The following is a 72,089-nucleotide window of genomic DNA, read 5'->3' as shown; positions in this document are numbered from 1 at the left end:
CAATAATGAAGTCTTTCCTTTTGGGGTTTTTGAATGAGTATGGGTAGTTTCAATGGTGATAGTGGAAGATGATGTTGTGTGAGATGATGGATATGATGAGGAAGATGATGAGGTTGGTGGAGATGGAGGTGGCTTTCCACCATTCCCTTTGGAATCCTTCTTCTCATTTTTTTTCCTCCGAGCTTCCTTCTCCATGTGGAGGTTAGAACTCTCTCCAACCATCCTAGTGTTCCTCTCTTCATAGAGGACTTTAACCATCTCAGTTAAAGTGAAGAAAGCTTTCTTGAATTCTTCCTCTTCTGAAGAGGGACCTTCAGGCTCTCTTTCTCCAGACATAATGGTTGTGGATTCAGGCTCAAAAATTAGTATTGCTTGTACCTCTTCAATCTCAGTTGAAGGCAAAACTTGAAGAGTTTCAAGTGCAGCTGGAATTGGAACTTTGGGTGGTGGAGATTGTGGCCTTGTGGCCCTCCGTCTTCTAGGCATTACCTCAGGAGTCGCAACCAATAAATTCCCTTCTCCTTTATGCAACTTTAACCTTGTAATAATCACAACTTTGCAACCATTAAAACCCCAATTGCACAAACTCAAGCAATCAAACAATTCAACCTTTGCTCTGATACCAACCTGATATGTTTTTGTATGATTAGTTTTGTTGTGCTAATAACAATTACAGATTTATAAACATGTGCTTGCTTATTGCTTCTTTTACTGGGGTTTCCTGATCCAGATTTAAACAGGTATGCAAAAAATTATAGAGATAACCATAAACACAAAGATGCAGCGGAAATAATACTTCATTTCATTAATGTAAAATACTGAAATATGCTTACAAACAACAATGGAAATAAACCAGCTAGGGCGATGGTAGCTTATCTCTGAGAAGAGATGTGGTGGCTACATGCCTCTGAACTGTGTTACAATGAGGATTGAAGGCCTATTTATTGTTGAGAAACAATGGGAAACCCTAAACATCCAAAAACCTAACCCTAGAAGATGAAATGCCAAATTGTGGGCCCTGTTTGGGTAAATTGGTACATCAACTTCCTGGGGTCGTAACTTTGGCATACGATCTCTGTTTGACGCGCACAGTATCTCGTTAGAAAGATCTATCCGAGAACTACAACTTTGGCTCCCAGTTTTCCCAAAAAACGTCGTTTAGGGCCTCAAAACAGCTCTGAAAGTTTAGGACCCAAAAAAACTACTAAAAATAGTAAACTGTGCTACAATTAAGGAAACTGAAAAGCTAAAAGAAACAATGGTGGGGGTCCAAGTGGACTTGGTGGGTGGCCACCAATATCCACTTGGATCATTCCTCCCCCCTTAGGAATCAATGGTCCCCATTGCATTGAGTTCCTCCATGAGATGAGGAAACTTCTGCTGAACTTGGTCCCTGGTGAGCCACTTGCCCTAGTGTAGGAGTTGGCCTGCTTTGACAACTCGATACAATTGGATATTTTGCTAACAAGTGTGCTTGATCTGTGTGTCCATAATCCGATTAGTTGCAGCTTCTTCCATGTAATTTGGATTTAACTCTATGGGTGTGAACTGTTTTGCAATGTCGGATGTGTCTAGTAATGGTGGAAAGTATGGCCGAAGGCGGTCCACATTGAACATTGGGTGCAGGCCAAGGAATGGGGGAATGTTGAGCTCAAATGAATTGTCTCCCATAGCCTTGGTAATGGTGTAAGGACCATATCGGAGTGGTCTGAGTTTCTGATAGGCTTCGGTAAGGCGTTCCTTTTGCAAATGCAACCAGACTTTGTCGCCCACTTGAACTTGTGTGGCACCCGATGTTGATCATGTCGCTGCTTGTACTTGGAATTTGATTTATCCAGAATGGCATGGACCTGTTGGCAAATATGTTGGATGTGCTCAATGAAGTTGTTTGCCTTATCTGTTTCGAACTAGACATGAGCCATATTTGCGTGAGTAGCTGCAAATGACATGGCCACATCAATGGGACATAGTGGCTGGAATCCCAAGCCCACCTAAAAAGGGCTGTATCCAGTCGAACTGTGGAGAGCCCTGTTGTAGCTGTGCTGAACATAGGGGAGGCTCTCGTCCCATGTGCGTGGATGCTTTGAGTTGTACATGCGTAGAATGTGTACAATCATCATGTTGACAACCTCTGTCTGGCCATCAGTTTGAGGATGGCAGGTTGTGGACTTAGTGAGTTTGGTGTCAAGCATCAACCAGAGACTAGACCAAAATGTACTAAGGAACCTGCTGTCCCGATCTGAGATGATAGACTTTGGGATCCCAAAGTGTACCCACACTCGTTCAACGAAGAGTTTAGCAGTGGCTTCTGCTGTGATATTCTTCTTGCAGACAGCCATAATGGCCATCTTCGAGAACCTGTCGACAACCACAAAAACATAGTCATTTCCATGCTTAGTGGAAGGAAGGCCTGACATGTAATCCATGGAGATGGATTCCCAAGGTCGACTAGGGGTACACAACGGGGTATAGAGGCCTTGCTTCTTGATGGTCGGTTTGGCAATGGCGCAGGCAGTGCATGATCTGATGTACTTCCTGACATCCTGTCAAAGATTTGACCAATAGAAATACTTCTGCAGTACTACCACCATTTTCTCGACCTCGAAATTTCCAGCAGCCTGACTGTAGTGTGCTTCCCAAACCATCTTGGCACACTCGCTTGAAGGAACACAAAGGTGACCCAGGTGGCATAACAGGGCATCCTGGAGGTGAAAATCTGGAACATGCTGACCCTCTAAGAGTGTTTGGTATGTGTGGCCGAATTCTAGGTTGCTTTTGTAGAGAAGTGGCCAATCAGAAGTCTCGTGCCCACAAGATTTGAGCACAATGGTTAACGCCATGATTGGTGGTCGACTGAGGCAATCTGCAACATTATTGGTGCTACCCTTCTTATACTTGATATTCAAATGGAACTGTTGCAGGTATGTGGACCACTTCTGATGGCGATCATTCTGTAATTTCCCTTGGGTTTGTATGAACTGCAGGGGTCAGTGGTCTGTGTGGATGACTGTTTCCTTCCCCAAAATGTAATGCTTCCATTGTCGGCAGGCCTGCACAATGGAATACATCTCTTTGTCATAAGTGGGATACTTCTGGAATGTGTCTGAAAGTGTCTCACTGTGATATGCCATTGGATGCCCGTGTTGAGTAAGGACTACCCCAATAGCATAGTTAGAGGCATCTGTCTCGACCTCAAATGGTTGTTGCAAGTCTGGTAATGCGAGCACTGGTGCCATGCATAGGCAATCTTTCAACTCTGTGAATGCCTTATGTTGAGATTCAGACCAAAAGAATTTTTCTTTCGCTCCTCCCTTGGTGACTTGACTCAAGGGCCAAGTGATATGAGAAAATCCCAACACGAACCTGTGGTAGAAGTTGGCAAGACCTAGAAAGCTGCAGAGCTCTGTCAGAGTGGTTGGAGATGGCCAATCTCGAATGACTTGGATCTTGGATGGATCCACATGCACCCCATGTTCATCAATAATATATCACAGATACTGAACCTGGGTCATGCCAAAAGTGCATTTCTCCAAATCGACACATAATTTGTGTTGCCGTAGTGTTTGGAGAACCTATCGGATGTGGTGGAGGTGCTCTTCCCAACTCTGGCTGAAGATCAGGATGTCATCCAAGTATACCACTAGAAATGAGTTGGTGAATGGCCGCAAGATGTCATCCATTAGCCTCATGAAGGTTGTAGGAGCATTCGTCAATCCGAAAGGCATAACCAACCATTCAAAAAGGCCCTCCTTGGCTTTGAAGGCAGTCTTCCACACATCGGAGTGTTCGATTGGTACCTGGTGATATCCTGACTTCAAATCGATCTTGCTGAAATATTTTGCCCCCTTTAGTTGGTCCAAGAGGTCATCAATCCATGGGATTGGATGCCTATTACGGACAGTGATCTTGTTCAGTGCCCGATAGTCAATACAGAGTCTCCAAGTCCCATCCTTCTTATGTACCAACACAATCGGGCTCCGACAGGGCAATGAACTTGGACGAATGTGACCTTTCTGCATCAGCTCCTGAATTTGCCTCTTGATTTCATCATTCTCCATAACAGAGCACCGATAGATTGGTCCATTGGGCAGTGGCGCACCTGGGGTCAGATCGATGGAGTGCTTGACCTGATAGTGCAGAGGAACCCCTACGAGGGAGGTGAAGATGTCCTCATACTCCTCCACAACCTTGTCCATCTGTAGTTGTCGTGCGAAGGGGCCCTGTCTAGCGGTCGTGGCCACTGTCTTCTTCTTTCCTTGAGAGTGTATCATCAGGAAAACAAATTTTCAGGTTTTGGAAACGAGCTTACTGCATTGTTTTGTAGTAATCAAAGAGATGGCGGTAGGCAGTGCTACCTACGGTATCCTGTACAACTTATTTCCCAAAGTAACAATAACAACATGGGGCCTTGATTCATACACATCATGTCTCTTCCACAAGTATGGTTGTCCTAATAATACATCACAAACTTCAAGGGGAGCAATGTCACGCAATACCTCATCTGTGAAGGGCTTGATGTTATATGGAAGGTGACACTGCTGGCTCATGCGAAGATCTCGTCCTTGGTGAAGCCACCTGATGGTGTACGGTTGTGGATGTGCTGTTGTCGGTAAGCCCAACCGCTTCACGACCTCTGTCAAAATGAGGTTCTTTTGGCTCCCGTTGTTGACAATGAACTGTAGCGGGGAGCCCTTTACCCACATCTAGGAGTGGAAGAGACGCTCATCCTCCTCTGGATCTTCAGGTTCCTCCTTCTGGATCTTCATGGTGGAAATGGTGGCGTTGGGCTCCACATCGATAATCTGCTTCCCTTTGTCATTCCCCTTGTTAGGTTCTGACTCAGAGTCAGAACATCTATCTGATTCTGAAACCTTTAGCTCGGCCACCATTGACTGCTTGGCTCGACACTCACTTGTGTTGTGAGTGGAGCTCTTATGGAACTCACACCACTTTCTTGTGTCCTTTTTCGGCTTCACGACGTTGTTCTTTGCTTGCATCTTTAGCAGGTTGTCTTGGGCCACACCGCCTTGGCTTTGTCCTTTGTTATGTGGTTTGGGGGTACCTTTCCCTTGCTTCGGATTCGTAGATCCAAAGTCTCACTTCTTCTGTTTAAACTTTTGCTCGACCTTGACAGCATATCGGTATGCCGTGCTGAGCGAGGGGATGTTCAGGAATTCTATTTCTTCCTGGATGTACTTGTGCATGCAGCTGCGGTATTTGAGTACCAAATGCTACTCCGAATCCTTGATACCCAACTTTATGTGAAGGGTATGAAAAATATTGGCAAACTTCGGCACATCTTGGTCCCTTCCCTGCCACAACGTGGTCCACTTTATGTATTGATCCTCATAGCTTCCGACAGGGTAGTACTGCTCCTTGATGGCATCTCAGAATGAATCCCAAGTGGGTGCAACTGAAAATAGTGAGCCTGTACTTTCATCCTTCTGTTCACAGTACTCCTTGATGTGGGGGGCTGCTTTGAGAAGAGCGAAAATAATCTTTTCCCGACTGGAAAAATCATGAACAGAAAAATAACCTTCTAGCAAATTTAACCATTTATCGACGACATCTGCGTCTATCTGACCCTCGAATATGGGGATTTCAAAATTAACTTGTACCTTAAATGGTGTGGCATTTCCAGAGTAGCTATTGGAAGCCGGTGCATCGCCCCTAGGTAGTCGCTGAAGGATTTGGGCAAAGTTGTCCATCATTGCGTTCCTTTGTGGCTTGAGGGCTTCTTCGAGCAAGATTTTGATAGGATCTCTTGCCCCATCGTCTTTCTTTTCATCCGCTATGGGAGGTCGTCGGGATTTGCAAGGCTGGTCTTGCAAAGGTTCAACCAATTCAAGCCCTAACTCCCTATATCCCGACCTCGTTGGGGACATGCAAAGAAAAACAGAGAAAAAACAGACCGCTCTGATACCACTGATCCAAATTTAAACAGGAATGCAACAAATTATAGAGTTAACCATAAACACAGAGATGCAACGGAAATAATACTTCATTTCATTAATGTAAAATACTGAAATATGCTTACAAATAACAATGGAAATAAACCAGCTAGGGCGATGGTAGCTTATCTCTGAGAAGAGATGTGGCGGCTACATGCCTTTGAACTGTGTTACAATGAGGCTCGAAGGCCTATTTATTATTGAGAAACAATGGAAAACCCTAAACATCCAAAAACCTAACCCTAGAAGATGAAACGCCAAACTGTGGGCCCCGTTTGGGTAAATTGGTACATCAACTTCCCGAGGTCGTAACTTTGGTATACAATCTCCGTTTGATGCGCACAATATCTCGTTAGAAAGATCTATCCGAGAACTACAACTTTGGGAAGAGAAACATCAATCCATGGACGCATGTTGCTCCTAGTTTTCCCAAAAAACGTCGTTTAAGGCCTCAAAACGGCTCTGGAAGTTCAGGACCCGAAAAACTGCTAAAAATAGTAAATTGTGCTACAATTAAGGAAACTAAAAAGCTGAAAGAAACAATGGTGGGGGTCCAAGTGGACTTGGCGGGTGGCCACCAATATCCACCTGGATCATTTCCTTAGTTGTTTGTGTATACAATCAGGTAAATTTCCTTAAGTTTTAACATGACATTCATGAGCAAAATAGCTTCAAAACAAATACTTAACAACAAACATTCACAATGTAGCAAACCATCAAAGACACACATTAACACAGTTTTTTGATGAAGGAGTTCACCCCTCCTGGGTTACATCTCCTTGGTCCAGCTTCCATGGCTTAGACCTATGTATTATCTCAATCCTGATACCTGCACCAATGTGTTTAGAATGTCCAAATTAGCTAAGAACACCTATTTCTGAGCTCAATTTGGACGAAAATTAACTTCTCTAGGGCTCTGTCAGCCTTTTCCTAGAAAAACTCTACTAAATCTGGAATATCTCCAGTTAGTGCCGCTAAATTTAGTGGCAAGACCGAATTTGGGGGCACTGCCAAATTCGCTGCCAGGTTAAACTGAGGTTTAACTGCACTTAATTAATTATTAATCCTGGTTTAGCGCTAACATAATCCGTGATTATCATGAAAATCGCTGAGTTAAATAACCACAACTGTCAGAGTTTTGAATGCAGTCACATGTTGTGGATACCGCGCGTTTCTGGAGGATACCATTAGCTTGACCATCGAGGTTATGGTATCGTTCACATGCGATAACTGTCGCATTAACCGTTGGTCGGAACCATCAGAGCATTGACTGTTAGGCGTTATGGTGATAGCGTTCACATGGGAACCACCAAAGCTTTGATTTGTATAATCGTCATGTTAACATAAAGTGTTGCGGTTTGTTTATATGGTGTTCACATGGGGGGAGGGCTGGCCCTCCCCTAACCGCCAACTCATAAACCTTTACACTTCAAATATACACCGCGAACTTAATGGGTAAGAAACATGGTGTAGAGTAGACAGTTAAGGCATAGAGTTTGTGTGTGGGAGGTCGTGGGTTCGACCTTGACTTTCGCCATATATTTTGATCCACTATAAATATCGCCAATCCGACCTTTGGGAGGTGCCACATGGTGGCCTTTAGGCTTGCCATGTGGCATTCTTCCATTGGTTCATAAATCCACCAATAAGAACGCGCCAACAAATCACCTATACAACTCAATCAGATAATGCCACTTGTCCATACTTGATTTGGTGCTGACCAATGTTGACCATGCCTAGTCACCCGCCACATCAGCAGTACGAACTACTGACTGTAGTGATTGGGCATTTTTTTTTGCAAATTTCACCTGTTTAGCAAAGTGATCAGAACACAATAACTTTCTCATACGAACTCAGTTTTCGACGAAACAAGTTGCGTTAGGATCGTTTTTCTGAGATGGACGTGGTCGTTTAGGTTTCGAGCCATTCCGAGAACTTTGATTTTTGAGCTAAATACTGAGTACCTGATCACTCTATAAAGGGATGAAGATGATAGACTGAATGATCCCCATTTATCTGCTCCCGAACCTGCCATGAACCCCAAGCCTGCTGCGAGCCTTCCTTGGAAAGAGCACCAACAACAAAGTTTCACTCCCTGTAGATATGATGACAAAAAATAAAATCAAAGTTTTGCTTGATTAAAAGAACTTCATTCAAAATAGGTCTAAGAGTGTGCACATAACAAATTGATGCTTCATTGAATCAATTTATAACTACATAAGAGTCACCAAAAACTTGCAGCTGCCAGCACCCCTTTTTGAGAGCAAAGAGAAGAAGAAGTTTGAGACTAAAAAGCTTAGCAAAATTGTTTGAACCATGACCCAGACCGCTCTTAAGACTGAAATAGTGGGTTTCAAAAGGAAAGAGAATAGCTCCACCACCACACAACCCATCCCTATTAGAAGAACCATCGAAATACACCCAGGAAAAATACCTATCAATGACTTCTTCTCTAATAACACGAGGTCTTGATGATTCCTCCTCCTTAATCAATTCATATATAGTAATTACCTATCCCACAAGGCGATCCACATAGTACCATTTCTACCAAGCCAAATGCTCGAATTAATAAAAAAAGTAAATTTAGCATTTTTTAAATAATAAAAAATTATATTAAACTTAAACTTAATTTAATAATTTTTTTTGGTTGATAAGTGGGTGAATCCTGAAAATCACGCTTACCCTGTGGTTGAGAGGCCACGACTCAGGGGCATCTAAGTCGTCAAAGTCACCTGGGGATTGCACCCGGCCTGAGCCGCACTAGCGGAAACCATGCTGGATTTTTGGTATCGGTGAGACTAGAACCGGTGACCTTTGCTTATGGAGCGCCTTAACAACGCGCTCCTTCATCGACTGTTCTAAATCTTTTTGATAAACTTAATTTAATATTAATTACAAAATCAAATTAAATATTTAATATATTACAATATATTTTCATCTTAAAATTTATTACTATTATAATTAATAATTATTATTACATTTAGTTGATTTATAACGTTTATCCATAACTTAACATTAAGAATTCAATTTTTATTATTATTTAAATTTATTTATTTGTAAAGTGATTGGTTGAAGTCTTATTATGTTTTTTAGCAACTTCCATTTCTATTAGTTACAAATTTTTGTTTTTAGTTTTATTTCGGTTTTTATTTTTATATTTTTTTTATTTGTAAAGTGATTTTTGAAGTCTTATTGTGTTTTTTAATAGGTTCCACTTCTATTAGTTACTAATTTTTTGTTTTGTTTTGTTTTATTTTTTTCATAAATTATAAAATTTTCACAATATTTTCAATTTAAAGTGAATTATTATTATATTAAAAACATATTTTAATAAATTTAATTTTAAACAAAGATATTAAGTATAATATCGGAGTTAAACAAGGCTGCCCCCTCTCTCCTACCCTATTTGGCATTTACATCGACAAGCTAGAAGGTTGTTTAGAGGAAGTAGGATGTGCTTGCACGATCTTAGCTGGGATAGTCATCATCCTTCTTCTCTATGCTGCCGATATTGTTCTTCTCGCAAGGTGCCCATCTGATCTTGATAAGCAACTTATACTTCTTAAGGATTTCTGCTCTACCATGGGTATGATTGTTAACACTGACAAAACAAAAGTTATGATTATCAAATCCAAGAAGGACACTTATGCTAATTTATGTATAGTAACTTGGAGGAAGTGTCTTCCTACAAGTACCTAGGAATTGATATTCATCACAAGCTCAATTGGAACTATAGCATTGAGAAAATGATTAATGGGGGATGGAAAGCTTATTTTGGTCTTGAAAATAATTGTAAAACGACAAACCTCGTAATGTGGGATAGAAAGAAGTTCCTCTTTGAAACTTAAGTCACTCCGGTTATCTTATATGGATGTGAGGTTTGAGGTTGTAGCACCTCTAGAGAATCCTGGAGAAAGATTGAGCAAATCCAGAAGCGTTTTATAATGTATAATCTCAAAATTAAAAGCAACACACCCTATCCTATTCTCCTTATAGAAGTGGGTCTTTCCCCTATCGAGAGCCTAGCTATGACTAGGCTTCTGTTGTACAAGCACAAACTCAATAACATAGGAGACCATAGACTTCTTAAGCTAGCTTTAAATTCCGGCCAAAACCACCTAAGGCTCAAACGAGGTTGGTATAAAGACACCAGGGCCTGGTTAACCATTGGGAGATTGACGAGAATGTTGCATTGCAAAACATTAATAACATTAAAAATATTGTTACTTGTAAGTTCAAAGAAAAAATGTGGTGTGAGAAAGATTTAGCAGCTAAAAGAAAATTAAGATATTATAAGGAGGTCATCAACCCCACCCTAGAAGATCAAAAGTATCTCTCTGTTTTAAGTAGCTCAAAGAAGAAAATTAATATAGCCAAGAGTAGAACGAACTCTCATGAGCTCCATAGTGAAACGAGTCGTTGGGCAGTTCCTAAAACACCATGGATGGAAAGGTTCTGCCATCTCTGCGAGAATACGAACATCGAGGATGAAAATCACTTCCTCTTAGAGTGCCCCACGTACAACCATATTAGATCTCAGTTTCAAAATCTTTGTTGCAATATTGACCTTCCTGGCCTTTTATGTTGTCAAAATTACAATGAGCTCAGGAGGCTTCTCTCCAAGCTTTTTGAGCATAGGAATAAAATCTTAAATCAAACTAAATAATTCGTTTCTTTAGGTCCGATAGACCGAAGTTTGGTTTCAGTGGACGTTAACATCATCATCAATAAAAATAAAACAGACATATAAATTAAAAACATGTTTTAATAAATTTAATTTTAAACAATAATATATTAATAAAAATAAAACAGACATATAAATATATGCATGTTAATATAAACAATATTAATTCATATTTTATAATTTTAATAATATCATTATTAATATAATATTTTATTAATTGTTTTATTTTTTAATAATTTTTTTTCATTTTTTTTATTTCATTAAACTATTTTTAAACTAATCTCTACATCCCCGTATAACTCTGCTTCACTTAAACATTAATACTTTATAAGTATACTTTAGGTTATAAGTATACATCTTTATTAATAAATTTTTGAAATATTATTATGATAACACTATTATATTAATTCTTTCATAACTCTAATAATAATTTTATACCTTGTAATCAATCTAGGATAATCTGATAGATTAACCCTTAATTAAACTTACAAAAATAAAATAAAAAAATAAATAAATTTTCTAACCCCCATTAATTATCTATAATATCTATCAATTACTACTAATTTGAAAATGATTTTATTTTATAATTATTTTATTTTAATATATAAAATAAGTCCCATTATATATAACTAACTTTGTATATTTATTACTCTATTTAATAATTTTTTAACTAACTATTAATTTAATTTAATTTTATAATATTTTATTTATAAAATAAGTCCTTTTAACTTTAATATATATAACTATCTATGTATATCTCTCTAAAAAACTATCTATGTATATCTAATAACCAACTATTAATTTAAATTAATTTTTATTCATTACTCTAATTTTTTAACTAACTTTTAATTTAAATTAATTACGCCGTAAGGTGTTCCCTCTGAGACGAACTCCCCTCCATGCCACCGTGTCTCAACGTGGGCCGTTAAATGGATTGTTAGACGATTAAATCATCTCCAGCCATTAGATCATCCGTGGAGAACATTCTGATCAGTGAAGAGTCGCACGCCCTGAGGTCTGAAGCGACACGGGGAAATTTTATGGCCCTGAGGTCTGAAGCGACACGGGGAAATTTTATGGGTATATCGAAGTGGGTGGCGGTATTCAGACCATTTTTGGTTTGGATTCTCAGATTTTTGGAACCGAATCCCCAGTTCCCAGATTTTTTTATCTGCTTCCTGTTTTATGATTCTGGTTCTCACATTTTTGTATCTCTGTCTTCTCCTCTGATTTGGGTTAGCATGATTTGGGTCAGCAGCGGTTTTTGGTGTGGGAAGAAAACTTCTGAATCTCTGTCTTCTCGTCTGATTTGGGTCAGCATGATTTGGGTCAGCAGCGGTTTTTGGTGTGGGCAGAAAACTTCTGAAGATGAAGATCAAGGGTGGGTGCGGGGTTAACAGTTTTTTGAATTCATGGAAGATACTCTGATTCCTTGTAGCCTCCATTAATCCCGACATAGGTACAGTCGAAAATGGTATTGATTGTAGGAGCAGGGGTGCTGGGATTGACCTACACTTTCATGAAGACTGGATGGCCCTCAGGCCTTATTGTACTGGCACTGGTGGCATGCATTGCCTATTATGGCATGACGCTGTTGGTGTGGTCTAAGAGGGCCCTCAAAAGGCAAGGATTTCAGAAAATATAGCTTTGGAGATCTGGGCTTTGCTGTTTAGGGAAGTACAGGGAAATTTGCATTGCTAAAGTTCCATGTTTGATTCTAATTTAATCGCTCATTACGCTCCTAACTTCCTGTTCTGTGATCTGGACAGTTTGTACTACACTGTGGTTCAAGTGGGCACACCTAATGTAACTTTACTTGTAGCACTTGATATGGGCAGCGATTTGTTCTGGGTGCCTTGTGATTGCCAACAGTGTGCTCCTACTTCTGCACCTAGCTATGGACTTGTATGTATTGCATTTTCAGCTTCTCCCTGTTAAACCTACTGACCTATTACATTAATGTTGAATTTTATTCTTGTGATAAACAATTATGTGAGATTGCACTGGCTGTGAATTCCACTTAGACTATGGTTTCATTCTTCTTATCAGCAATGGGCTATTGTGCCCATCTGTTAGTTTTTTCCATGGGCATGGTGTTGATCAAATATTAAAGGTAGAAAACGGAACCCTTTTGAACATATTTTCGAGAGTAAAAAATTCGGGATGGTTGAAAATTATTTGTGAGTGGCCAGTGCTGATTTTCGAGCCACAGTAAGAACATGGGTGCATAATAAACATGGAGTCATGTTTGATCCCTAAGCTTTGCCATATCCAAGTAAAATTCAATGAGGTTGTTTGATTGTGTTTGGTTGATTTCCCGAGCCACAGAGAGAACATGGGTTCATAATAAGCATAGAGTCATGTTTGATTCATAAGCTTCACCGCTCAAAGTAAAATTCCATATAAGGGTGTCTTGATTGTGTTTTGATGATTTCCTGAGCCAAAGTGAGAACATGGGTGCATAATGGGGTCATGTTTGTTGCCTGAGCTTTGCCATTCCAAAGTAAAAATCTGTGAGGATGTTTACCTGTGTTTTGGTGCTTCACATTCCCAAAATTCCACAACTTTTCCTGTATTAATCAGTAATTTTCTTTAGCCTTCCAAAACCTGTATCTCTAGCTGAAGTGCAAGATACATCTGCAAAGACAAGCAAGAACCGTTGCTTTTGCAGAAGAACAGAGGTCAACAGGGTGCATACTATTGGCACTGCCTTTTAAACTTGATAGGGCAGTTTGGTTGGCTTGATGCTATTTTCTTCAATAGGCCACCAACCAGAGGTTTATGCTGTTTCCAAAGACAAATTGTCAAACCTTTAGCAACCAAGTTCAATTGAAAACATTTTATTGCATAAGAAACAGCTAGGGAAAAGACATATAAGAGCGACTATACATGTTGCTTGATTACAATAAAATTATTTGATTCATCTGATGCTTGAAACTAGATTTTGAAAATCAATTCAAGCTAAGAGATTTCTTTTAAACCATCTCTTCTCGTAGTTGATGACCTAGCTTTAAGGACTTGCAGGTCGTTCCAATAATTAAATCTACTGAAAAGAGATTAATATAATTTACTTGGAGATATAGGTTGATGTGAAGAACTCTAAATACTGTTAAAAATTTTTAGTCACATATTTCTAATACTGATTACAGCATGAATGCCAGATTTAACAAGGAACTAATCCCTAGAAATCCAACTGATAGTAGTCTTACCCAAAACGAATCACAGAGTTTTGTAGGTCAGAGTTTATGCTTTGCCAAATTTTGCCCATTTTTTGCATATTTTTTATCCTAGTTGGCTGACTTCCCAAGTTGCTGACCCTGGACCAATTTTTGCCGATGCTATTTCGCACAAAGTTACTTAAGGAACTGAATTACAGGTTGTCACTTCAAGTTGCACCATCCTTCTAACACCTTAGAATCACAGTTATTTGAAACACCTTATCTATAGTTGGGAAAGAGCATACTAATACCACTAACCTCATATATACTACGGTACTACCACCATTCTCATCAATGTACATTTTCTAAGGCTGAACATTGAAATTGGCAGGCATTAGCATCAGCTTGGCCTTTCAGAACCCTATTTATTATGGCATAGTGACAATGTTTCTTTCATATGCACAACATTCTCTCCACTTACTAAATGCATTTGCATTCTTCCTTGTCAGGCAAAATAACTCCTCTGCAGTGTGAATGAAGCATGTAAAAATGATTCCTAAGTACAAAATAACTTATTATCTTGTGAAGTAGGATAAATGTGCAACAACATGGCCCTCTTGCCGGTGCATTTCAGGCGCGGTTCCGACTCGAATCCAGTGGTCAATCCTGCTTCCACACTGGCAATGTTTCCTATTCACAGATTTTTAACTTCCCTGGGATTTTTAGAGGTCTCCAAATCAGCCTGTATGGTCAAACAATCTGGAAATGTGCTGGATTTATAGGAATCGCGGGGAATTCCCACAAGGGTTTCCCAAAAAGGCCATTTTGTTGCATGCTTAGTCTTCTTCATATCTTGTGCTTCTGTGTGTTTCCTTGATATGGAATTCTTCAGAAAAAGAATTAATCATTTCTATGCCTCAACTTGGAGTGGGATTTAGTTTGTGATTTAATTCTGATTTCAACAGGACATCGATTTGCAGACTTACAGTCCATCAGCCTCTAAGACAAGCAAGCAAGTTACTTGTAATAATACTCTGTGTGATTTACAAAATCAATGCTCCAAATCTAGTGATCAATGCCCATACAACGTTACATATCTCTCAGAAGATACATCCACTGCAGGAACTTTAGTGGAGGATGTTCTTTATCTGACTCCTGGAGATGGATCACAGAATGGAACGGTGGTGAAGGCGCCTATCACATTCGGGTATGATTTATTTTTTGCTGTTGTAAGTGATTTTTTTTTCTTTATTTTTTTAGAAATAAAGACTAAAATTTTTAGAAATGAGTTTTCTGCCTCTAGATAGCAGTCTGAGACCATACTGAATTTGACTATGACACGTGACCTGAATATTGCTGTGCAGTGTGCACTATCAAGTGCTTTTCCCTTTTTAAGTGCTACAAATGAATGAACACTAATCACTGCATCTTTGCTTGTGCATTTGATAGGTGTGGAAGGGTACAAACAGGCACATTTCTAGAAGCTGCAGCTCCAAATGGCCTACTTGGGCTTGGCATTGAACCTATATCTGTCCCTACCGTTTTACACAAATCAGGCCTTGTATCACAGCATTAAGAATGGATTTATGGTTTCTAATATGGATTGTAACTCTTTTTATTGGATATCATTTAGTGCTATCATTTTCTGATACTGATATTTTTGAGGTTGTAGGTAGAAGCACATAGTTTGTAGGCTAAGGCTTCAGTAAACAGGAAAAATAATTTTAATTAGGTTGTCAGACAGTGGTTATTACAGGGGATTTTCAATTCCCATAGTATTAGTCCTCACTGTTTTTTTTAATAAATAATCTTTTGTTGTAAAGCAGCTTCTGGAAATCTCTAAATATACATGTCTTCAAGTAGGCTTTAAGGCTTCGACTGCTTTGACATATCCTTGGATGGACTATTCAGCCCATCCATATACATGGAAACTACTTGCAGAGGAGAAATAATCTCTACAAGTGGGGTGCCTTGGCGGAACTCTTTCATGCAGCCTCTCTGATTCTTATTTTGAGGGTTAAGAAGCAATCATCTAGGGTGTAAGCATCAAAGTTGTGATAAAAAGCAGTCACAAATTCAGCCCTAGTAGTCACCCTTTCATTCCATTTGTGTTTCTTCAAATGCAGATCCTTCCAGGTGTGGGGTGGAAAACATATTTACAGTCGAAAATGGTATCGATTGTAGGAGCAGGAGTGCTGGGATTGACCTACACTTTCATGAAGACTGGATGGCTCTCAGGCCTTATTGTACTGGCACTGGTGGCATGCATTGCCTATTATGGCATGACGCTGTTGGTGTGGTCTAAGAGGGCCCTCAAAAGGCAAGGATTTCAGAAAATAGATAGCTTTGGAGATCTGGGCTTTGTTGTTTATGGAAGTACAGGGAAAGCCATGGTGGATTTTATGGTGGTCCTCTGCATGGCAGGAGTTTGTGTGGGTTATCTCATATTCATAGGGAATACTCTGTCTTACATGTTTACAGGATCCAAACCACAGCCCAATCCCAAATCCCAAGAATCCTCGTTGAATCCTCATGGAGTCTATTTGTCTACCTCGTTGGATGTTACCAGGAAGGTAGGCTTCATATGGGCCATTTTTCCACTGGAGCTCATCATGAGTGGGATTCGAACCCTTACCCATCTGGCCCCTTTTAGTGTTTTTGCATATATCATTTACATTTCTGCAATGCTAACTGTTGTGGTGCAAGATGTGTTGTCCATATTGAGTACTGTGGGTCCAGATGTTCATGCTTTCACAGGTTTCTCTGCTATTCCTTATGGAGTGGGTGTAGCAATCTATGCATTTGAAGGGGTAAGCATGATTTTGCCCCTGGAATTAGCTATGGAGAAAAAACATAGATTTGGTGGAGTTTTGGCCGTTGCATTTCTCTTCATTGCTCTCATTTATGGGGGTTTCGGAGCATTCGAGTATATTGTTTTGGAAGTGCAACCAGAGATATGGTGACTCTGAACTTGGGGAAAAGCTGGATCACAGATTTTGTTCAGATTGCCCTATGTCTGAACCTTTTCTTCACATTTCCACTGATGATGAATCATGTTTATGAAGTCCTAGAAGGGAGGTTTAGCAGAGGGGAGTTTTCCTTGATGATCAGATCTCTTGCGATTTTCTTGATAACAATAGTCTCAATTCTGGTCCCTTCATTTGCAGATCTTTTTATCTCTGATTGGGAGCAGTATTGGTTGTATTTTAGGGTTTCTATTTCCTGCTCTGTTTCATTTGCATGCTTGTTGGCATGAATTATCTCTGATATGGATCCTTGCTGATGCCTTGCTCATCGTATTCGGCATTGTCTTTGGCATTGGTGGGTCAGTTTCATCTATTACTCAAATCTGTAGCAAATAAACATTCTTGTAAGTGGCTAGGGCGGAGGTTCCAAGCCATGTCAAGAGCATGAAAACCCAATAAGCATGGAGTTATATTTGGGCCTTGAGCTTCACAGGTTCAAACCAAAATTGATGTAAAGATGTAATATTATTATCGACTGCCAAAATCAAAGTGCAGTGCTTGTATTTATCAAATTGCTTGTGTTGATATCAATGAAATCACAGCATTAAGCATGGATTTATGGTTTCTAATATGGATTGTAACTCTTTTTATTGGATATCATTCAGTGCTATCATTTCTGAACTGATATTTTTGAAGTTGCAGGTAGAAGCACATAGTTTGTAGGCTAAGGCTTCATTAAACAGGAAAAATAATTTTAATTAGGTTGTCGGACAGTGGTTACTACAGGAGATTTTCAATTCCCATAGTATTAGCCCTCGCTGTTTTTTTTTTAATAAATAATCTTTTGTTGTAAAGCAACTTCTGGCAATCTCTAAATATACATGTCTTCAAGTAGGCTTTAAGGCTTTGACTGCTTTGACATATCCTTGGATGGACTATTCAGCCCATCCATATACATGGAAACTACTTGCAGAGGAGAAATAATCTCTACAAGTGGGGTGCCTTGGCAGAACTCTTTCATGCGGCCTCTTTGATTCTTATTTTGAGGGTTAAGAAACAATCATCTAGGGTGTAAGCATCAGAGTTGTGATAAAAGGCAGTCACAAATTCAGCCCTAGTAGTCACCCTTTCATTTCATTTGTGTTTCTTCAAATGCAGATCCTTCCAGGTGTGGGGTGGAAAATTGGATTTCCTGATAATCCTTCGTATGATTAAATGAAAGAAACTTGACAATTTTACTATTGAAGCATCTTGATTTAGTCTCTCTTTTGACCCTATCAAACTTGGGATTGGGAACACTCTCAAGATGCCACTAATTGATACGGTTTCTTTCTTTCTTGACTTTATTGTCATGATTCCCGCGATTTACCATTCTCCCATTAATGTTCCCTGCAAAGGGGTTTCAATCATGATCATTTGTATTCACCCCCCCCTTTGGTAGTCTTGGGATTCAACCCCCCTTTTGTAGTCTTGGGGTCTTTGCTGACCTTCACCACTACTCTCGCCTGCCTGTATCCTTCTGTCAATTGCTATAATCATTATACACAGGGCTTGGTTCATTTGTTCCATGGTGTCCCTTGTCGTATTCAAGTGATTCCTTGATAGTGTAATTTATGTCCTCTAATTATCCTCCTATGAGTAACTTAGAATGAAGCCATAGTTGGTATTCATCCCTGTTATGAACCTAAATCGAGATATGTTTTTATTTCAAAAACCATAAGAGACTCACAGTATAAAACTATTACCTGGATACTATTATCTATAATCTGAAGCTAATAGGGTGCTAAAAATAGTAAACAACAGAAAAAACTTGAGAAATAAACTCAACACCAGCAACAACAATGCAGTAATAACAGTAGAAATTCCAGCGATATACAACAATACATTTGATAACTGATTCTAGAGGACTAATTGCAGAATCAAGTCTGCAGTAGTTACTGGCAACAGCAACTGGATACTCAAAATACACAGCACACAAAACTGAAAGCTTCATGAGAACATAGGATGCCAACTCAGGTCAACTCCAAGGGAAGTATGGTCGCTGCTTCAATTTTTTTTTCTTTGTTGACATGCTACCTGCAATAACATGGCTTTGAAAAGCCCTCTACACTAATGCCTAAGAACCCTTTTTATATCTGATTATCCCAAACATTAAGTACTAGTTGAAATATCAACTTTAAATTAATTAAATTGTAAAATGATGTAGAATGATGATTGAATAATGTTACAAATCTAAGTTACAACTCAAATTTCCAAGGCCAAAACCCTCCAGACGTGCCAAGCTGAGTTCATGACTGCACAGGATGAAAGACTCAGAATAACATTTGAAATTCTTAATAGTATGAAAATAATCAAACTACAAGCATGGAAGAAAAAATTAAAGAGCTAATAGAAAATCTCCGCGCCGTGGAGTTCAAATGGTTGTCTTCAGCACAGTTTAATAGAACATATGGTACCATACTCTACTGGATGTCACCGATCATTACTGCATAATTCAGCCCTAGTAGTCACCCTTTCATTCTATTTGTGTTTTGTCAAATGCAGATCCTTCCTGGTGTGGGGTGGAAAATTGGATTTCCTGATAATCCTTCGTATGATTAAATGAAAGAAACTTGACAATTTTCCTATTGAAGCCGCTTGATTTAGTCTCTCTTTTGACCCTATCAAACTTGGGATTGGGAACACTCTCAAGATGCCACTAATTGATACGGTTTCTTTCTTTTTTAACTTGATTGTCATGATTCCCATGATTTACCATTCTCCCATTAATGTTCCTTTCAAAGGGGTTTCAATCATGATCATTTCTATTCACCCCCCTTTTGTAGTCTTGGGGTCTTTGCTGACCTTCACCACTACTCTCGCCTACCTGTATCCTTCTGTCAATTGATATAATCATTATACACAAGGCTTGGTTCATTTGTTCCATGGTGTCCCTTGTTGTATTCAAGTGAGTCCTTGATAGTGTAATTTATGTCCTCCAATTATCCTCCCACAAGTAACTTAGAATGAAGCCATAGTTGGTATTCATCCCTGTTATGAACCTAAATCAAGATATGTTTTTATTTCAAAAACCATAAGAGACTCACAGTATAAAACTATTAACTGGATACTATTATCTATAATCTGAAGCTAATAGGGTGCTAACAATAGTAAAGAACAGCAAAAACATGAGGAATAAACTCAACACCAGCAACAACAATGCAGTAATAACAGTAGAAATTCCAGCAATGTTCAGCATTACATTTGATAACTGATTCTAGAGGACTAATTGCAGAATCAAGTCTGCAGTAGTTACTGGCAACAGCAACTGGTTACTCAAAATACACAACACACAAAACTGAAAGCTTCATGAGAACATAGGGATGCCAACTCAGGTCAACTCCAAGGGAAGTATGGTCGCTGCTTCATTTTTTTGTTTGTTTGTGACATGCTACCTGCAATAATATGGCTCTGAAAAACCCTCTACACTAATGCCTAAGAACCCTTTTTATAGCTGATTATCCCACTTTCGCATCAGTAATCTTCATGTCAGATAACTAGGCTTTATAGGAAGCTTCATTAACTAACAGAAAATTTGTAACCATGTAACCTAAAATTTATCTTAACATGAAGTCCCCATGTAACCTAAAATTTATCTTAACATGAAGTCCGTTAACTGACAGGAATTTATAAATGACTCCAAATTTTGAATGATCCACATAAATTTCTAGTGATTCTCATATAGCACCAATAACTATCATTAAAAGCAGATATCTTTAGACATCGTACCAACACTAATGTAAACATTAAGTACTAGTTGAAATATCAAATTAAAATGATGTAGAATGATGATTGAATAATGTTACAAATTTAAGTTACAACTCAAATTTCCAAGCCAAAACCCCCCAGAAGTGCCAAGCTGTGTTCATGACTGCACAGGATGAAAGACTCAGAATAACATCTGAAATTCTTAATAGTATGAAAATAATCAAATTACAAGCATGGGAAGAAAAATTTAAAGAGCTGATAGAAAATCTCCGAGCTGTGGAGTTCAAATGGTTGTCTTCAGCACAGTTTAATAGAACATATGGTACCATACTCCACTGGATGTCACCCATCATCAATGCATTTATAGTTTTTGCTGGGTTAGAAAACTAGCATGCCATGAATTGGGCAATGGAATGAAAACATACAGGACAATCTTCATCCCTCCTGATCCTATTGACATGCACTGGAACCCCCCCGTCTGCTGGCTACAATTCTTTAGGGCATTCAAACTTCTAGATACTTTGCAGAAAAACAATTCAATGCCTATAAAAAAAATTGCAGTGTAGCATGAAAATCAGATTATGCTTGTTTAAAATGACATAATATGCAACGTTCATCATAAAAATAAAAATGCTAGCACATACTACTTCACATAGCATTACCATTTAGAATAACCATAATTGTCCAAAAGACATAACTGGCACAAATGCCGCTTGAATGAAAATAACGCTGAAGCACAATTCCCATTCTAAAATCTAATTTCTGCATCCCTGTAATAAAAGTGGCATCATATAGAATGCTTCAAGATAGGTCTGCAATTAGCTAAGTAATTGGACTGTTGAGAGGCCATGATGGATGAAAGTTGTATATATTATTATTCTCCAAGGACCACGGAGCTAACTGAAATCCATTTTTATATGATTTGTGACACAGGCAGAGTTAGTCAATATTACCATACTCGCTAAAAATAGAGTTTCAGATAACAATGTGATATGGTTTAAGGTCTTCATATCACACCAGAGTTTGAATTGAACATTGAGGCTTATGATAAATACAACAAACTGTATCTTCACACATTGTTTGATTTCTCCACTGGATTTGGTTATGCAAGGATCATAAAAACAATGTATGAAACAACTAAATTCCCCCATTTCACAATTAGTATAACAACACATGCATGAACACCATAACCTTAGAAAAACTAGCACGCCAATACAAATCTCCTTCAATTGCATAATTTTATGATAAGTAATTGTGTCCTTACATTCGAGCTCCATATTTTCAACTACTAATATTGCTCTTCCACATGAGGTCCAAAGGAAATCTGTGTTCATTTGGTTCCAAAGTTGGAAGAACTTCAAAATCATTGTCTAAAAGCTATACCTTTTGTTTTAATCTTCTCCTTCTCCTTTGTTTTGTTGGGCAGTACCAATGGAGATATGAGCAAGAGATGTCTCTGTGTACGATGTTTCCATGGAATATAATAGGCATAGGAACAATGTGGGCTGGAGGACAATACAGAGCTCCTTCATGAGCCCAAGCATTTGTTTTCACCTCCTTATCAACCACCTGTAGCTTCTCTGCGTCATAAGGAATAGATCTTGGCAGGGATTCAGTTCATCACAATGTGACATGGTATAAGGTCTTCATGTTTTTAGGCAAATACATTAGAATGTTGTTTGAAAAGATTAACATATCTCTCCTTAAAATTTTGTATATCGATATGGATACCTAGTTGTTGTTCGCGTGAATTCATTTGTTTAACTTCACCTTCAACTAGGCAATATTTAAGGTATCTAAACAAGTTCAATGGATATGTATGACTACTTTTATTCAATTTCATAGCCACTTTAACCCTCGAATAGGGTTTTCGGCATGGTTTCCTCAATTCAAAATCATTATCATCGACCCTTGCTTTCAAAAAAGCTCATTCACATTTCAATATTCTTCCATGCACTATGCCTTACGGCGTTTCCTTTGCAACATTAGGTGCAAATGCTAGTTTATTAATTTTATGATATATTAATTTATAGTCCCTTTAAGCTCGATTTTAATAAGGTTATAACTAATTAACAAATTGATATTTATTTGAATTATTAACATATAGGTCATGCCTTTAATGCTGTCCAACTAACTTGTCTCACTGACCATCTCCTGGTCAAATTTAGCTATTATCGCTTGGAGCTGTTAAATATTCTGCTCTGACTATTTAATATGCAACGCTAGAGTGGTTGGTTCGAAAAGCGTCTGCTCTGACTATTTAATATTCAAAGCTAATGACCACACTGGTTGGCTCGAAAAGCACAAATAAAATGAAATTTCATGTGAGAAATAAATCACAGGGGCCTCAATTCAACAATGAAAACCATTACATAACATTGATATAAACCCTATTGCATTTGAAAGGAGACAACCAGCATTTCTTTGCCATTCAGATTGGCCAAATCCATTCTTCTCCAACCCTTCCCACCTCCTCCAATGCAGAGCCCTAATTAAAAATCTTGAAAACCCTGTTGTGCTTCTCTATTTGCCTTTTTCCACCTTCTGCACTGCAGAGCCCTAATTAAAAATCTTGAAAACCTTTGTTGTGCTTCCCCATGAGCCTTTTTCCACCTTCTGCACTAGTCTTCCCTCCCTATTAGGGAAATCTTGAATTTCATCAGGCATCCATTCATTTGATTCTGCTGTGCATATCATCAATATAATTTGAGACCTCGTTCCCGGGGTCTCGGCCTAATCCAGTCCAAAGCCTTTAATCCTCGATTATTCACGAGTTTTTTTGAGTTCAGCGGGCCAATGGAACAAAAGAAGAGCGCTTCATCGCAGTGGGGTGAACGAGTGAATGAATGGTTTAGTTCGGTTGATCGATGATATATATTCACAGGCGCCCCAAAAGAGGTAAACTCTCTCTTCCCTCCTCACACTCAAAACAATTCAAAACCTAAACCATCTCGTCCTGCTCTTCACAGTCGTATGCCCGTGCATGATCAGGATTCGACCCTGATATCTCCTGATGGCAAGATCAGAAGTGGGTTCATGGTCTTTGTTTCTCTTTCCCTCGATGCTTCTGCTTCTGTAGCGTTTGGGTGCGTGTTATCTTCCTTCTGCTTCATACCATTTTCTTCTTTTACCCTGGAAGTTCAAGGATTCATGGGAATTAGGTATTTCACAACTTTACTGAGTATGTTCTCTCTTCGTGTTCACTTGTAGTGTACACTATTAGTTTTCTCAAAGATTTGTGCTAGATACAGTTACTAGGCATTGCATTCCATGCCCCCGATTTGACTGGGAAAATTCCTTTTCTGTCTCCCGTTCTTATGCCTTTGTATTTGGCTTGGGTTCTGTCGACACAATATATATTCACACATTAACTCCACAATGTATCCAGTTCTAATGCCTTTATATTTGGCTTGGTTTTGTTGACACAACATATATTCACACATTTAAATGTAGTCAATTATTATAAATGGAACGGATTTGGTAGCTACCAATGCCTTTGTATTTTTTGTATTTGGCTTGGATTTTGTTGACACAACATATATTCACACATTTAAATGTAATCAATTATTAAAAATGGAACGGCTTTGGTAGTTACCAACGGTCTCAATCTCATCTTGTACTAAATAAGAACATGCCTCAAAATCAAACGGGGAGGTTGGGCTTATATTGGGCCAGCCACTCTCTGAATAATATTAGTACTAGTATATATTAACAGCAATATTTTTCACATTAGTGAAGTGTTTCCGCCTATTGCTGTTTCTTAATTGGGCTCTCTGATTGGTTAGAGTCCGATATTTAAATTTTAGATTAGCGGGAGAACTGGGTTTTTTGGGCAAATGTTGGTAAGCGTGGTCCTAGGTCACTTTGGCCCTAGGATGCAAATCTGACATGGATTCTGTAGTTTTTTAACGGTTTCAAATCATTATGTTTTCTCTGATTTGTATTGGGGCCTGTGTGTGATATTTTCTAGTCAAGTTTTCAGGGCTAGATATTTTTGCAAAGGGTAAACTGTCAGATGCATGCATTAGAGGGCTTTCGAGTTGCATACTGATCATAATTCTTGGGTTTCATCTGCAGCTGTAAACGTCTTCTTCTTTTGATGGGAGCTTCTGGCCATGATATGTGGGTCTTTTCAAGATTTTCTCCACATCTGTGCTTAAGAATGCAGTTCTTTACACTTTGGAAGGAGAGCAACGTTTGGGTACTACACATTGAGTAAATGTTTATTTTAAAACTTCAAGAACCACAAGGTAGTGCAGAGCGGTCACATATGATATTAGTAAAATCTCTTTATAGAATCTAAGATAACTTTGGTTCATACTGATGGCCACTCAACCTAATGGTTGAATCCTCCCGGAGCCATGAGAGACACGAGATAGCCTCATAGTGGTTTCCATATTACCTTAGAAAGGTGATTTCCCAGATGGCATCACAGTAGTTCCTACATTTCCTAAAGAAGGTGCTTTGCGAGATGGCCTCACAGTGGTTTCGACATTACCTCAGGAAGGTGATATCGCTCATTCTTCAACAGAGCTCAATGGTGAAAGTATGCAATTTTCACCCATCAAGACAAGTGTGTCAGATACAAAAGATGCGATGCAGATTTCACCCATCAAGGCAAGTGGGACAGTTAAATATGATGTTATGCAAATATCACCCCTCAAGACAGTTGTATTGGATAAAGAAGATGTTATGCAAATATCACCCATCAGGACAAGTGTGTCTGTTAAAGGTGATCTTATGCAAATTTCACCCCTTAAGCCAAGTGTGTCAGATAAAGATGTGATGGACATTTCACCCCTGAAGACAACTGTATCAGATATAAAAGATGTGAATTTGATTTGTTTGAAGCATCCTCACACGGCCATAAATAGCAACCCAGATGTTAGGTAACCTGAGAGTTTCTCTGAAATAGAGATTGATGTGCATTAAGATATTCTTAAAGGGGGGGATTATAAAGGGGTTAGTTCTTTATGCTCTGACGACAAGGACGAAGAAGAAGACCACATTGAACATGTTGCTAAGAAACTAAAAACTGGGAAGGATGCTAAAATTGAGAGAAGAAAACCACTTGATGCTGCAATCAAGCAGACATCAGAGATTGTGATTGTTTTAGCAGGGATGAGACGGATGAGGTCAGGTAGATCTCCGATAGACTTTGAAAGAGGACTTCTGACTGGGGCACGGAAACATCTTGGATACTTGGCTGCAAAGCTAGCTCCCAAGGATTTAGTTTCAAAGGATGCTGTTGGAAGTATGATAGAAGATCTTGGGCTAAACAGAGTGAAGAACCCTACAAAAACTGCAAGTCCAAAAAAATCAACAGCAGAAAGAGCACTGAAAACCATCAAGAAGGTATGCTTGTGTCTTTGATACCATCTCTGCATATTTTGTTATTGCATTTTAGAAATTCCTCATAACCGAGTCACTATAATAAGTCAAAAGCATGTGAGAAACCAATCAAATGGAATGATATTATATAAACCAATGTGGAAAAAGTTGAAGTCGGGATTAAATCGGCAAGGGTCCAGTTGAAAAACTTGTTAAAGTCGGGAGTTTTTTTTGACAAAGTCGGCAAAATTAAAAAACCACAAAAATATTCAATTTTTTTTTTTTTTTTAGCATCTAGAGTATCCACAACATCAAATAAATGCATTTCCACATAAACATGTAAAGAAAGCTAATATATAATATGTATATGAAGTCTAGTGCTACATCACATATCATTGTATCAAAATAGTGAATCAACCCCTGAATCTTGAGTCTTGTCTGAGTGTCAACTCTCAAGATGGCTGATTTTTTTGGTCGACTCCTGATAAAATTGGGATTAATTCGATTAAATCGCGATTTTTTCGGCAATGAAAAGTCTGCAAAAAATCGGCCAATTTAACCGTTTTGCTGAAAAAATCGGGTTTTTGGGATTTAATCCCGACTTTTTATAAACTAGAAATTCAAGATGAAGCCGGGCTGAATTCTCTAAGTCCCTTTAAAATGCTATTTGGATTCTTCTGAAATATGAGACTATAGTTTGTAACCTGGCTTTATCAAGGTCCTTTTGGATGGTTGTCTTATGAATGTTGTTTTCCTTGAACATTTGGCAAAAATCTGTAAAATAAGTATAAAATCAAATAGCCAACTTAAGCTGTTCACATGTAATATTGACTGCAATACAACAAAGTAAAGCTTAAGCCATGTCATCAATTTGGAAAACATCTCAATAAGTGCTAGCCTATTATGGATCACATCACACCGTATTTTCAGATCCTTTAACATAGATATCAATACTTTAAACTTGATTCTTGAGTTGATTTTTAGCAAAGAGGAAGGGGGACCATATTGCATGTTATATATTTTGTATTCTCCTTCCAATGTAAGTATACTTTTATTCCGTTTGATGAAATTTGACAGTAAAAAATCTCAAATGGTTTGCTGCTCAAGATGTTCTCTTAATCCATAGTTGCATCAATACCCTTTAATGGCTTTGTTTTAGTGCTTTACTGCCATTTTGTTCTTATTGAACAAGCAAGGCAATTGACATCAATCATAGCCATGTGATCCACTTCATTGGCTAAAGAAGAACATACATCTGTTAATTATACAAGCCATGGTACCTCATTGGTATTGAAAAATAATGGAGCCCAACCAGCTCCAGTGAAACTGTCAGCCTCAATTTCACAACCTCTTCCACCAGCACCGTTATTAATGCCAGCTATTTTAGTCACACCACAGATTCCACTTGCACAATCTGTTTCGATCAAGCCAAGGTCTCCAGTTGTAACAACAGCTTCAGTTGTACGACATCTCCCACGTGGGCCAACATCATTGGTTTCTCAACAGGCTCAAGGTTCACTGATGGCACCAGTTGCAGTATCTTCTCCTGTTGCACAAGCAACAGAGACAACGCCACCACTAGTTGCACTACCTGTGACAAGGGTGATGCAACCTGTTCCAGAGGCACAATCATTATTAATTTAAAAGCCTGGTGAGGTGGCGAAGCCATTGGCAGCTCCTGGTACAGGTAGTCTAGTCATTGAGTTTCAAGTTTCCAGATTTAATTGCATCTCTGCTAATACATGTCTAGGTAATATAGGGGTGCATGCTTTAAACTTTACTTACACATGATCTATTGTGCTTTAAAATTTACTTACCTTGTATGGGAATTAAGGGTGGTATTATTGCCACACTTTTTGGAGTCCCTAGATATGACACATTCAGGATTAGTGGGGTCATATAGAGACAGTGAATCACAGCTTTGGTCGATGGTAGAGCAACTCACAATTTCATTGGATGCAGCTTTGGTGGCAAAGATAGGTAATCCTATGGAATATTTTGAGGGCTTTAGCGTTGTGGTGGCTGATGGGTACAACATGACATGCACAGAAAGAATTCCACGCTTGAGTGTGACACTGGGCAATTACACATTCACCAATGAATTCTATGTAGTAGATCTTGCAGACACCAATGTTGTATTGGGGGTACAGTGGTTATACTCATTGTGAAAGTTTTGAATGAACTACCAAGTAATGGAGATGGAATTCAGAGCATCAAATAACAACAAGGTAGTTTTGAGAGGTATGTCTAATGGTGGTCCTTGAATTGTATTAGCTAAGAGAATGGAGGCTATATTCAAGCATGGAGATGTGGCTTGCGCAACAAAATGTTTGATTATGAGTGTAAGATAGTAGTCGATAATACCAGGTCAATATTCAGTTATCGATGAATAGGCATGGTCAGGTCTTTTGGAGAGATTCCCTAGGGAGACCTTTTAGTCATGCATGAATCACATCTTCAACAAATAATTGAGGAAGTTCTTATTGGTATTCTTTGATGACCTCCTCATATACAACAAAACGTGGGACGAGCACTTGGGACATTTAGATGAGTATTTTAGTATTACGAAGGAGTAGTCACTTTATGCCAAGGCATCGAAGTGTGAGTTCGAGATGATCGAGATCCTATATTTGGGCCACGTGATCAATGCACAAGCGGTGCAGGTACATCTGTTAAATTATGGTATGTTCTATGCTTAGAGCAGTTTACTTATTTTTCTTCTTATTAGTCATAGATTAGTAATCACATATACATTAAGTAAAGTGCAAATAGAACATTAAATGATCAACAGAAAACAAGCCAAGACAAGAGACACAAGATGTGGCGGCTAGCCAGGGACAAACCCCAATGCGGGGAAACCTTTTGATCAAATCTTCTTTTATCTTCAATAGTTCAACAGAGAGAAATAGTACAAAATCTGAATTCTGTAATTTTATATCAGCAACAACAAACCCTAGATCAGCAAAGTCAAACTAGTTGAAATTGACCTCTAATATGTTAGGTCAATTTCCAGTCAACTTGCCCTTGAACAGCCTGAAGAAACAACCCTTGAATAGCCCTAAAAGTACAGTCAATTTGCAAATTTCTGAAGTCAACTTGCAGCCCTAAACTAGGACAGCCAGCGCCGGTCAAACTAGAGGTCAGATCACCTATGTTTTCGTGCCAAAAATTGCAGCCTGCCTAGGGGAGGTAGTCACTCCCAATCTGCACCTCTGTTTGGTCAATGCTGGTCAAAGAGATGACCTGTTGCCCTAGCGTCCTTCTTTCTGTGTCTTCCTTGCCGTAGGACGTCTTCCTTTCAGTCGCACATGTGTGAGAGAGAGAGGCTCCTTTTATGCATAGGGGAGAGAGAGAGAAGATGAGTGAATGAAGTGTCCAAATGAGGAGGAGGCACCTTGTATTTATATGCAAACGTTGAGGATGAATAGACTTGATTGTTGGGCTTCTGAGCCTACATAAGTATATTGGCCGACCTTGACAATTTGTCCATAATCAAAATAAATTCATATCTCCATAAATACTTATCAGAATCGGATGATCTTTAGATCAATCCTACACCTCTCGACGAGATGAATCTAGGAAAAATATTAGTAGCCATAAATAAGGTGACCCACATGGATTTTGGCCCTAGTTGCCAATTTTAACACTCCCTCTCAACTAGGGAGAACTCTATCTGCAATCCGTTTGACCATTGCTGCTATCCATCCATCTAATGCTCCTGCACAATTTGACCCCACTCTGCTCTGCTCGAACTATGAAGAAGAAGAACTGATCGAGGATGTATCATACCATCCTCCACTGACCCGAAGTCATTCTCAGAGTGTGTACCACTGTCACTGATCCCAGATCAGTATCATTGATCCTAGATCAATGGAGGTCATCCTAGCATAGGGAATACGGTAGATACAACGATGTGTCCATCGATAGTACTACTATGGTCCCTATCCTCATTTCCCTGCTCATTGATCAGATGAGAGGTACTTCCCATGAGTCCTAGACTGCATGGGTAGGATGCCTTGACAGGAGAACTAATCATTCTGGCCATAGGAGAACGAATCATCCTGTCCAATGGATGCCACGGAGAACTAATCATCCTGGTCTACAAGAGAACTAATCATCCTATTCCACAATCACCACGGAGAATGAATCATCCTGGCCCACTAGAGAACTAATCATCCTGTTCCACAGTCGCCACGGAGAACGAATCATCCTGGCCCATAGGAGAACTAATCATCCTGTTCCATAATCGCCACGGGGTGTCACAGGGGAAGGTTGAACCTTTTACCCTGTACATAGTGTACCACCAGGGGATGGTGAGTCGCCTTGTGGTCATATGTCGCTCCAAGAAGTACCCTGCGCCCCCCCTGGAGCTCCCAGAGCTCAATACATCATACTCGACCCTCATAAGAGGGTCTCTGAATGACACCAAGTCGTTCTTGGAAAGTAAGGAATTTGATCTTTCCTAGGGGCTTTGTTAAAATGTCGGCGACCTGTTCATTTGTACCGATATGTTGGAGCCTTATTGCTCCTCGCTGCACCATATCTCGAATATAGTGGTACTTGATATCGATATGCTTGGAGCGATCATGAAATACGAGATTCTCTGATAAATGGATCCCGCTTTGGTTGTCACACAAGATCACGGTGGTATCCAATGTAAATCCAAACAGCTCACTGAAGAGCTTCTGCAACCAGACTGCCTCATAGGAGGCCATGCTAGCAGCAATGTACTCTTCCTCGACGGTGCTCAAAGCCACCAACTTCTGCTTCCTGCTCATCCAGAATATCGAGGCAGATCCCAAAGAGAAACAGCACCCGGAAGTGCTCTTTCGGTCCACCACACTGCCGGCCCAATCAACATCGGTATATCCAAGTAGTCTCACATCTCCGGCAGTGTATCTCAACCCATGAGTGACTGTGCCACGAAGATATCTCAACAAATTCTTGGCACCAATCCAATGTGAGTGGTGAGGCTCAACCATATGTTGATTCAATGTGTTGACTACAAAGCATATATCCAGACGGGAGTTCACCAAGAACATCAATGCTCCGATGAGTTGACGATACTCGGTATCATTTCGTAAAACAGGTCTGGCAGCACCACTTAACTTCTTGAAGTCAAGTTCCATCGGGGTAGTTACGGGCTTGTAGTCCACCATGCCGAATCTCTCCAATATCTTCACCACATATTTTCCTTGAGATAGGAAGATCTCCCCTGGTTTCTGCCAGACTTCCAGTCCTAGGAAGCAGTGCATAAGTCCTAGGTCTTTCATCTCGAACTCAGAAGCCAACTCCCTCTTACATTGTGAATGAGAGGGTCTGCACCTATTAGAAAGAGGTCGTCAACATATAGCACTTGTATGAGAGGCTTGTCATCTATAACCTTAAAGTAAAGGTTAGGGTTGGCTTCACTCCTAGTGAATCCCAACTTCATCAAGTAGCTATCGATCCTCTCATACCACGCTCGGGGTGCTTGCTTTAGCCCATAAAGGGCCTTCTTCAACCTGCACACATGAGATTCTTGATCATAAATCTCAAATCCTTTAGGTTGCTCCACATAGACCTCCTCCTTGATCGAACCATGTAAGAACGCAGTCTTGACATCCATCTGATGTAGGTTCCATCCTTGTGAAGCAACAAGGGTTATGATCAAGCGCATGGTGGTATATCGGACAACAGGTGCAAATATCTCGTCATAGTCTATACCTTCCTTCTGGGAGAAGCGACGAGCGACAAAACGAGCCTTATATTTTTCCGCACTTCCATCAACTTCATGCTTTATCTTGTAAAGCCATTTTGAAGTGACAACTGCTTTGTCTTGAGGTCTGGGGACCACATCCCAAACATCGTTTTTCATGGTGGACTCATATTCCTCGGTCATAACATCCTTCCATACTTGATGCTTGACAACATCTGTGAATGACGAAGGCTCATTTTGGATGATCGTGCTCATGATGGTAAGGTATCCCTGATACCTGTTCGACTTCTTACTTTCACGGAAGGTTCCTCTGGGTGCATTGTGTCCTTCAGCATCATCAAGTCTCTCCCTAAGCCATGAAGGCCTCTTCTTAGAAGAGGAAGGCTCTTGCGGAGGAGGATCAATAGGATCCATAGGTTCTTCCACATCGGGCATCGTCTCAACTTCCTTTTCCTTCGGTTCCTCGGTGTCAGCTTCTTTAGATCCCCTTAAAGTAGGAAGATTGTTTACTTTGCTAAGAGCCATATCTTCGTCAAAGGTGACATCATGACTAATCTAGACTTCCCTTTGACCAGTTACATAGATTTTATAGCCCTTAGTATTTTTGCTATAGCCCACGAAGATTCCTTTCTTTCCAGATGCACCCAATTTATTCCTTTTCTCCTTTGGCACATGAAAATATATAGGGCTTCCAAAAATTCTAAAATGAGATACATCAAGTTTCTTATTGGTGAACATTTCTTTGGGAGTCTTGGAACCCAATGCTTGATGAGGGCATCAGTTTTGTACATATACGATGGTGTTTGCAGCTTGGATCCATAGAAACTTCAGAAGTCTTTGATCATGGAGCATAGCACGGACAACTTCCACAATTGTACGATTCTTCCTTTCCGCCACACCATTCTGCTCAGGAGTATATGGTGTAGTAGTCTTCCTCTTAATGCCAGCCTCTTTGCAAAAGTCATGAAACTCATTGGATTCATATTTAGTCTCATTATCAGTCCTAAGGTCTTGATCTTCTTTTCGATTTGATTCTCGATCAAGGCTTTGAAGTGTCGAAACTAGGAGAACACTTCATCCTTCTTTTTCAAGAAGTATATCCAAGTCTTGCGAGAATAATCATCTGTAAAAGTGAGGTAATATAAATATCCTCCCAAGGAGTTCACAGGCATCATACCGGATATGTCTGAGTGAACCAACTACAATATATTGGAGGTCTTGCTTTGGCTTGAGGGGAATGGTCCCCTTTTGAGCTTTCCTTCGGCACATCTTGGACATACACCTTCTTGCTCTAATCTGAACTCGGGCATCCCGGTCACCATTTTTCTCACATCGGGTAGAGCTTTATAATGAAGGTGAGCAAACCTCTGATGCCATAATTCGGACTGAAGATATGTGTCACAAGACATGACACCCAACGGACTTCCTCCGATTTGATATAATGAATCAACTTGAAACCCAAGAGTAAAAGCATCTTTAAAATTCTTTTTCCATACACGTACCTTGCCATCACTGAAGGCCACCTTGTAGCCTTTGTCTTCCATTGCCGAAATGGACACCAGGTTCTTTTTGAGATCAGGTACATATAATACATCTTGTAAATGGATTGTATTTCCCTGATTCAATTAAAGAGTGACATTCCTACGCCTTTCACGAGATATTTTGAATTATCTCCAAGAACAATTTCCAGGTTGGTTTCCTTCTCTATCAGATTATAGAGAGCTTCTTTGTAACCAATGAAGTGCCTTGAGGCACCACTATCAATAAGCCAATTTCCCAGCGAGTCCGAGGGAGCAATAGTAGAGAGAGCTGCTGGTAGATAATATTCATCTTTGCCCTTCTTAATTTCCTTAAGCTTATTTCTAAGAAACAAGATTTGATTTGCATCATTAACTTTAAATAAACTCACCAGTGTATTGTAGATTTCCTTGGAGGTGGTGAGCTCGGAAACATAGGCCACCAAGCGCTTGTCGATAGAGTCCCAGATGATCTTCCTTGCTTTGACTTCTCCCTTGGTCCATTTGTTCCTAACAACAGCAGATGCATTTGATGGAGGCTCAACAATTCTGCCTCTCACATGGTCCAACACTTCCTGCTCTTCTAATGTTAGATCGAGAGACATCTTCCATTTGTGATAGTTAAACTTCTCACGGAGTTTGTCTTCAGTAGGGAAGTGTGTTGAGGACCCCATGATTTTAAGATTGCCTGCCAATCCTTCTCTTCGGTGATTGCTCTTGCTCTTGCTCTTGCTTGGGCTTTGTCTTCACCTCAGCTCAGATACCATGTTAAATTATGGTATGTTCTATGCTTAGAGCAGTTTACTTATTTTTCTTCTTATCATTCATAGATTAGCGATCACATATACATTAAGTAAAGTGCAGATAGAACATTAAATGATTAGCAGAAAACAAGTCAAGACAAGAGACACAAGATGTGGCGGCTAGCCAGGGACAAACCCCAATGCGGGGAAACCCTTTGATCAAATATTCTTTTATCTTCAATAGTTCATCAGAGAGAAATAATACAAAATCTGAATTCTGTAATTTTATATCAGCAACAACAAACCCTAGATCAACAAAGTCAAACTTGGTCAAACTAGTTGAAATTGACCTCTAATATGCTAGGTCAATTTCTAGTGAACTTGCTCTTGAATAGCCTGAAGAAACAACCCTTGAACAACTCCAAAAGTACAGTCAATTTGCAGATTTTTGAAGTCAATTTGCAACCCTAAACTATGACAGTCAACATCAGTGAAACCAAAGGTCAGATCACCTATGTTTTCGTGCCAAAAATTGCGGCCTGCCTAGGGGAGGTAGTCACTCCCAATCCGCACCTCTATTTGGTCAACGCTGGTCAAAGAGATGACTTGCTGCCCTAGCGTCCTTCTTTTTGCGTCTTCCTTGCCCTAGGACGTCTTCCTTTCAGCGACACGTGTGTGTGAGAGAGAGAAGATGAGTGAATGAAGTGTCCAAATGAGGAGGAGGCACCTTGTATTTATATGCAAACGTTGAGGATGAATAGACGTGACTGTTGGGCTTCTAAGCCTACATAAGTTTGTTGGCCGACCTTGACAATTTGTCCATAATCAAAATAAATTCATATCTCCATAAATACTTATCGGAATCAGATGATATTTAGATCAATCCTACACCTTTCGACGAGAGGAATCTAGGAAAAATATCAGTAGCCATAAATAAGGTGACCCACATGGAGTTTGGCCCTAGTTGCCAATTTTAACAACATCTCTGGCAAAGGAGGTAACATGGACTTTGTGAACCAATCTGCCAAGAGTTAGTCCAGGATATGGGCTTTTACCAACCTACATCGTCGTCTCCATTCATGGATATGATTAGAGATATGAGTAGCGGTGTTTTGGCATAAATACACAAATAAATCAGTCTTGGTCTCGTAACATATAGGCAATTGGAAGTGTGTAAAAAATTCCATAGCCAAAGCATCAAAACTATTCCAAGCGAATTGGGTACTAGACAATAAAGGAGCTAAGGAACTGATTGTAGTGGTATTAGATGACTCGAAAGAGGAAGGAACTCCTCCAAACTATGAGGTACTAGCCAATAGTACACCAAAGAGTGAACTCGTGAGCGAACGCTGTGAGCAAGTAACTGGCTATGTAATATTGGGCTGTTCAATCGATAGAATGGTTGACATGGAGGTGTGACTCTACATAGAAAATGTAGATGCTTGAGGCGTACTAAGGATTAGCACAATAATGCCACTCATGAACACAAAGGAAGGCTGACTCAAAGGCTTGTCAACATGGTCGACATAGGAGGTGTTAAAGTCCAGTGGATGATGATGTGTCCACGCTCGACATCATAAGGGAATGATTTTAAAGTGAAAATGACTCACCAAGTGTCTACTCGACTCGAATAAGAACTAGACCAAGCAGATCCATTAAAGGTGGATTGAGGGACGTAACCATTAGGTGGATTGTTAGAATTTACTCGAACCCAACACCCGATATTCGATTCCCAAAAATTGTTAAATGGAGAAATACACGATTAAGTTCTTAACCAAAATATTTAGCAGAAGCAAAATTATTCGATCGAAATCACATACACAAACACATTTCTACCCAATCAATAGTTCTTCATTAATAAATTAATCACATAACTTACTTGGGCTCCCATCTTGGGATAATGGTCCAACTGAGAAAATACAAAACTGATCACCAACCTCTTTGCACTCTCCCAGACCTAGCACATGTGTTCATTGAGACGCCTCTCTCAATCTTGTGCTGCTGTTGTGTCTTAGCCTCAACACTTAGACTCAATTTATAACTTCCCTAAGCTAAGATTGATGGCCCAAATTAACTTGTCAAATTAACTGAAGATAAGTAACTTTAGTTAACTATCCCATCTTTAGCTTTCTGTACTTCACCTCAAGTACAAGTCATAAATTTGGCTTGCTTTACGTGCACATCTCATGCATGTCACACGCAACACATCCGCATGCATGCAACTTACTTGCACACTCTACATGTCACATGGAAGCTCCCGAAGAGACAAATCAAGGTCCTTCTAGTCAAGACACAAGACTAGAAATACCTTCCGAGCTACAAAACTCAACACTCCCTCTTAGCGAGGGAGGTACTTCTAGAAGAACCTCCTCCACCTGGATCTATCTCCAACACCACCATATTATTCGTCGCTGTAGTTACTCCCTCTGAACTAGAAGACTTCCCTGCTACTTGTTTCAAAATCTGATTTGAAGACCTATTCCTTTCAACCATGCTCCTAAGATCTTGTTCTTGAGTGTTCAACAATGTCATATCATACTAGCTAAGGCTCTTGGTAGTACCTAAATAATCACTCTTCCTCACCACTTGCTCCCTCTCAACAACTGGCATTGACCTTGTATCCAAGATCCCCTCAAATATATGCACAAGTTGTCCCAACAACTAGTATGACTGCCCCTGTTTGATGCCAAGCATTACAGTTGCATTCAAGGTCGGTCCCTCTGAATATAGAAGCACCTGTGCATCTTGGAACAAAACTCTATATCCAACATCCTCCAAGGCTGATACTGAGAGTATGTGTACCATCAACCCTAGAACAAACAACATCCCTGTCACCTCTAGAAATCCTCCTGACTCTAGTTGGAATTTGACACATCCAACCCCCTTCATTGCATGCATGGTACTAATCCCACTAAACACACTGCAGTTTGAGCTTGTTTGTGGAACGTTGACTTCATTCCCGTCATGTGACTTGATGGTCTACTGTCCACTAGCCATAACCCACTGTCCTCATACACAACAATACTACTATCAGAAATACATGCAACTAGAGAAAATTCCTTCTCAAATTTCTTCATAAAGTCATCAATCTCAGTTGATGTTGATGCAACCACCTGATCCTCCTCCCTCTTCTTCTTCTTGTGACGAGGCTTATGACATGTAAAACACTTCAATTTTCTCAATTCCTTCACAGAAGCATATCCCCCACTTCGCTTTACTTTATTTTTGCCCTTTACAATAAGAGCAAAATTCTCCTTATCATCCTTACCATCATTTTGGTCTACAGTTTTGGAACGTCTCCTTGTCTCTTTGCATATGAAATCATCCCACAATATATCCCAATTGAACAAAGTTTCCCGTGCAACTATTCCATCAAAAAAGACATCCTATTTCTTAGAAAGCCACTTAAGATTGATCTGACCAACTCTTCACTATCAATATTTTCCCTACTGTTGCCAAGTCATCTCTTATCTAAGTGATTTTGGTTAGGTATGATGCAATTGTGTCAGTTTCAAACATCTTGGTGTTTCTCAGTTTCTCCTTCAACATGATCTTTCTGTTTTGGTTTGTACTATGGTATAACTTGATTAAGGATGCCCACATCGCAAAGGCATACTTCTTCTGGTCACATGAGGTATAATATGCTCTTTAAGGGAGTCCAAGATTATTCTCTTTATCTTCACGTTTTTCTTATTAAACTAAAACTACTAAGTAGGATTTGCAGTAATTGGAATAACCTTCTCCACGATGTCCCACAATTCCTGCTACTCAAATAATAGAACAATCCGCTCCTTCCATGGGCTAAAATTTTCTGCCTTGCCAACCTATACTTGTAACGTAACTCGATAGTCATCTCAAACCCCACTAACCAACAATAATTTTCACCCTTTTTTCCATGAATAAATCGACCCCTTCTTTTTTACGTTTTTTTGCTCGTAAAAGAGAATCCTTGGCATGAAAAAAATTCGTTGCGTTAATTTTTTGTTGTTGTTGTTGATATGATCTCAACCAACTTGGCTTTGGCAATCCGACATGAACACAACACCTGTAATTCTGAGATTGATTCAAAGTTGGGGCTCTGATGCCATGTTAGAATTTACTCAAACCCAAAACCCGATATTCGGTTCCTAGTAATTATTAATTGAACGAATACACGACTAAGTTCCTAACTAAAATATTTAGCAAAAGTAAAATTACTCTATCTGAATCACATACACATAAACATATTTATGCCCAATCAACAATTCTTCATTAATAAATTAATCACAAAACTTGGGCTCTCATCTTGGGATACTGGCCTAATTGAGAAAACACGAAACTGATCACCAACATATTTGCACTCTCTTGGACCCAACACATACTCATTGAGAAGCCTCTCTCAATCGTGTGCTACTCTTGTGTCTTAGCCTCAACACTTAGGTTCAATTTATAACTTTCTTAAGCTAAGATTGGTGGCCAAAATTAGATTGCCAAGTTAACTGAAGATAAGTAACTTTACTTTAGTTAACTATCGTATCTTTAGCTTTCTCTACTTTAACTCAAGTACAAGTCATAAATTTGGCTTGCTTTACTTGCACATCTCATGCATGTCACATCCAACACATCTGCATGCATGCACTTGCACACTCTACATGTCACATGCAAGCTCCTAAAGAGGCAAATCAAGGTTGTTCTAATCAAGACACAAGACCAGAAGTACCTTTGGAGCTAAAAAACTCAACAAGGATCGTGGTTTGTAGTATTGGTTTGAACTTCCACATTAGGGCAGATAACTCGTCCTCTTATGAGTGGTGGTCCCTCCCTCTCTATAGTAGGAAGATCTCTACATGCCTCAATTGGCGAGTTGGTGGAGTAGCCACGATGACAAATGAAAAAAAAAAACAAAGAATACACCCTATGGCCAACTACCATAAAACCAAGTAAAACAAACTACACTCCCTTATAAAAAATGACATAGGAAACAATAGGCACATAAAAATTTCCACCCTTACAAGCTGAGGTTGGTATTGAAATCCAACGTTGCAAGTTTAGGTAGAAAGTAGGCTAATAGGAATGAGAAACAGTTACGTTAACCCCTCGACCTTCGCCCAAATCCCAACTCCATAGGTGCAAGTACCCTTAATGAGGACAATACCCTCTTGGCTAAGTTAAGACGAAGATTATGCGTCTATCTAAGGTACCACGAGATGTCCCATTGTAGTCACCTTACATAAGAGCCCTGGTCACTGTGCACTATGGATACCACTTCGCGCAAGAGATGGCAAGTGGGACAGTCAACAACGACATTGAAGCACACCCTGATAGGGGATGATCCCTTAAAGTGCACCCAATGTGGCCTCGTGCTTGACTCTTGTGTTAGAGGAGCTTTCCTGAACAACCTTTCTCCAACAACTGCTGAACAAAAGGCCAATCAACTTTGCCCTTTAGCAATCCTTTAGACTGCTCTTAGGGTCTTCAAAGGTCTGCCCACTAACTGTCTCCTTGCTGCTCCAAGGATGATTGAACCTAGGGCACACAACACATTATCTTAGCTTCATTGTAGGACATACTTCAAACCATCAAACCTGACAACCATCATCATATAAGATGCAACCCAAACATCAACTCACACCTCCTTAAGCTGACCTCTGCTCAGGTCTCAAGGAGTCTCAGTCTTGTACACAAATTGGTTGAGGTTTTCATCCCTCTTTAGAGCTCCTGCAACAACCTCAGGGTTGCCCTAACTCGGCCTCAACACATCTCTGTTTCATTGCGCAAAACTCCCTTTTAGGCCTTTAAACTTATGTGTTATACCTTAAAGACCTACGACCCTCACTCCAACATCATACCTACCCTCTTGGCCTTACTATGAACAAGTTTTAGGGGCCTCGACCTTCCTCTAAGCAACAAAACAATCTCAACTTGTCTCACAGATATTCACTACAGTGATTAGCTAGGAACCATGCCCTAAACCATATGTACAACAACTCCTAACTCGGCCTATCTAGAAAATAAGAAACAAGAAACTTTGATCCTCTTCCTTCACTCTAGCTGGGCTCCTTTAGGTTTGCAACCCCTTAGCAAGTCTTCACATTAGATGATTGCACTTGGATGGATGCCAGATGAGCTCCATTTGCTCTCTACTTATAATGGTCTTAGTGGATTACATTTGCCACCAACCAACTTGACTTGTAGCCCAAGCTGAGTTGGGCCTACATGTCAAAATGCCACTAACATAAGAAATAAATCTCTTTCATTTGAATTTTGCCCACACCATTGAAGCCCAAGGTGCCCCTTAGCCCTTCAAGGGTGCCCCTCATGCATCCAATGATTAAACAATCAATATCTCCTTGGGTATTTCACCCACTACTTTGGGTACAAAGCCCACTTCTTATGTACATTGCCCACGAAGCTTCATTTTCACAGGTCAACCCCTCACAAACCCAGTACCCCAAGGGTTGTGGGAGTACCTCCCAAGCTACACATTTCAACCCCCCCTCTTAGCGAGGGAGGTACTTCCACCAGTCGGAAGTATCTCGTCATCATCAACGACACTAGCCCAATTTATGGCGTTCACCTCTACAACATACCTTGTATTATGAACCACGCTGTCCTCGGTAGTCTCCCTGCCTTGATCTTGTCAGAACCTGAAGGTTCAAAATCCCATAGGGTAGCTCCATGTCTTGATCTTGTTAGAACCTGAAGATTCAAAATTCCATAGGGTCGCTGATGATCCTCCACAGTCTCCCTTTGAAGCTAGACCCCCTTTGAGTCTACACAACCTTCACTAGCTCACTTTGCTTTCCCTCCTGGAAAGTTCTGCTACTGAACATGTGTCCTTCCAAGGCTAGTCTAAGTTGTGGTCGAAAACTGGGTCTGTTCACTTTAGACCACCACAACTCAACTCAACAAGTGATCTCATCCTCCTGGGTCAAATGCCTCATGTGCACATGGCTTCAATGTCAGATGTGCAACTTCACAACCCAATGAAGATACTAGCCTACCATTAAATCATCCTTCACACGGAGCTAACTCGTTCATGCCAAAGTACCCCTTGAGTAGTACCAACAATCTTTGACAAGTCATTGAAAGTCCATGATCTGCAACCTTCCACACAACAAACTATTGTTCACCAGGTTATCCACCAATCCACTAGAACTCCTAGCCTATCTCATCACCTAACCAGTCAAGACCACATTTCCATGTTCTTAGCTGAACATTCTGCCCCATGTTTTAGGCAATTCCAGAACTCCCTCCTAAGCTGCTTCACTGTGCACACTCTGATCCAATTGTCCCTTCAAAGTACCTCTGATACCATGTTGATTTTTCCTTGGCAATTCAAAATCAGGTCTATGTCTAAAACACGAACACAAATGCATTGAAATTCCACAACTTCAAGCACTTTTCACAATGGAAAATGTACAATAGTGAATCAATGAAGCACACAAGAATTTTTGCAACCCAAAACTTGTTATATTACAACTTTAATACAACAAACATAGGGCTTTCGTACCAGGGATAATGACCCTTACAATTAGCCCCGATACAAGGAAAACTAGGGCTTAAGATCAACAACATATGATCCTCAATTTGCTCTTGAACAAGACACATTTGACTTACTTGTTGAAGGAGTGCTCACTCTTTCAGTCCATGTACCTTGAACACCTGGTAGGTCCTTTGCCACCTATACTCGCAGATGATACTGCTGCTCCAATACCTCTGCCACTGTTGCTCACAAGTTCTTTTGTTGCTCCAGAATGAATTGCTCCACACCATTGAAGCCCTAGGTGACCCTTAGCACTGCAAGGGTGCCCCTCATGCATCGAATGATTAAAAAATCAATATCTCCTTGGGTCTTTCGCCCACTACTTTGGGTAGAAAGCTCATTGTTTGGGTACATTGCCCATGAAGCTTCATTTTCATGGGTCAACTCCTCACAAACCCAGTACCCCAGGGGTTGTGGGAGTACCTTCCAAGAAGGATCATGTGGCAACATCAACAAAGTTAGAGTTCACTTCTCAGTTTGAGGAGTTTTCTCTCATAGCTTGCATGGCAAGCTCAGTGGATGACAACATGTGGTATATTGATTGTAGGGCATCTTGTCATATGATCAAGAACAAGGGATATTTCAGCCAGTTGACAGAGAAGGTGTTAAAATTGGCAACTAGGTCCAAATTCCACCTTGGGACAACTCATATGATGGAGATGATTATTGCATTTGATTCTTCTTTTCGAGAGGTCCAATTTTGATATAAAGATCATCTCATTCTGACAAGAAGAAGTGGAATTTTGAATTTATTCTCTCTCATGCACAAATTGTTAAGGTCGGCCTCGGTCAAATGTAGGCTCAAGAAGCCCAATGGATGTGTCTTCTCACCCTCACTGAATTGTATAAATAGGAGTGACCTCTCTCCTCATTTGGACATCATTGACACACATCATTCTTCTCTCTTCTCTTGATTGGTCTGTACAACTTGGGCAACCTCTTTCTCTCTCTCTCTCCCACGTGTGGCATAGAAGGACGAAAATTTCAGGGACAAGAACAGGCTGAAATTTCAGAGAACAAACCAACGTTGACGAGCGATCGTTTGACCATATTTGACTGCATTTTTCTCTGAAGATTTCCGATTTCTTGAGGCTGCAGTCTGGTATTTGGGGCAATTTTCCCTGCGTTGACCGCAAAATTCACTGAAGTTTGTTCGAGTTTGACTAACGCTGGGTAGACTGTTTTGGGTTGACTTTGACCCTTCTTGGAGGACGAATTGGATTGTTGTTGATCGAGCTGTTTGGATGAGGTTTTGTTGTTGATTTGACCAATGTTGACTTTTTGGTTAGCGCTGTAGTTGATTGTTGTTGACTGCTGATTTTGACAGGGTTGTTTTGACTATGTACTGGGCAAGTAAATTTGATTTATGTACTCTCTCTCTGTTGAACTATTGAATAATAATAAGAAGATTTGACCAAAGGGTTTTACGCACATTGGGGTTTTTCCTTAGCATCCACCAAATCTTGTGTCCTCTTGTCTTGGCTTGTCTTCTGCACATGTTTTTATGTTCTATCTGCATTTACTGTCAATGTGATTAAGTTAATGTGATTGCTACTGGAAATAATTAGAAATTGTCATTGGGTTGATAAGGAACATTGAAGTAAATTGTGCTAAGCATAAAACATACCATTGTTATCTAAAATTAACATGGTATCAGAGCTCAGGTGAAGACAAAGCCCAAGCAAGAGTGAGGAAAAGCAATCACTAAGGGAAGCTGTTGGACAAGAACTTGGAACTAGTCCCAATGACGACTACATCTTACTTCAAATCCAAGGACAAGCTTAAGGACAAATCCGACTATCATGCATGGAAGATGTCTCTAGATTTGACTTTGGAAGAAAATGATGCCATGGACTATGTCAAAGGAAGAGTAGTGGAGCCTCCTTCAAATGCATTCATTGCTGCACAATCAATGTATACGAAAAGTGAGGTTAAAGCTAAGAAAAATATTGTTGATTCTATTCATAGGCCTTCGGTTGCCTATATTTCTGATTTGGAAACATCTAAGGAGATGTATGACAAGCTGGTTGGGATGTTCAAAGTAAATAATGCAAATCAAGTTCTCTTTCTCAAGAACAAGTTGAAAGACATCAAGATGGATAGAGGAGAATCCATTCAATCCTACTTCATGAGGATTACCGAAATCAAGAATGATCTCTTATCTATTGGAGAAGTCATTTGTGACAAGGAGCTCACTCTTATTGCACTTGGAGGCCTTACAAAAGAATGAGATGTGTTTAACACTACCATCCTCAACAATGACAAGATTTCGTTGATGAATTATTGGCTAGATGCACTCTAGAAGAAATAAGAATGATGGAAAGAGACAAGCCCTCAAATGGAAACAATCCTATTGCCTTCTCCATTCATGCTAAAAGGAAGAACAACGCTGGTCCAAGAAGACAAGGTCAAGGGTTCAAGCCAAGATTCAAAGAAGGAAGAAAAGGGAGATGCTTCAATTGCAACAGGTTTGGCCACTTCGCTAGAGAGTGTCCTCACAAGAAGGATACTTCAAGAGATGATGAAAACAATAACATTAACTACAAAGGCAATGAAAATCAAAGGAACAACATGTTCAACAACAAAGGAAAGGGGAATGCTCCTGCTGCTCGAAATGGAAATGGTCGTCCTCCCAAGAAGTCGAGAAACTCTAGGTATGAAGAAGTTAATGTTGTAGAAAAGCAAAAAGAATTTTATATTATTTCTGCCCTCACCATCGCCTCTTCTCCAGATACATTATATCATTGGTTGATTGATAGTGGTGTCTCAAGGCATTTCACTAGGTACAAAGAGGCTCTCTTGAACTTGATTGGAAAGGAGACTAATATGGAGATTATACTTGGGGATAATGCCACTTATTCCGTGAAAGGAATTGGGATTGCTGCTCTTCACTTAAATCAAGGTCAAACCCTTCATTTACAAGAAGTGTTGTATGTACCTGATCTGAAAAAGAACATGGTCTCTATTTCTGCAATGGAAGATAAAGGTTTCAAGGTGACATTTGTTGATGGGAAGGTTCGTGTTTGGTAAAGGAACCCGAAAGATGCATTCACTCTTGGATTTAGAGTTTGAGGGTCTCTATCAGGTTGGAGGAAGTCCATTGAGAGCAATGACTTGCGATACTTCTCTTCAATCTGAATTATGGCATCGAAGATTTGTTCACTTTCATTACAAAGCCTTACCTGATGTAAGGAAGATGGTCACAGGTATGCCCGAAATCAACTCAGATCATGAAGGTGTTTGTCAGGGTTTTGCAGTTGGAAAACATACAAGGGGACCATTCCCCTCAAGTCAAAGTCAAACTACCGATATTCTTCAATTGGTCCATTCTGATCTATTAGGTATGTTGCTCGTGACATCTTTGGGTGGATATTTGTACTATGCAATTTTTGTGGATGACTTGTTTCGCCAAACATGGATCTATTTCTTGAAGAAGAAGGACGAAGTGTTCAAATGGTTTCGCTCTTTCAAAGCCTTGGTCGAGAATCAAACAAGAAAGAAGATCAAAATATCGAGGACAGATAATGGAACTGAATATGAGTCAAATGAATTCAATGACTATTGTAGAGAAGCTGGCATTAAGAGGGAGACCACTACTACATATATTCTTGAACAAAATGGTGTTGCCGAAAGGAAGAATCAAACCATCATAGAAGCCACCTGTGCTATGCTTCATGACCAAGGTCTACTGAAGTTCTTATGGGGAGAAGCTGCCAACACCATTGTATATGTTCAAAATAGATGCCCACATCAAGCATTGGACTTCAAGACATTTGAAGAAGTTTTCACCGGTAAGAAACCTGATGTTTCTCATTATAGAATTTTTGGTTGTCTCGTATATTTTCATCTGCGGAATGAGAAATGAAACAAGCTAGATGCATTTGGGAAGAAATGAACGTTTGTGGGTTACAGTGAAACTTGGAAGGCATATAGAATCTATGTGCTAGGTCAAAGAGAAGTGGAAATAAATCATGATGTCACTTTCGATGAAGATTCTGCCCTTAAGAAAGTCATGATGTCACTTTCGATGAAGATTTTGCCCTTAGGAAGGACAATGATGATGATGCAAGAAAGTAGGATGAACCTCTGATTGATGATCCAATGCCCGATGTGGAAGGTTCGATGGATCCCATTAATCCACCTCCTAGTGAGCCCTCTATTTCAAGAAAAAGACCTTTATGGCTCAAAGATACTCTTGAAGATGCTGATAAACATATTACACCGAGGGGGACATTTCGTGAAAGCAAGAAGCCAAACAAGTACCAAGGGTACTTAACTGCCATGAGTACCATTGTCTAATTTGAGCCTTGTACATTCAAAGAAGCCATGAAACACCAAGTTTGGAAGGATGCGATGAACAAGGAATATGAGTCGATCATGAAGATTGATGTTTGGGATGTGGTTCCTAGACCCAAGGACAAGTCAATGGTCACTTCAAAATGGATCTACAAGATCAAACATGGAGCTGATGGGAGTGTTGAAAAGTTCAAGGCCAGATTCGCTGCTCGAGGCTTCTCTCAAAATGAAGGAGTGGACTATGCTGAGATATTTGCACCAGTTGCTTGATATACCACCATCTGTTCAATCATAACCCTTGCTACCTCACAATGATGGAGCCTACACCAAATGGATGTCAAAACTGCCTTCTTGCATGGCTCATTTAAAGAGGAAGTCTATGTAGAACAACCCGAGGGGTTCGAAGTTCAAGATTGTAAGACACATGTATGCAGGTTGAAGAAAGCCCTATATGGGTTGAAGCAAGCCCCCAGGGCTTGGTATGAGAGGATTGATAACTAATGAAGCTGAGATTTACAAGGAGCGATGTTGACCCTAACTTATACTTCAAGGTTGAAAAGGACAAACCTCTCATTTTGGTCCTTTATGTGGATGATCTCTTTTTAATAGGTGATGACCTAGGAAACCGGATTCGTCCTAAACCCCCTGCGAATCCCGAATCCGGCGAATCCGACACGAGTCGGTCCAGATTCGTGTCCAAATCACAGGACACGTCGTGTCCGTTTCGGACACGTCGTGTCCGAGGGCGTGTCGTGATTTTCAGGGGCGTGTCGCGATTTTAGGACACGTGTCCGGTTTCCAGGGCTCTCTAAGCTCAGCGCGGGTATGAAAAGGGCGTGTTTTCTCATTAATATTTTCATTTGGTAAGTGAAGTAGAGCTTTTGGCAGCTTCATAATCAAGTCTAGGCCTAGTATTGATATGCTATTCATGGTAATGTTAAATTCTTAAAGTAAAAGTGACATTCTCCTTAATCTTCATTTTCATCCTTTTACTTAAATTTTTAACATTACCATGAAATGACTCAGGATGTTTGAGAGTGGTTCCGGCCTCATTGGATTTCATATGGAGAAAGTAGAATTTTAGATTTCATTCAAAATCCAGCAGACTTATCAGTTTTTCAGGATTTTAGGATTGGGGGATTGCAATGTTTCCATTGAATTTTGTCATGTATTAGGGTATGGAACTCGTATTTAATCAAGAGCACCAAACCAAGAGCTTCTGAATATGTTGCTCCCGCTCCCATTTTCGCTCCCGCTCCCCGCTTTCGCTCCCGCTCCCAAGTAACACTGTTCCTGATGATATGGGTCTGGACACCATTGTTGAGTTGGCATTGGCCAACATGGATCTCAATGATCCAGTGCTAGAGCCTGTTAGATTTGATGACTTAGAGGGGTCAGCCTCCATACCAACAGATGCAAAGGCGACTATGGATACAGGGAAGGAGGAGGATGTAGAGGAGAGCAGTGGGGACCATGATGATGGGGACAGTGATGCTGATTCTGATGCTGATTGATGCCTTGAGGCTTGTATACCTGTAGTTGTTTTATATTTTCTATTTCTATTTGCCATTGGCATTGCACCAACACTACCTATGTAACACATTTTGATTTGATGACTTAATGAGAAAACTACAGTTGTCAGTGTGTTTATCTTACTATCTTGTAGTTGTAAGTTGTCTTTCAGTTATGAATTATGAATCATGATTTAAATTTTTAATAGATTTATCATTTATGTGACCAGTACCACTGACATTTATTTGAATTTTGTATGTACTATGCATGCTAATAGCTATAGATGAAGATCTATGTTTGAAATCAATAAATTTGTATCATTAATTAAAATTTGTGTAAGAAATATGATAATATCTAATTTTTAATATATATATATATATATATATATATATATATATAATATATTATATATATATATATATACATGTCCTAACGTGTCCTGTTCCGGGGGGTCAGCGTGTCCCGAATCCGACACCACGAATCCCGAATCCTACGTGTCCCGAATCCCCGTGTCAGGTGACTTAGGTGATGACCCTCTCATTCATCAATGCAAGAGGGAGTTGGCTTCCAAATTCAAGATGAAGGACCTAGGACTGATGCACTACTTCCTAGGACTGTAGCTCTGGCAAAGAGTAGGTGAGATTTTCCTTTCTCAAGGAAAATACACTGTGAAGCTGCTTGAGAGATGTGGGATGGTGGATTGCAAGTCCGTGTCTACTCTGATGGAACTCAACTTCAAGAAGCTATGTGGAAGTGCTGCAGAGCCTGGATTAGCGAACCCTTCCGAGTATCGTCAACTTGTGGAGGCCCTGATGTTCTTGGTAAACTCCCGTCTTGACATATGCTTTGCTATGAACACGTTAAGTCAATTTATGGTCGAGCCTTATCACATTCATTGGATCGCTGCTAAGAATCTCTTGAGATATCTCCGAGGCACAATTCACTATGGTCTGAGATACACTGTCGGGAATTTGAGGCTACATGGATATACAGATGCTGATTGGTTTGGCAATGTGGTGGATCGTAAGAGCACGTCTGGGCGTTGCTTCTCATTAGGGTATGCTTCAATATCTTGGATGAGCAGGAAGCAGAAATCGGTTACTTTAAGCACCGCCGAGGCTGAATACATTGCTGCAAGTATTACCCGGTGTGAAGCTGTTTGGTTGAGGAAGCTCTTCAGTGAGCTAATTGAGCACGTGCTGGATACCACCGTGATCTTCTGCAACAACCAGAATGGGAATCACCTTTCAGAGAATCCTGTGTTCCACGACTGCTCCAAGCACATTGATATCAGGTACCCCTTTATCCAAGATATGGTACAACAGGGAGCAATAAGGCTCCAAAACATTAGGACTGATGAGTAGGTCGCAAACATTCTTATGAAGCCTTTGGAGAAGGTCAATTTCTTAACCATCTGAGAGATACTTGGAGTCATGGAAAGACCCTCCTATAAGGGTCCCGTATGAGTTGGACACTGAGCTCTAGGAACTCCTGGGGGCTTGGGGTACTTCTTGGAGCTATGAGCAACCATAGGGTGTGTGGTTCACCTTCCCCTAATGGTGCGCTAGATATAGGGTGAGTGGTTCACCTTCCCCTATGATACTCCATGATGGTTGACATGTGTGTAGGGTGAGTGGTTCACTTTCCCCTACGATTGCAGAAACATGTATGTAGGGTGAGTGGTTCACCTTCCCTTACAATTGTCGTATGCATAAGATGAGTGGTTCACCTTCTACTATGGCATATGAGCAGGATGAGTGGTTCACCTTCTTTTGTCAATGCCCCAACACACATCCTACCCATGGAGTCTAGGACTCATGGGAAGTACCTCTCATTTGGCCAATGAGTTGGGAAAAAGTGGTTAGGGACCTTAACACTACCGATGGACACATCGTGTAATGCTGTACTCCCTATGACTATGATGCATGGTGTTCAACAACTTGATCTGGGATCAAGGATTGACTTTTGTCAGTGGAGAGTGGTAAGGCCTTGTGACTCACTCTTGATCACTTCTTCTTCATTATTACTTCATGGTTCACTAGAGCAGAGCAGAGTAGTGATGACAGAGACGGTACATGATGACATGATGGTATGATGATGACAAATGGATTGGCAGTTGGAATTCTCCCTAGTTGAGAGAGAGTGTTAAAATTGGCAACTAGGGCCAATTTCCACCTCGGGACAACTCATATGGTGGAGATGATTATTGCATCGGATTCCTCTTTTTGAGAGGTCAAATTTTGATTTAAAGATCATCTCATTCTGACAAGCAGAAGTGGAATTTTGAATTTAGTCTCTTTCAAGCACAAATTGTCAAGGTCAGCCTCAATCAAATGTAGGCTCAAGAAGCCCAATGGGTGTCTCCTCAACATTTCAGGGACAAGAATAGGCCGAAATTTCAGAGAACAACCCAGTGTTGACCGGGGGTCGTTTGACCATATTTGACTGCGTTTTTTTGGGAAGATTTTCGATTTCTTGAGGCCGCGTTCTCTGGCACAGAAACTGAGGTATTTGGGGCAGTTTGACTTGTGTTGATTGTAGGGTTGTTTGATCGTAGCATTGATTAAAGTTTCACCGAGGCTGGGTGGATTGTTTTGGGTTGACTTTGACCCTTCTTGGAGTCCGAATTGGTTTGCTATTGACCAAGCTACGTGGAGGAGGTTTTGTCGCTGATTTGACCAACGTTGACTTTTTGTTTAGCGTTGCAGTTGACTGCTGGTTTTGATCGGGCTGTTTTGACTATGTATTGGGCAAGTAAATTTGATCTATGTACTCTCTCTCTCCGCTGAACTATTGAATAATAATAAGAAGATTTGATCAAAGGGTTTTGCCCACATTGGGGGTTTTCCTTGGCATTCGCCAAATCTTGTGTCCTCTTGTCTTGGCTTGTCTTTTGCACATGTTTTTATGTTCTATTTGCATTTACTGTCAATGTGATTGCTACTGGAAATAATTGGAAATTGTCATTTGGTTGATAAGGAACATTGAAGTAAATTGTGCTAAGCATAGAACATACCATTGTTATCTAAAATTAACAGAGGGATATGCAGTTTCAGATAGGGATGGGAGATGATGACATATACCTAGCACATGGCGTGGGTACTGTCAAGTTTGAGAGGGAGTATGAGAATCCTTTCTATCTTAGAGATGTCATCTATGTCTCAGGGTTGGAGAAAAACCTTGTTTCAGTCTCATCCTTAAAAAATAAAGGTTACAAGGTTCAACAGAGGAAAGGCTTCCCTCAAGCCCTTAAACTCTTAAGCCATTAAGCAGATTGGAGTTAGGGTGAAGAACCTCTACAGGTTACAATTTGAGACAGAAGCGGTCTTGAGCAATAGAGAGATCGATGCGCATGGATGTGATCTTGGGGAGGTTTGGCATAGGCGTATGTGTCACTTACACCATGGAGCGTTGAATATTTTGAGGGAGATTTCCATAGGGTTACCACATTACAGTGTAGATCAACATGACTTGTGCAAAGGCTGCACACTTGGCAAGTATGCCAAGACATCCTTTTCCAACATAGACAACATGGTCAAGAACATCTTGAAGCTGGTACATTCGGATGTATGCGAAGCATTTTCCTCTCCATCTTTGATGGGATACATATACTATGTCACCTTCATTGATGACTGCTCGAGAGAGACTTGGATCTTCTTCATGAAGAAGAAATATTAGGTCTTCTTGAAGTTGTGGTGTTAAAAGTCTTGGTGGAAAAACAAAATGGTAGGAGGATCAAGACACTAAGGTCAACAATGGTGGGGAGTACATCTCCAATGCCTTCAAAGACTTGTGTGCCAAAGAGGGCATCAAGAGAGAGCTCACTGCACCTCATAACTCTTAGCATAGTGGGGTGGTTGAGTGCAAGAAACAGAGCATTGTTGGAGTAGCCAAGGCTATGTTGCATGACAAGGGGCTACCTATATCTCTTTAGGCAGAGGCATGCAACAATGCAGTCTTTTTGCATAACAAGAGTCCACACAGGGTGCTAGGCAGAGTTACACTAGAGGAGGCTTTCATAGGCAAGAAGCATGACGTGTCTCATTTTTGGATCTTTGGCAACTTTGTTTATTGCCATGTGTCTTATGATAATTGAAAGACTCTAGAGCCCACATTACAGAAAGGCATTTTCGGGGCTACAACGAGACCTCTAAGGTGTACAGGGTGTATAATCTAGCACTTAGGAAGAAAATGATCAGACATGATGTGAAGTTTGAGGAACATAAGGCTCTCAGGAAGTCCGCGAGTGTGAGCAAGGTGCAACATAGGAGGAGGAGTAGTAAGCTCTAGAGCAGGGGATTCAACATCTCCTCAAACTTCATCATAGCTAATTGTTGGGTATGCCGACCAACACACGATTGAGGAGAAAGCACAGGAACAAGAGGAGAGAGTAGAGTTAGGGGGGTACACTCAACCAAGAATTCCCAGTGTAGGGAGAGGATGAGCTAGACGGGTAGATTAGTTGATTAGGGAGGCTCAGGGGAGAGTTGGAGCCCCCAACTCTACATTCAGACAGAGTAAACAACCACAAAGATATAAGGGTACATGGCATTTATGACTGAGGTGATTGACTTAAAGCCTTCTTGTTATAACGAGGCAACCTCTTAGCAAGTATGGTGAGATGCCATGGTGGATGAATATTCCTCTATCGTGTAGAATGCCATTTCAGAGATTGTGCCAAGACGAGTTGGCAAGTTAGTGGTCGGTTCATGTTGAGCGTACAAGATTAAGCATGCCGCTGATGGGAGTGTGGAGAAAGGTAAGGCTAGATTCGTGGCCAAAGGGTTCTCTCAGGTCAAAGGGATAGACTATGATGAGATGTTCACACGAGTGGCCTAATATTTGTCCATTAGGACTATTTTGGTGATTGCAGCTCAAATGGGGTGGAAGATCCAAATGGATGTGAAGACCTCCTTCCTTAAAAGAGTTGTTGAGGAAGAGTTATATGTTGAGCAACCTGATGGGTTTGAGACCCTTAGTAGAGACACACATGTGTGTAAGATGAAGAGATCTCTTTATGGGCTCAAGTAGGAATTGAGGGCATGGTATGCCCAGATAGACAACTACCTTTGCGGATTGGGCTTCATCAAGAGTGAAACTGACCCTAACCTATACTACATTATGGTTGAGGGCCAACCTCTCATTCTTGTGTTATATGTTGATGATTGGATATTGACAGAAGATGAGAAACTCATCCATGACTGCAAGAGAGATATTGCAGAAGAGTTTGAGATGAAGGATATAGGGCTCATGCACTATTTCCTTGGATTGGAGGTTTGACAGGGTGATGGGGAGATATTCTTGGGACAGGGTAGGTACACACAGGAGATTCTCAAGAGATTCCACATGCAGGATTGCAGGCCCATGACCATGCCTCTAGTCACAAACTGGAGGAAGGTGGACGCTACCAGAGGTGAGTGAGTGGATCCCACTCTCTATAGGCAACTCATAGGGTCGTTGATGTATCTAGTGAACACATGACCAAACATTTGCTTCACAGTCAACTAGTTGAGCTAGTTTATGGTTGAGCCGACCATAGTGCATTGGGTTACTGCCAAGCAAATGCTCAGGTATCTCAGGGGCACAATAGATTATGGGTTGTTGTATACGGAGGTTGATGGAGTGAGTCTTCACAGATTCAAAGATGCAGATTGGGCAAGGGGTTCAACAGACAGGAGGAACACTTCATGTTGTGCTTTCATTGTTGGGTCAACAATTGTTTCTTGGTTCAATAGGAAGCAAAGATAGTGGCATTGAACTCAACTGACGCCGAGTACATGGCTGCTAGCCTGATAGTGTGTGAGGCCAGTTGGTTGAGGAAGCTACTTGTTGGGTTGTTCAGTCATAGATTAGAGCCCACGTTCATAAACTGTGATAATATGAGATGCATTAAGCTCTCTGAAAATCCAATGTTTCATGATTGATCCAAGCACATCGAGATCATGTACCATCATATCAAAGATTGTGTTAAGAGGTGTAAAGTCAGACTTCAGTACGTGCCTACAAAAGATCAAACAACAAATATGTTAACCAAGACATTGGCAAGGGGTAGATTTGTCTACTTCAGAGATAAACTGGGTGTAGTACAAAACACCTTCCTCTCTAAGAGGGATTGTTAATTGAAGTTAGAGATGGAAGGGTTTTGCTAAATTTAGGAGTGCACTAAATTTGGTAGAGGGACCCACAAGTGAAACTAAGGCACATTTTTACTTTCTCTTAATTTGAACTTAGGAAAATTCTAATTTTTCTTTTAGTAAAAAATAGAATCGATCTTAGCCATCCATACAGTTTTAATCTCAATCGTTCGTGGAAGATGAAGGCCAAGTTGACCTTATAAAGCGAGGAAGGGTTCAAAGTTAGCATATCATTATGCACTAGAGACTTGTGTGTTTTAGCTTAGCGAAGAAGGGTTTCCAATTCAACACATTAGGGCAGAGACATAGGCCGAATAGCCTTAACGATTTCTCTAACAACGTGCATCCTTTCCAATGGCCGAGTTAGCTTGTGTAGGAGGGTCAAATAGCCTATACGAGTCCATAAAACTACACAAGTAGAGGCTGATTTGGTTAGAAAGACACAAGACAATGTGTTGAGGGTCAACGAATTAAAGGGGATTCCCCCCAAGTATTTGTGATCAATTTCTGGGATTTTCGCTGAGTAGAATAATAAAACACACAAGTTGGCAAGGTTTCCCCAATTGACGTTTCTTGGGTATTTTCTGGTGTATTGTTTATTGTGCTTGGGTCTTCGTGAATTTATTTTCACTGCTATTATTTGTAAGAACACTGAGCATATTTAGTAAAAGTGTTTGAAGTTCAATATTCAGTTTCTTCATTGCATAATTTTTATTAAATTAGTAGCTAGGTATTAGAAAGCTAACACAACAATAGTCTAAGATATAATATGAACCCACTCTCTAGAGGTAATGAACTTGAGCATTTTTAATTCATGTTGGCATCTTTCAAACTCTGTTTCCATGTTTTTAAATCCTGTCCACCACTAGTAGATAAGGGATATTTTTCGTTCCAAAGCAAGTTTGGTAGAATGCCCACCTTACCTTACCCTTCACTCCACTTAAACCTAGTCTCGTTGAAAGCCCCCCAATTTTTTTTTTCTCGGCAAATACTAAATTCTATTAACTATAAGGAAAAATATTTTTACATAGAGTCGAGGCCTCCGAAAACATAGTTTGAGGGCACTCAACACAACAGAATTGCCCCCTTACAAACAGAAGCTGGGGAGACCAGTTACATAGAGCAAGAAACCAGATGAAAAACATAGAGAGTGACATGTTCAGCTGAGAAGGAGACATGAGCCACAGAAACACAAAATCAGTGCAAACCAGCATTAAATGTATCACCAATTCCCCAGCTGGAAGCCAAAAACAACAGGTCATGAGTGCTGAAACTTGCCTGTAGATGATTATCTGAACAGTAGCCGAAACAAAAAAGAAAGAGGCAGTCCCAGTTGGCGCTACCCTTCCTTAGCCTTGCCATGATTCTTCTCCTCAGCCAGACATGCATCGCCGGTCCTCAGACTCTCATTGCCGTCCAAATCGTTGACAGGGATTGCCGTGGAATGGCTTGCTTCACCTTGAGTCCCTTCCTCAACAGCAGGTCCTGTATCTTCAAGGGGAGGAATATTTTTAAGAAATTCCTCCTGACCAGACTTCTCACTTTTCCAATTCTCCGGGCTATCTTTGTCCATGGAGTGCTCACTGCTTTGGGAAGGATCAGGAGCAATGCAAGCCAGAGGGGAGACCTGATTTTCCTCTTCCGAAAGAATAATGGTGATGTGAGCAGTAATAAGAGGCCTGTTCAAATTACTTTGAAATTTAAAGTGCGTGGTTTGGAAGGCACTGTTCGGAATTGGCTTGCGCCCAGAGCTCAGAGGTGGTACAGCCTCGTGGATGGGGGGGGGTGGATTGATGGGCGCCGGCTCAGGTTCCATAGAATGACCGGCCGAGGAATGCAAGCCACTGTCACGACGCCCCCTAGAACGATGTCTTTTGCCCGAACGAACCATAGTGACAGACAGGTGGTAGGGCGCAGAGAGATTATAGACACCAGAGACTACAGAACAGGGTTGGTTGAAACGATAGGGATGCCAAACAGAATGCATAGAACACACCCCAGACGAAGACACAATACATCCAATGCGTAAATCCAGAACAGGGGAGAGCTTACCCTTGGAAATGTTGGCCTGGAGCTCGCGGCGGTGAGCCAGAATCAGCCCGTCACCATCTACCTCCGCTAACCAGGTTCCGTTGCCGTGAGACTGAGCATAAGGCGTGATGAAAACACTGAGGATCACCATGATTATAACAGAGGGAATGTTGCGTCGAACAACGCAAGCCATTAATGCAAATATTCTGCCCGATCGAGCCTTAAAACCTTCCTCCCTCTCGCACAAGGTGAAGTCTTGGGAAGCCACGTTGCTCTGCAGCTGGCAGTACCAGGCTTTAATTCGCTGCATGATGTCCATTAAGAGTGATGGTGCCACCCGCATCCGGGGTGAAAGCCCCCCAATTGCATCACTGCATATATTGTATTTAGTGCTAAACTCATAACGAGATTAAATTCATTTAAAATTATGGTTTAAGAAGTTCAAACTCATTTGGATTTAAAGATAAATTGAAATCAATATTTTACTTCTTTTTTACATTATAATTTAGAGAGTTTAAAACAAATAAAATGGAATTATTGTTGTCACTAGGTATAATGGATTTAGTGTGACAATGGATATAATGAAGTAATTATTTGCTAGCATTTGTTCTTGAATGAACATTAGGATCCATTATATCATAGTGAAAAGTACATGCATTAATGAAGTAATTATTTGCTAGCATTTGTTCTTGAATGAACATTAGGATCCATTATATCATAGTGAAAAGTACATGTATTAAAAACAATTCAATATTCACGGGACATTCATATTATATGTGACTTATTTTTCATTAAAAACAATTTACTTTTTCATGTGACATTTTTTTCTTGTTAAAATTTCTATTGCTAATCCTAATCATAATTGTAATTTGAACTAAAGCTTCCAGTAACTCTTAATTTACCAATGGTGCTTGGACATCATAAGAAACATTCACAATAGAATATAAAGAACAATTGGCTACTTGCATCTAATGCATTAAAAATTGCTTCTACTACTTAATGTGAATTACAAGTGTAAATTTTAGTTGGATCTCCAATATATCTTAAACCATATTTTTATTTTTATTTTCTAGTACTATTAGATGTTATTATATCCTCCCTCATTTTATGGTCAAACAAAAATATGCATTGTCTTACGGAATTAATACTAACATGTAATATTGATTTTTTAAAAACCAGAATGTTACAGGTAATGATTACAAAGATGATGATCCAGACTATGCAGATCATACATCAAATGTAGGAGATAATGATGATGAAGATGGCGTTGGTGATGATGATGTGGATGCCATTGATCAGGATGGTTAAGATGATGTTCATGGAAATGATCATGAGGATGATCTTGACTATGATCTTGGTGGTGCTAGTTAGTCATGCATTGCTTTTGACATTTAGTTGGGATGTCTTAATATGGTAATCATACATTTGAATTTTAGTTGATTTGAATAAAGATGATATTCAAATCAACTAAAAGTCAAATGTATGATTACCATATTAAGACATCCCAACTAAATATAAAAAACAATGCATGACTAGCTAACTCCACCAAGATCATAGTCAAGATCATCCTCATGATTATTGCCATGATCATCATCTTGACCATCCTTATCAGTGCCATCCATATAATCATCAATACTATCTTGTTACTTTATGAATACGTTGAAAATTGTCAACATTTTTTTTGATGAAGAATTAATGTGTGACGAGAAACCTAATTTTAAATGGATGTCATGAATTCACCTTAGAAATAATGATATCTATGAAACATTTTGATTTGGTAATCATACATTGACTTTTAGTTGATTTGATTAAAGATGATGATGATATTATCATTATTATCTTGTTACTTTATGTATATATTGAAAATTATGAACATTAATATGAAGGAGAATTATTATGTATGATGTTATTACTATCTTTTGATGATTTGTGTGAATTTACCTTAGAATAATGATATTCATGAAATATTTTGATTTCGTAATCATACATTTGAATTTTAGTTGATTTGAATAAAGATGATGATGATATTATTAGTTTTATCTTGTTATTTTATATATGTGTTGAAAATTGTCAATGTGTTTTGATGGAGAATCATTATGTAAGATGATATCACTATTTTTTAACGGATGTTGTGAATTTACCTTGGAGTAATGATATCCGTGATAGGGGCTGATTTGGTAGTCATATATGTATATTGAAAATTTTCAATGATTTTTTGATGGAGAATTATTATATATGATGACATTGCTATTTTTTGGATGGATGTTGTCAATTATCCTCAAATTTCTTTACAAACACTATGCTATCAGTTTGAATTGTGATATATTTTTTAATGATATTAAAAACTGTAATATATTTCACTGTGTAATTGAAAAAATTTAAAATCAACCCGTAAAGAGGGGTCATAAATTGAAATAAAAGTACACTCTAAACAAGAAGCCAAGTGTGGATGTAACCATGGATGCAAAATCGGAAGTAGAATTGGATGTTAAACTAGGCATCAAAATAAGAAGCAAACAATGACACAAAAATGGTTTTAAATGATAAGTAAAAAATGGCGCAACACAAGACACAAAGAAGGGAACAAAACAAAACATACAATATGATACCAAATTGGGCACAAACAAGGAAGCAAAAATAGACACCAAACTAGATGCAAAAAATGATAGACAACTAGATGTAAAATTCAATGCAAAAAGGGATGCCAAATTGGGTGCTAAAATGAAGTAAAAAAAGATGCAAATTTAGATGCCAAATGAAAATAAAAAGAATGGTGTAAAATTCGCTGCAAAAAAGAAGAAAAAAAGGATATAAGAAAAGACACAAAACAAGATGCAAAATGTGGCTAAAAAAGGGTGGAACCGAGGAAGCCATTTTGGATTTCTAAATGATGCATAGCTAGATGCAAATTTAGAATCAAACCTAGGTGCAAAATGAGATGCAAAAGAAATAATAATAATGCGAATTTGGATGACCAAAATGATGCAAAATTAAACACCAAAAAAATTGCAAAAATGTACTTAAAAAATAGTGCAAAATTGGACATAGAACTAAACATAAAAAATGATGCAAAATTGGATAGAACTAGACACAAAAAATGGTGGAAAAGTGGGCATAAAAATGGCTCAAAATTGGACTCATATTAAGATTTAATATTGGACGCAAAATGAGGTGCAAAAAGTGATGCAAAACTTTGTGCAAAAATAAATGCAAAAGTGGATGCAAAAAATGGCTCAAAACTGAATGTAACATTAGACATAAAATGCAATGCAAAGGTGGACGCAACGCATGGCCTTACATAGGATGCAAATCTAGATGCACATTTGAAAGCTCAAAAGGATGCAACAAATGATGTAAAATTAGATGCAAAATACAGTGCAAAATGGGATGCAAAAATGAGACATCAAATGCAAAAGTGGATGCAAAAAATGGTGCAAAACAAGTGGAAAGAATGGACACAAAAATGAATGCAAAATTTGGCACTAAATTAGATTCAACATATGGTGCAAAATTTGATGCAAAAATTGGTGCAAAAATAGGCACAAAAATTGACATAAAACCAAATGCAAAAATAGGTACAAAATTAGAAGCAAAAATTGGTGTAAGATTAGATGTGAAACTTGACATAAATTGGATGTAACAAAAGGTGCTAAATCAGATGCAAAAAATGGTGTAAAACACGATTCAAATGATGACGCAAAATTAGAAGCAAAGAATAACACAAAATTGGAAGCAAAACACTACGATTTTTTGTTGTTGCAAAAAACGGTGCAAAACTAGAAGCAAAACCTGTTGTAAAACGAGATGCAAATCTTAGTGCAAAATCTGATGCAAAAAATGATGCAAAATATGGCATAAAAAATGATGCCAACGCTGGCGCAAAATGTTGGAAAATGTAACTAGTTTTGGTCTTGGTAATTGTGATTGTACTCATGTCATTATGTATATCTTATGTAACAAGCAAAAGAAGAAAGGAAAATATTATTTTCAAGCATGCCTTTCATGCAACATTTGATTGGTCAATTAGGTCTAGCATACATTTTATGCTTCTAGGGTTTGTCAAGTTAAAAGAATATTTGTTACGAGTCAAGAGAGTCATTTTCTTTTGTATAAGGCCCCATTTGGGCATGTTGTAACATGTAAAAGATATTGTTTTTGTGTCTAGAAAGTCATTTGTAACCTCCAAGGCCAAGTTGGCTCTGCCAGAGGAAGTAGGCCTAGAAGAGGTCTAATTCGACCTCATGAGAAGCATATAATCATCTCATCTTCGATTTGCAATAAGAAGCAATAAGAAAGAGGAAGCAAAGTTTTGGGGGAAGGAAGAATCTCAAGAAGAAACCAAAATTTGACTTTGTACACATTTCTGTTCACACATGCGAGAAAGTTAGAGTTTTTACAGTCTGCTGGGCGCTGAAGTTGCAGGTCCAAATTTCACAACTAAGGTAGAGGGCCGAAATTGTAATTTGGAGCAGATTGGAGGAGGTTTGATCTTTGTTGACTTCGTTGATTTTTGACTTATTTGAAAGAGATTTTTGTAGGGCTGACTTGGTGCTTGGAGGAGATTTTCGCCTTGAAATTTGGGTCTTGGATTTCTCATTTTATTTGATTATATAAGAAGAGAAGATATTCTTTTTGGGTTTTCCCCTTAGAGGGATTTTGCCTTGGGTTCGAGCCTATATTTTGTCTATTGTCTTTATGGTCTTCATGGTTTATGATCTGGATAATTGTTTGAAGAAAATAATCCAATAAAGAAAAATAAGAAATTAACTAAAGTTCACAAGAAATTATTGAGAATAGGAGAATTGTGTTAATAGGCGCCCTACTTGATTCTCCAACACAAAAAATGATGCTTTGAATATGTACAATAGTGCTAGATTTAACCCTAGACTACTCAACTCAATTGGAAAAAAAATGCACTAAAATTTGGTGCTAAATCTAGCATAAATTGCATGTTTTGTAGTAGTGTAATAGATAATAATAAACCACTCAAAATCAAATGAACACATATAACACAAAATATTTAACGTGAAGACCCATATGGGGGAAAACCACAAAACAACTTATTCTTTAGATGATTATTGTAGGCACCAACCTACAATTACAAGATTTACAAGCACCCACTTGTAGGAGACACATCCCCATTTGAATAAGCTCCAAACTGCTTGAGACACCATTCCCCAAAGTTTTGTAAGAACCCATCTACATGGAATACAAATCCCCTCTTGATATTTGATTTCGATTTTGTTTGTTGCCAAGTAATGTGCTCTCTACTCTACTATTTCTTTGTTCCCTCTATACTCACACTAGCTGTTATTGTCACTCAACAAATATATTGGATGTAGCTCTCACTCTTGTAGTACCTCTTACACTTTCATAGTAATTTAGTTGTACTCGAACTCACTGCTTTCTCTTCTTTGCATAGTCTCTTGGTATCTCAATTACTCCCTCTTCAAATATGCACAATATCAACATCATCACCAATTGTTCAACCTACTTATATATCATGAACTCTTCCACAATCCTTTTCTTTTACCATGGGTATCAACCCACAATATTTACCCATGGTTGTGTGCATTCACTGAGTCTCTTTCTACAATCTTGCCAACATAGTGAGAAATCTCTTTTCACACACAACATTGCTTTACTCTTATGTTTTGTTGATTGTATATTGCCTTCTATCTTTGTGCTTTTAAATTTCCCCATGTACATGACCATAACTCAGGCCTTGGGTTTTCTCTCTATTATGTCATGTTAATATGCCACTAGCTCTTGGCCCAAGCCCTTGCTTTCATGACCAAGCGATATGACTAGTGATTTAAGCATATTTCTCATCAAAAGATTTCTCTTGTAGTTCTTTTCCAATTTTACGGTACACCGATATTCCCATAGTTCTTAGGGCTGGGTACCTTAAATTCACGTGACCATGTGTTGTAAATGTTGGATGATTGTATTGGGTATCATAAGTTTTTTAGTTGTACTTCTTTTCAAACTCGTTGAGAACTGAGATCCCTTAACCCTTTGAGTACCACAACTTAGCTTCCTATGACCTCTTTCCGTGACTTGGAGCTACGCCTTATCAAATATTGGAAGAACTTGGTAGATCGAAAACAAACTCGTTCAAGAGCTCTGATAGCCCATAGATTGATATGACCCACAATGCCACATCATCTACCACATCAACTGCTATTGTAAATGCCACATCCTCTTCTATATCCAATCAAGACTTGCCACATGTCTAAGTGGTGACATGTTCTTGCTATATCTCACTTACTATTGGTCCATTTAGCCTTCCAAATCTATTAGAAACATCTGCCATGTGTCATCTACTACTGTTGTCATATCATTTTCTTTGCCATTTGGCGCCACATCAATAATCTTGTCATCACCATCATTTATGCCATATGGTGCCACCTGGCATCACCTGACATGCCACATCAACATTGCCACCTCTCATCCATCTCACCCTTATCAACTGGCAGTGCTGGGTATCAGACATTAGGATGTCAGAGTGTCTTTGTGCCTTTGGACAATGTAAAAAATTCGAGGTCTGATAGGCTGTTAGCTCTTGGGTGCTAGCCTGTTAACCCTCTTTGAGAAAGAGCGATGCTTGAGGGTTAACCATATCAACCTCCTTGGCTTTCTTGACTTGAACTAATTCGACTCCCCTTGACCTTGACATGCTTGTTCGACCCTTTATTGTTGAGCTAGTTTGGCTAGCTCGACCTGGTTATCCCTCTATGCTTGAACTGGTTCAACTCCCCCTGACCTTGACATGTTTGTTCGACCCTCTACTATTGATTTGGTTCAGCTAGCTCATCCTACTCGATCCTTTGACCTTGACATCAATGAAAACATTATCAACATGAAGGAAATAAGATGAACGTAAATGTTTAATCATAGGGGCTAAGTCTTTGACTATAATTAAGTTGCTAATGCTCTTGCTAATTGCTTGTTTTATTTTGTATAACAAATCATATGCCTTCACTTGATTATTAACAACTTTTCCTAGGCTCCAAGGAAATATTAATTCTTTATTTCCTTAGGGGCGCACTAGCACCTTACACCCCCGCACCCGCCACATCTAGATTGTTCTTGGAAGCTCCATCAAAACAAAGAATATACCATTGTTGAGATTTGAGCCATTGATCAAATTTTGCAGGAAGGATTCTTAGATACCAAGTATTTCTAAGAGGGGAGGGGCTAGGGTTAATAATTTTAAGTTAAATTGGGAGAGCCAACATTCTTTTAAGTGGTCTAGATTTTGGGGGAGTGATAGTTTGGGATTTCTTGTATTGATATGTTATGCTTATAAAGAGATGGATCTTGCTACAATAGTTATTGACTAAGAGAAAGATTCTTGAAATATTGCTCTATCTTGGGCCAACTGGATTTTTCAACAAATGTATTTGGGAAGGGATTGCAAGTCTTTTGAAAGCGGCTAACCTAAGAAAGAAACAATGTAATATTTGGGCCAAAAAAAAAAAAAAATGGAAGATATGAGATGGCCATTGAAATCTTGGGTTAAATGTTTAAGGGTTATGAGAAAAACCTATTTGGAGAAAGCCCATTCCAAAAAAATATGGGAGATGGTTTCATTATTTTCCAAACAGAGGGTGCAAATTGAGGGGCCTTTGATACCTTTTTTTATGATATTTTTTGTAGTAAGGATTTTATTTTATTTATTTATTTATTTTTTGTGTGTAAGGTCCAATATAAGATGTTGATTTTTAATAACCCATCAATATGCCATATTTGTTTTCTAGATCCTTGGTTTTGCGGGGGTTGGAGGCAGTGCGATAGGGGCATCTAGAAATAAAGAGATTTGTACCCTTTGCGTTTTGAATATCCTAAGCTTCTCCAACCCCTAGATTCTTCATCATTTTTGTGACTTGGAGAACATCCTGCTAATTTAGAGATTATAAGTTAGGATACAGGTTGCAAGGCAGGAGGCACAATCCCAAAATTCCATTCCAACCATTCTCTATTTGATGGCCATCTTCAATTTTATAGAGGGTTTTTTTTCCAATTTCTTTCCATTCAATCATAGGGTGGGGTGAAGGGGGGTGAGGGGGGAGGGGCGCGAGAGACCATTATGCACCTCAAGGTGGGAGGCCATGATACTATCTTCCTAGAAGTTGATTTTTGATCCATTACTAGGAATCCACACAAGTTGAGAGCTGATAAGAGGGGAAGCTGTTGCAAATAGTTTCCAAATCTAAGAATCCCTTTTGAGAAGAAGGGAGGATTGAAACAATGTCTTCTACCCACTCCAAAGCATTTTTGATGCAAAAGCTCCTTCCACCATTCATTTTGACGTATAATGAAACATCAAAGAAGTTTGGCTTCTAGTTACGTATTCCTCAAAGTTGGGCCTCTTATCCTAATTCCATGTTGGCTCTTGGGAATGTGAACCACTCCCAAATTTACCAAATGGAACCATTTTGTTTTGTATTTTCTCCTTACCAAAGGAATTTTTTAAGTTCTTGAGCTATAGTAGTTCAAACTCTACGTGGGGCCAATAAGGTTGAGAATTGAAATAGAGGAAAATCAGAGGGAACATATTTTAATAAAACTAATCATACTGTAGGGTTTAATCATTGGGGTCCCCATTAAGTGAATTTATTTTTGAGTTCAACTATAAGTGGGATCTAAGAGGGATGAGGATATGGATTGTGGAAAATTGTAATGTCTAGATATCTAAATGTTGACCATCCTTCTTGGATTGGGAAGTGGATCACCTTGAATATTGCAGCTTAGGCGAGGTAAAATATGTTCCAAGCACAATCCACCTGATACATTTAAAAAACAATGTAGATTTGATTTAAACTAGGAGGAAATAATTGTTGAGGCTTTGCTTAGCAATAGAGTATCATCAACTTAATTTGGCATGATTTATGCTTTTGAGCCCATAAACAAATCTAATTCTTGGACGCTACCCTGATCTTCTCTAGTATTCTAGTATGTGACTAAATTATCTTACCACAATGATGTACAAAGTATGGGAGAGAGGGCATCCCTGAAAAAGACCTCTTCAAGATTTGAAGAATCCCACAGGGCTACCATTTACCAGAGGTGATATCCAAGGGCCTTTAATGTAGGTAGATTTCCATTTGATTATCCCTTCTTCTAACCCAAATTCCTTGAGAGCTTCATAAAGGAACCTATGCCATACTCTATCAAATGCATTGGCTATGTACACTTTTATTACCATACCCTTTTATCCTATACTTCTACAGGGATGGATGGCTTCTTGTACTAGGACATTGTTATCCATAATTTGCCTCTTTTCAACTAAATACCTTGACTTTTAGATATTATCTTTGGGAGGAACAATTTTATGCATGTTGCTAATATCTTTAAGATGATTTCATACAAAACATTGTAGAGAGAAATGGGACAAAATCTTGAAAACGAGGAAAGATTTACCTCTTTGGGTACAAAATGATGCAGGCCCAAATTAGACCTGCCGACCCACAATGCCTAATTTTCTGCACTTTCCAAAAAGGCTCTTCCTTCAAACTTTGTCTTGTTTTCGCTTCCCGGGATAATAAATCCCTCTATATAAATTATAGTGGGAGATTTAATCATAAGTGGGAGGAGATGAAAAGGGTTACACATACAACCCCTTTCCTCTATAATCAACATTGGCCCTCTATATTGTCTCATCCCTTATGCAAACCCAATACAGGTGCGCCCAATTAACAAACATATGACCTAATATTAATTCAACCCTTTTATTTAACTGTCGCAATAATGGCTTTTACTTGAGTGCAACCCTTTCATAATTCTTTAGCTCCCACATTCTTTCCCTTCCACTCACGTTTTTAGTTGCTGTAGAACCTCGCCTTATGACCATCCGTGTAACCATGTGTATTAAGGCCCACTTATTTTCACTACTTCCATTAACTCCACATAATCTCTGCCATGCGATCTTGCCTTTTTTAATGCCGATGCAATGGAAAGGCATTCAGAACAACCTTGTTGTAATAAAAACTCTGGCAGAACCCACATCTAAAATTCTCCAGCCTGTTCTTTAAAGAAAACTCGCTGGGATGAAATATTACAAAAGGTCGTCAGGGTAGAAGCCCTCTGGGCGGAACCCACTACTCCATGTAAGCCCTATCCTTTATGTCGACCTTTATTATTGTGCACACTTCCTTGTTCTGCTAGGATGAAGGTCTTTCGGGACACATCAATATTTACTCGACTCTCGCCATGTCCCACTCTCTAGGTTTTGATTGGTCGTTGGTCTTCGACTTTCCATGTAATATCATATCTACTCAACCCCATTGCTCCTCATGACCCTCTCTTTGGTATTTCTAGGATGAAATCTTCGGCTCGACTCTTGTCAAATGGCAACTTTTTCTAACAGAACTCAAGTCCTATTACCTTTACGTTATTCATTAACGATCTCTCAATGAAGGATTAATAAACAAATTTATTACCCTTCTTTTCTATACTCCAACTCGAATCTTGTTAAAGATTTCCCTCTGCACTCATTCCATCATGCTCCGATATCAATTCTCTCTCTGTTGGTTCATGCTCCTTATATTTCCGCCTTCAAGATTTTCAATTCCACGACTTCTGTTGCACCACTCTAATCCTTTGTGCAACTGGATCTATCACAAGTTATCAACTCTGCAATAGACCTGCGCTTCTCTGATATCTTTGTTGGATTTTGGATCATTGATCACTCCATTGATCAATAATTAACAACTATGCTTGTTTTAATTATAAAAGGAATGACTCATCCTCATTCCAACAGGGTTTTGGCTCCTCTCTGTTGATTCTAATGCACACTCTCAATGCTTCCCCCCTTGAGCTTGATCAAATCAAACTTGCAATACCTGTATTAAACTAACCTTATCACATTACATAAAATCTCGTTACCCATAATAACAGGAATTATAATAATTAGCATAAACAAACATCCAACTCATGCACTCGAAGAGAGTGATCCTTCCATTAATATATACATATAAAATAATTACAAAAGGCCCTCTCATCCTGATTATTACAATGAAGCCCCTCCTTGGCCTTGTGGCCTTAATTGACCTTCAATTCCTCTCGAGCCTCTCCATCCCACTTTTTCTCTACCTTTTAGCTATTATAAAACTGATAAAATTTATACAAAATAGGTTATGAATCGATTTAGGTTCAGATCCACAATCTCCTCAACAAAATCCTATCTCTAGCTTTCCTAGATCCACTAAATTCTCAAAAGATTTAACTAGCCCTTAAATCTCTCTAACTTTCCCAAATACTCTCGAGATATCTCATTAGAGAAGATTTAAATATATCAATCTTCACATAAATAATTTATGTACAATTATTCTAAAAACTTATGAAAATACATCAAATCAAACAATTTCACTCATTTAGGAACAAACTCCCCAGGTAAATGAAAAGACCCATATTCTACTCAAAATACATTTTAACTTGGAAGTGGAATTCTCCTACATCAAACTCCCAAGGTGAAAAGGATTCATGGTCTCCTCACCATGTGTTAGTGAAGTAAATATAACCTGGATCCCAAATTTTGTTTTGCAGCTGATCATTCTCTTTATTATGTTGTTGCTCTCCTATTGTCTTCTTCATCCTTCCAGGCTTCCATACCTTATGCTGTAGTCTTCATCCTTCTTTGCTGATGTAGACATAATATGTCAAATGTAATATTCTGTCTACCTCCCTTCTTTTTGCAATATGTCTCCTATGAGACACTTCCATCATCAGCGTCCTCATTTCCTCAATCTTAATGTTCAGCTGATCCTCTAGCTGGTACATATTATGTAAACCTTTGCTGCTCTCTTGTTGATCATTGCTGCTGATATTCCTCGTTAATTGATGTTGCACCTTCATTTCATATTTCGTCAAATTGTCATAACTTGTCACGTTTTCACTTTCTTCATCAATAGGCTTGGGGTTATCCAACCAATCTTCTAGAAGTCTGAGTTCTGCTGCAAAATCACCAACATTTTCCATGCTAGTTTCCAATTCTTCCTTCTTTATCACAATAATATTCTTCCTTACTCCATCTCCCATATATTTATCTTCTTGAATATATTATGTACCTCTTGTATCTTCATCATTAGCCATGGAAACTTCCATTAATTGTCCATTTTTTACAGCTACAAACTCATACTTGAGCAGAAATTTCTCAATTTCAACCTTCTCCTCCAACAACTTCATTTCTTCATCAACCTGTAAAATTATATCATTTGAATGTTGTTCATTCCTTGCATTCACACACAAATCATTAGTCTAAAAAATATAAGACTGCTTAGCCTCATTTAATGCCTATGTTAACACATCCTCATGATGATCCGAACTAACCTCGTAGTTCATCAAACTATCAATAAATCTCTTCTCCGCATCTATGGCTTTTTCTTCAACAATGTACAAGGCTTGTTCATAAATAATCAAATTACACTCAACTACTCTGAGTTCTTCTCTCATTTTAACATACATTCATTGCCTCAACTCTTTCTATAGTGGGGCCATCTCACTTTCTCCTGCCTCATTATCCATCCATATCTCTTGATTTCTTGGTTTCTATGTAATATTTGTTTAAAAAAAAATTGAGTTCTAATTTCAACTTAGCCATCTCTCTCTCAAATTCTTAACTACTCATCCTCTTTATATCGGTTAGCTTAGTAGTCCTTCCTCTTTGACTGTGAATATTTTTGGAGCCCATCATATGACCATCAATAGTCATTTTACCCTATGCTTCTTCTTCTTGTGAACTCCCCTTGTTCACCTGTGAGTTGCAACAAGCCTTCTTCTTCTTGTAACAAGTCTGCTACTTGCTACAGTACCAATTTCTCCTCCTTGGTATCGTCTCTCTTCCTCTAGGAAATTCTACCCACACTCACTGTGGAATCACCCTCTCTGATAACTTCTACCCAACTGCTGCTTGTTGGAAGTCACCCTTCTTCTAGTTACCTACAGTAGAACCTCCTTTCCTTCTCTAGAGCGCATCTGCTCGTCAACTTCCAAGCTATTAGGTAGGGGACAACTGAGGAAAGAACAAAGGAGAGACTACACATGGATTTAGAGAGACATAGAGGGAAGGAACTCGAGCATAGCAAGAATAGGCTGTTGAAGAAGTAGATATGAAATATCTTCATTTGAGACTGTAGGATAACAATGCATTAGTGACCTTAGGGTGCCCTATTTTGTGTGGATGTGGAGATAATGGGGTGTTAAATCACTTGATTGCTGGGTGGAGACAGGAGGTTCTCTGGATTCCCAGTGGTATTGAAGTTGTTAGAAGCTCCTTTCCTCAAGCTATGGAATCTAGATGGGGGATGCAAGTTGCAAGAAATATTTGGCTGCAACTTGTATAAGGTTGGGTGGAGAATTGTGGTCCTAATCTTAGTTTCCAGTCATTTGAAGTTAATAAGATAAGTTCCTTAATTTTATACTTGATGCATTGAAAAGATGAACATTGCTGATGTGTGATGCATTCATGTCTTAACATTGTTAATGTAGAAACATGTTTTTCCTCTCTGTTTATGATGATATGCCTTATGTATATGTGTAACTCTCATGATTATATGGGGCCAAGAGGCGTTTGTGTTATGCTAATAAATTAATAAGTGTAGAGTTGTTCGTATGGTTCCATGTGACTATGGAGTGTTGTTGACCAAGATGTTGCAGTGTGTGCATGCCTCAACGGTTAATCTAATCGACGAGAAGGATAGGTTGATGATGGTCTAAGAGGGTGGTTGTTGCAGTGTTGAATGTTTAGTGGGAAGAAGCTAAGGCACGAGTTAGTGGTGAAGAATCTAGCATAACTTCACTTTGGGTCGACTCGAATTCTACGAACGACTGAGGTTCGACTTGAGCAGAAAAGTTGTGCTGTGTGCATAATTAGAAAGGTGCCAAAATTCTACATCAACGCTTAGTGGAAAGTGTGGGGTCCATTGTGGTCAGACCCATATTGTTGTTATGCTAATCATTTGAGGTCATCGACTGATGAGGTCATGGAATGGTCATTATTTATGTGTATAAAGTTGTTGGTATAGGACAAAGGTCTTGAAGAGTATGGGACACATCCATAGCGGTTGACTAGATAAAGGCTTCGATTGGTCTTGTGTAGTCAAGTGAGTTGATTGGTCGAGTTGATTGAATTGATCTTGTCCAGTCGAGGTAACTCGAGTAGTTTGAGTCACTTCGACTGGTCTTGCTTAGTTGAGGTAAGTCGACTTAATCGAGTTGATTCGATTGATCTTGTCCACTCAAGGTAAGTCGACTGGTTTGAGTTGCTTAGATTGGCCTTGCCTAGTCAAGGTAAGTCGACTAGTGGGGTTGTCTTCGACTGAACCTACCTAGTCATGCTATGTCAAGAGATATGTATATGGTCTTATGATTGAGTAAGCTGAGGAAAGATAACTCTCTTTTGTATAGTTATAAATATGCATGTAATTCTAGGTTTGACCGAGGCCATAGAAATCCCAAGAGAGGTAGCGCATTATACACACACACACACATCTGTGTGTGTGTGTTTGTGTGTAGCATTGAAGGTATTCACCCTTTGCTAAATGCCGGAGAGGAACATTGGAAGCTTTAGATGCAACCTGCTATGTTTATGCATGCACATTTGTTGACGTAATTCTTAATGGGTTTCGTGACCTTGGTGCGCTAGGAATTGTCATGGATGAAGAGATGAAATGATTCAGGCCTGTGTAAAGTTAGGAAGAGATTTAGAAAAATCCCTAAGTATAAACTCTGGCAAAAGAGGCCAAGAACTTATCGACTGGACCACCAAGGTCGGGGGTTGGCTAGTCAACAAGAAAGATGGAATGGAAATTTCAGTCAGCCTAGTAGCCCAAGTACTGGGTGGTCTAACCCTAGTCAGTAGTTGGGGGTCGGGCTAATCAAGGTTGGAAGCAGGTCGGTCCAATTAGTTGGATCTCCAAGTCGTGGGGTACTGTGTTATATTTCACTTAAATGGGCCAAATTCTGATAGTACACAAGTGTGCCTATTCCATGTGAATCCGTCCACAATGACAGAGTAACCATGTTGACACCACACAAGATTCCATGTGGGCGACATGTGGGGCCACTACTGATGTGGTAGGTTTAATGGGCGTAACCTTAAATGGCCATATCCCTTGATTTGGAATTCAGATTGAGGTATATTTTATATCGTCGGAAAGGTCTGGATGAGACGAACACAAAGGAATTGTTTATTCTGGGCTTTGGGAAGTTGGAAAAAGGTCAAATTTTATGACCCCATCTCCATAATTGAACTTTGGAGGTTAGGTCATCACAGTAACAATCTCACTACATCCTTAGTATGGGCGAGGGATAGTATGGAGTATGTTACAAGTGATATGAGAGATTCCAAGTTGAACACTTCGACCAGATGGGGTTCTATTGCAGAAGAAATGTACACAAAGGTTCAAACTTAGACCTCTAGATAGGTGGTGTATTTTTACATGCTTAGGATGAATGAGCATGTGAATGATTATATGACATGAGGGATTTTTGGGAAATCCCTGTGTTGTTTGTGTTTCATAGCATAGTTTGTTTATATGTATATATATATATATATATAGGTCTGCTATTTGGATGGGATAGTTCCATGGTCTTTATGTTATATTATAGAGAGCCTTAATGGATTGCTGGTATAATGTTTATAAGTATATTAGTGATTCTAGTGCTTTGAAAAATGCTTGTTGTAGGTGTTGTTTATATCACTATGATAATGGACTATATGTTGATTGTTGCATGTGCAAGTGAATGCTTGGTGTAGCATTGTGATGGAATGGTTATGTGTTAACATAAGATTATATGCAATTCCTATGATGCATTTTGTAAATGTAAAAATCATAAGGATGCTAGATGCTAATGTGACATATAGTTTCCTAACTGACATCCTTGAGCTTGCAGATACCATGACTAGTGGTCTCGGTAAAGAGGCTGATTTTTATTATGTTTCTGATTTAGATTAAAGACTTAATTCTAAAATATGTGATAGCAAGATGGTAAAACTGCTGATATGAGTGTATATGTATTCTAAATTTTGAATCCAAGTTAATGTATATGAATAAAATTGTGTCTTGGTTTGAGACACTTGACTGATAACAATTTTAAGGGTATGTGAGAAAATGCAGTGTAACGTGCTCATATTAGCATGGCAAGATGGTAGCCGATATAATTACTATATTTCATTAATACATTAACAACAAAGTGTATGTGGTAGCACATAACAAGACTCGGTGGTAGAAAAAGGAAGCATGTATCATGGTATGGTACAATAGGATATGGACCAAGTCCATCAAGAATGAGAAAGAGGGAAATTCCTCCAAAGAAAAAGAACCTCCGAGAATTTGGAGGTTGACCTCAAGAACTTGAAAGCCGAGCTCAAGAATTTGAAGGCTAAGCTTAAAAGCTCCAAGGTAGAGAATCAAAGGCTCATTAGGAGCCAAAAGGATCAAGCAAATTTGAATTCCATATTGAGGTAGAACTTGTCCTGTCTTCAAGGGCTGTTATAATATGTTCCCAATCTCCAAGATGTGGACAAAAGTCATGCTAGTAAGGCCAAGAAGAGGCTCCGTGAGTCCGAGAAGGAAAATAATCTCATCTCATGTTGTTTCTTTGGGGAGGAACATTTGAGAAGAGAATGTCCCCGCCGATAGAAAAATAAGGAGAACAACCCTTGTGAGGCAAAGAGACATGAACCAACAATGCAAGGTGCCGAGAAGGAAGAGGGAGCATCCCCTCCATCCCAGTGATACATGCTTATACATTGGAAAAAAGATAAAAAAATATTTCCCTGTGTAATATCG

The 72,089-nt window shown here is 39.3% G+C and overlaps 2 protein-coding genes and 1 pseudogene across 6 annotated transcripts; all 3 read left to right on the top strand.

The window, feature by feature from the left end:
• The first annotated feature begins 11,550 nt into the window (after window positions 1-11,550).
• LOC149167699 (aspartyl protease family protein 1-like) lies at window positions 11,551-16,276 on the top strand. 3 transcript variants are annotated; one of them, XR_016260960.1, is made up of 4 exons: window positions 11,561-12,540; window positions 14,759-15,000; window positions 15,243-15,832; window positions 15,920-16,276. XR_016260960.1 is itself a non-coding variant. In XM_089433098.1 (3 exons), exons 1-3 carry the CDS (start codon window positions 12,343-12,345, stop codon window positions 15,367-15,369), a joined length of 552 nt encoding a protein of 183 aa, XP_089289224.1. In that variant the 5' UTR covers window positions 11,551-12,342; the 3' UTR covers window positions 15,370-16,276. The 3 variants fall into 3 exon arrangements, 2 of the variants coding, with proteins under 2 accessions (XP_089289224.1, XP_089289223.1); XM_089433098.1 differs by having other exon boundaries at window positions 11,551-12,540; window positions 14,774-15,000; window positions 15,243-16,276; XM_089433097.1 differs by having other exon boundaries at window positions 15,243-16,276.
• LOC149167698 (amino acid transporter AVT3C pseudogene) lies at window positions 15,962-16,756 on the top strand (annotated as a pseudogene).
• A 6,015-nt stretch (window positions 16,757-22,771) lies between these two features.
• Window positions 22,772-57,197, top strand: LOC149167697 (uncharacterized). Of its 3 annotated transcripts, none has more exons than XM_089433095.1 (4): window positions 22,772-23,404; window positions 23,498-23,592; window positions 24,584-25,861; window positions 56,473-57,197. In XM_089433095.1, the coding sequence occupies exons 3-4, from the start codon at window positions 25,628-25,630 to the stop codon at window positions 56,599-56,601; spliced, it is 363 nt and encodes a 120-aa protein (XP_089289221.1). In that variant the 5' UTR covers window positions 22,772-23,404; window positions 23,498-23,592; window positions 24,584-25,627; the 3' UTR covers window positions 56,602-57,197. The 3 variants fall into 3 exon arrangements, with proteins under 3 accessions (XP_089289221.1, XP_089289220.1, XP_089289219.1); XM_089433094.1 differs by having other exon boundaries at window positions 23,476-23,592; XM_089433093.1 differs by lacking the exon at window positions 23,498-23,592.
• Window positions 57,198-72,089: the final 14,892 nt, after the last annotated feature.

Source organism: Pinus tabuliformis, chromosome 5_1 (assembly GCF_031772625.1).
Source record: "Pinus tabuliformis cultivar Carrire ecotype Pingquan chromosome 5_1, CPIR1, whole genome shotgun sequence".
Lineage (NCBI taxonomy): Eukaryota > Viridiplantae > Streptophyta > Pinopsida > Pinales > Pinaceae > Pinus > Pinus tabuliformis.
The sequence above is the reverse complement of the archived record's forward strand: the minus strand, read 5'-3'. Positions and strand labels throughout refer to the sequence as shown.

What these genes read in the sequence shown, in the direction of transcription:
- LOC149167699 (XM_089433097.1), top strand. Translation starts at nt 12,343, where the DNA reads ATGTTTGATTCTAATTTAATCGCTCATTACGCTCCTAACTTCCTGTTC. An exon ending in CTGCACCTAGCTATGGACTT is followed by an intron (nt 12,541 to 14,758) that starts GTATGTATTGCA and finishes TGATTTCAACAG; the next exon opens with GACATCGATTTGCAGACTTA. An exon ending in AAGGCGCCTATCACATTCGG is followed by an intron (nt 15,001 to 15,242) that starts GTATGATTTATT and finishes TGCATTTGATAG; the next exon opens with GTGTGGAAGGGTACAAACAG.
- LOC149167697 (XM_089433093.1), top strand. Translation starts at nt 25,628, where the DNA reads ATGAGACGGATGAGGTCAGGTAGATCTCCGATAGACTTTGAAAGAGGA. An exon ending in CACTGAAAACCATCAAGAAG is followed by an intron (nt 25,862 to 56,472) that starts GTATGCTTGTGT and finishes TTTAAAAACCAG; the next exon opens with AATGTTACAGGTAATGATTA.